Source organism: Mytilus edulis, chromosome 9 (genome assembly GCF_963676685.1).
Source record: "Mytilus edulis chromosome 9, xbMytEdul2.2, whole genome shotgun sequence".
NCBI classification, from domain to species: domain Eukaryota; kingdom Metazoa; phylum Mollusca; class Bivalvia; order Mytilida; family Mytilidae; genus Mytilus; species Mytilus edulis.
Genome location: NC_092352.1, coordinates 77,547,931 through 77,620,019, shown reverse-complemented (window position 1 = coordinate 77,620,019; position 72,089 = coordinate 77,547,931). Strand labels below are relative to the sequence as shown.

Sequence of the window (72,089 nt, the reverse complement as noted above, 5' to 3'; positions counted from 1 at the left end):
TCATGTTCTATTTATATACTATTTTACTGAGAGGTTTTTAATAAAACAACAAGATTACTTCATTTTATTCATCGCAATCTGTTTATATTTAATGAATGGCTTTTATTTATTTTGAATTTATTGAACCATAAAACTATTTTTTGACTCTTCACATTGAATAATCCGCGAAGCGGATTATGTAAAATGTGAAGAGTCAAAAATTAGTTTTATGGTTCAATAAAATCAAAATAAATTATTGCCATTCATTATAAATAAATTTCTATCAAACATAAGGCTCAAAGAACTTTTTATATTTTTTATATTAACAATAACAACGTACACACATGTTGGCGTATGAATATACAACGTCAGAGTGGGCGTGTCGCCATCAAAATTGACAACATTGAAAATAAAACTAATAATGTTAACCAATCAAAAGACAGTAAAAACACCAAATTTATTCATAACCTCTTTAAATATAATTCTTTTTATCACATATCATTTATTTATTTTTTACGTCACACTTAATTTTGTCATTTTTATTTTTAAAAGAAATATTTTTTAATTACTTATTTTAATTCATTTATGATGTGAAATATCCGGATAATTTTAAACATTTTTAACATTTTACTATGTTTTTTCAATTTGTATTTGTTAAATAGATATATATTTGTATATAGAGTGTCTCATAAGCCTATCTAGGCTGGGTATTTGTCTTATTTTATTATTGTGCAATGTATTTTATATAATCTGTATAAAAATCTGTAGACAAGTATGTGACACTTTAATAAAATAAGTTATTATTATTATAAAATGTTAGCATTCGTGAAGACACCATATCAAGTAATAATTATTGAATGAATGGATATAACTATCTCAAAACTGAAACTTCGTGTCGCTCTGAACGGCAGGATTTCCGAAAATAATCGATAATGTGATTTTTAAATCTCAGAGATTGAGGACACCACAGTTTTTTGCTGTTTTCAACTCAAATATCTAAAACTTGTCTAATGAACAAATGCTTATGAAGGATAAATGGAAAGTGCATACAGTAAAATGCTTCATAAGGTATTTTAAGACGGGGAAGCATATATTTTGGTTGCTGTGGACCCCATGTGATATTAATTTACAGCTACATAAGGAAATGAAAATACCAAATCAGCAATACGGAAGTAGTTTTCTATTCTTTTGATGTGTTTATTTATTGATTTTTGCCATTTGATAAGGGACTTTCCGTTTTGAATTTTCCTTGTAGTTCGGTATTTTTTATCAGACTAAAACATCCCCAGCTTCTTACGACTATCTCATAGATTAAACCATGCTGAAATTCTATGTGTTAAAAGAGGTATTTGAATGGTATACGTCAATGGAACAGCCACCGTAACACTAATAGCCGTTTTGAGTAACCTCTTTCTTTAATTTGTTTGTAAATATATGTATCTTATATAACATGAGAGTTGTGTTGCTTTGTTTTTGCTTATAGACTTGCTGCATGTTCATGTCATTTATTTTTAAAAAATGTGAAGTAAATTTGACATATGTCGAAGACAAATTGTCAACGCCATGCCAAGAAAAAATAGAAACACAACAGAAACACAAACAACAAAATAGAATGCTGAATTATACCATGGAAGTAATATTACTTCCATGATTATACTGATCAACACGAATCCTTAAAAAACCGGGTGTAATCTCAAGTGCTCCGTAAGGGAAAGCAGGTTTTGCTCTACATATGGCATTCGTCGAGTTGCTCGTGTAAGTAAATATTAGGTGATTAGTCTAATTCGGTGATGTCACATTCTTATCCATGCATGGGTAAAAGTCCAGTCGATTTGTGAGACAATTGTTCAGATTGTGGTAAAAGCATCACATTTTGCAGAGTTTTAGTTGAGTTTATAAGTAACATTTATAGCTATAGACCCAATTCAGAAAATCAAAATGGCTGCTTTGGGTGGCCATTTTGAAATGGTATAATGCATGACGTAACTAAACTCTGTAAAATATAGCCTGGTAATTAAAGGATTCTGGTTAAAAGATAGACCTGCGTTTAAAGAAAAATGAATGCAACTCTGTAGCTGTACGCACCTGAAAATTATCGGAATGATCATAAAAAAAACATTTTAAACACGGAGCACCAAATGATATAGAGATGAAATTTATTGACTATTAAGAAGCATTTTTGAAATACGTGTGACGTCACAGAACTCCAGAATAGTCCTCTGTTTCGATATGTTGGCAAACTAAGGTGCATTTCAAATAGACGCAAGCAAGCTTAAGTCTAGCAGGGGAAACAAAAGACCAAAAAATGGGACTTCCACAGTCTTAACTATATCTATATAATTGTATGAGATAAATTAATCAAATAGATGGCGTTATATCCTTACTCAATCTTTATTTTTCTATGCTGTGTTTTGTATCGTGTTGTTTTCTGTTGGTCTTTTTATTAAGACATTGTGTTGTCAGCTTACTTTCAACCTATGAGTTTGAATGTTCATTTGGTATTTTCGCCTCTCTGTTTAAATTTTTAAAGAAGTTAATACAAAAAAAAACCGAAAAGGACATATTCGTAAAAGGAACCATTTACCCGATCCCTTAAACACTAGGTTGCATAAGTATTGTATTTTAGTATTTGCAACAGATTTTTTTTACTGCGATATATAACATATAAATAAAGGCAACAGTAGTATACCGCTGTTCGAAATATATAAATCGATTGAGAAAAAAACAAATCCGGGTTACAAACTAAAACTGAGGGAACTACGACACAACAGAAACACAACATTAAAATGTAACACACACAGAAACGGACTATAATATAGCAATGGCCGTCATTTTCCTGGCCATATGTTTGGGGAACATGCAAATAATCAAGACTCTTCAAAATAATTTTAATTCTAAAACAAGACGCTGTCACAACGACAGCAAACCGGATTTATTAATATTTATTTGTGTCCTGGCAATATCACAAGAACCATTACTGATGAATGGTGAAAGTGAAAATCGTCAATATCAAATTTGACCTCCATTTTGTCATCAGTATCAACATATTAAAATTTGAAAAGCTTAGATTGAATGGTTCATGAGTAAATGCAACAACGTGAATGGAAACACCATTTTACAATCTTTCAAGAACCATATCGCCTGAACGGTAAAAGTCAAAATCGTCATTATTGAACTTGACCTCTATTTTGTCATCAGTAACAACATATAAAAATTTCAAAAGCTTTGGTTGAATGGTTCATGAGAAAATGCACGGACACGACTGGAAACACCATTTTTCAATCTTTCAAGAACCATAACTCCTGAACTGTAAAAGTCAAAATCGTCATTATTTAACTTGACCTCTATTTTGTCATCAGTTACAACATATTAAAATTTGGGAAGCTTTGGTAGAACAGTTCATGCGTAAATGCACGGACACAACTGGAATCTCCATTTTTCAATCTTTCAAGAACCATAACTCCTGAACAGTAAAAGTAAAAATCGTCGTTATTGAACTTGACCTCCATTTTGTCATCAGTAACAACATATTAAAATTTGGGAAGCTTTGGTAGAACAGTTCATGCGTAAATGCACGGACACGACTGAAAACTCCAATTTTCAATCTTTCAAGAACCATAACTCCTGAACGGTAAAAGTCAAAATCGCCATTATTGAACTTGACCTTCATTTAGTTGTCAGTAACAACATATTAAAATTTTAAAAGCTTTGGCTGAACGGTTCATGAGTTAATGCACGGACAACATTTGATTGCCGCCCGCCCGACCGCCCGGCCGCCCGACTGCCCGACTGCCCGACTGCCCGGCCGCCCGGCCGCCCGCCGTACATCCCCAAATCAATAACCGACATTTTTGTCACAAAAATCCGGTTAACCAGTACATTAATATCCATTATTGACCAAATCCAACTTGCAGGTTTTTATTCTGAAAACTGATGACATCTCAAGTGAACTTAATGACATATCTATATATTTGAGATAGCATTGGTAATTTATTACTGTTCCTTGGACAATCCAAGCGGCTTCCTGGTGGTGAAATTTGAAAACAAAAACCGGAAGATTTTGAACCTTCTGTGACACATTTTTTCCTTAATAATCATTCCGTTTACTGATAACAATTTCACTGTACTCTAAATTGTCTTACAGTTTTTATTTACGTTACGTCTGTTTATTTGTTTATTAAAATGAATACTTCAGACAGAAGAAGGAACGCCTTTCAATAGCCAGAATGACATCACAAGGAGTATAGTTTTGAGGAGAAACCTCGGGATTGGTTAGAATGAGGAAGCCGAAATTTGTATAAAAGAAGGCTACGGACAGTAATCAGAGTAAACATTTTCTAGTAGAAATTGTGAAACAACCAGGTAAGTACTCTCTTTTTGGCATCGTTTAAAATATAATAGAATTTGATATTTTTTAAATCAATTATAAACAATTTCTGTCTGAAGAATTAATCCATTTTTTTTCTTCAAATGTTGATTTTGAAATGGTTTCTTTTTTGAGTAAATTTAAAAAAAAAAATTTACATTGAATAAAAATCTTCTTCGATTGCGAGTTGAGGCTTACAAAATTAGTCATAACAGCAAGTGATTTAAAGATCTCAACCAGTAGGCGCATCGATTGCATACGATATTGTTTTCTTTTAAAGCATTATCATGATTATCAAGAGATGAAACTAAAATGTTGTAATCCGTAAAACAAAAACACAGACCGTTCTTTACGCACTCTTGTTTATAACAATATTATGGCCTTATTTTTTTTACGAAATAGCCAAGTTTTATTGCAATGCCTTTTATACTTTCAAATTGTTTTCCAAATTAAAAAAAAAAATACAAAAATGTAGCAGACAAAATCAAAACAATGTATAGAAAAACAAACGGTAATCATAATATGCATATATATACATGTATACATATATATCTCGGGTTTGGGTTGTGTTTTTTTCATTTTGTAACATATAAATGTCATTAAAAGAATTGAATGCTTCTTTTTGTATTTTTATGTTGTTGCAAAAGCGTTGATCATGCACATATTTCAAGTATAAAGCGCTTCGAGTTGTATGCTTCATACACAATATGCTTAGGCCGCAAAATTTTTTAAATATTGTTACTGTATAGGACGTGGCTATTCATTAAGAATTCATTTAGATAAAATTATAGGCTTACATTTCATTTCTTTATTTAATTTTAGTTCGAAAATAGTCCAAAAAAAAACAATATGGCATCAAGCGACGTCGATTTAATGGAAGCTCCTGTGAAGCACGTTACATCCGTGAATAAAGAAAAAGCAAAGTTTGGTGGTGCAGTATTTCTGCCCGACGGAAAACTTCTTGTTGCCGATAAAGATAATTGTCGTCTGTTATTATTTGAAGACGATTTCTTTTACCTACAAGAATTCAAACTTCCAGACAAGCCATTTGATATAACAATAGGTTCTGATCAGAAGATATATGTCACTATGTTAAAAAGTAAACTATTAAAGTGTGAAATTGATGGCGATGACTTAAAAATTCTTGAAACATACGATGCTCCTTCCGGATTCTACTCACTCGATACCTTCAATGATCAGCTTGTCACCTGCTGCAGTGGAGCATTCAAAATTTTAGACTCCAATGGAAAAGAAGTTCAGTCATTTAAAACTAATTGCGAACCCCCGATTGCAGTGTCGACCAAACAAAAAAGAGTTTACCACAAAACAGGTAACAATGAAGTTATTGGAAGAAAGTTGTCAGATGGTAACGAAGTGTTCAATTTTAAAGATGATACTTTGCACAGCGTGTCATGCGTAGCTCTTGATTGCCAAGACAACGTGTATGCTACCGGATACAATTCCAAAAATCTCGTTCAAATTTCAAAGAATCGTCGAAAGCACAGAGTTCTTATTGAAAAATTTAACAAAGTCACGAAGCCAGCAGGTATATTGTTTCATCATTCAAAGAACTTGTTTGTAATTTTTGGCTATTCTGATGACTTCGATGTCTATCAGTTTTGATAGCCTTCATTTTACTCTGAGCGTGCCAATTCAGCACATTTTTAGACATTGATTTTTTTTAATAAAAGATCTATTTTAGAAATGTTAATTTTAATGCTATTTGGATAACTTGTCAGTTTACATGTTCATTTAGAAAAAAAGTTGTTCAATCAAAGGACAACTGTATACTGTGTTCAATTATTGTTTTGTTTTATTATTGTTTGTTTGTTTAAACTGATTATGCTTCGAGAAATAAAATTATAGCAATTTCGAATAATTTTCTAATTTGACTATCATGTTTTTCAACCAATCTCACCCTTTTTTGTTACATATATATCTCTTCGGCTATTTTAGTCCTTACACATCCTTTAAAATATTCGGTTCTGAGCCTCTTTGATGAAATATGGCCTTTGTGATGAAAAATCAAAAAAAAAAAATATGACAGACAGCAACCATGATTGACCACTGAATTACAGACTTCTGGCGTTGGAGAAGCACACATAGAATGTGGTAGGGTTAAAAATTTCAGTGGGCGATAAACCCTGCAACAAACTTAAACTCTCGTGTAACAGCAAACATGAGCAAACTATAAAATCGGTTTGAAAAGGCTTAACTTGTCATTCAATACTATGTACTGAAAAATACACCTGACAAAATGACACAAAACACCAAAAGGTACATTTCTGAGAGTACTCAAAGTTCATGAAAGCAAGTTCATATCTAATAAGAACTACTATTCAAGACAGACTCAAGTAGAATACATATATGCATCCGGCGCATTGAATAGAACGACTATTGAATTATTGTATTGATCAATCAGTGCTGAAATAAAAGTTCCACGAGGATATTTGTATAATATCTAGCCATGTTTGCTTTTTAATTTTAAATAGTAAAGAACTTAACTATGAAATTTCGAAATATCAACGTCTTTTACTTTTTCATTTTATTTAACTTTAAAATTTGTCAAATGACAAAGAAAAAACGTAACCATTCGATTTCTAACTATATATAGTAAAATAAACTAATTTATTTTGGATAATATAATTCACGTTGGGCCTCGGTGGCCGAGTTGTCTAAGTAGTCGAACTACTATATCACTATCCAGTCAACACTGCAAGGGGTAGGTTGCACTCGAGTTCAATCTTAATTGACTAGGATTGTCAGTTTTCCTACCGATGGTCCGTTGTTCTCTCCGGGCACTCCCGCATCCTCCCCCAATAAAAACTGACATCCAGAAAATAGCAAAATTGTGTTGAAAGTGGCGTTAAACACCAAACAAGCAATCAATTCACGTGAAAATTATCACGTGAGATTCATGTGAAATTCTTGTGAGCCAAATTTGCCAATGTTATCGATGTGATTACATTTGAAATATAATTTCAAAGATCTGATACAAACTTCTTATATCCCCGAAGAAAGGTTCACTAGGAAGTGCATGACCTGAGATAAATACACGAGCATGTGACTGGTTTAAATAAGTATAACTGTCAATCATCTTCCTTATAACACTATAAAATAAAATTGTATAAAGTTTTAACTAGTGAATACAAGATGCGTGATTTTTATTTCTTATCTTCTCGTTGTCTTTTCGACTTACCTCAATTGTTTCTTCTGCGTTCGACGAAACTCTAAAGCTGTGAATTTCAAAAACTTTATAATCTGGCGGAATATACTGGACTCGTCAAAATTGCATGTTACACAAACAAACCGTTTTACAAATATTTGACCTTTCAGATCTGCACTAAATACCAAATTAAAACGTTATGAAAAAGACGAAACTAGAGGCTCTAAAGAGCCTGTGTCGCTCACCTTGGTGTATGTAACTATTAAACAAAGGACACATGAAAAAATTGTGTTTTGGTGATGGTGGTGTGTTTGTAGATCTTACTTTACTAAACATGCTTGCTGCTTACAATTATCTCTATCTATAATGAACTTGGCCCAGTAGTTTCAGTTGAAAATGTTAATGAAAATTTACAAATTTTATGAAAATTGTTAAAAATTGACTATAAAGATCTTACTTTGCTGTACATTATTGCTGTTTAAAGTTTAGCTCTATCTATAATAATATTCAAGATAATAACCAAAAACAGTAAAATTTCCTAAAAATTTAAGGGGCAGCAACCCAACAACGGGTTGTCCAATTCCTCTGAAAATTTCAGGGCAGATAGATGTTCACCTGATAAACAATTTTACCCATGTCAGATTTGCTCTAAATGCTTTGGTTTTTGAGTTATAAGCCAAAAACTACATTTTACCCCTATGTTCTATTTTTAGCCATGGCGGCCATCTTGGTTGGATGGCCGGGTCACCGGACACATTTTTTAAACTAAATACCCCAAAGATGAGTGTGGCCAAGTTTGGATTAATTTGGCCCATTAGTTTCAGAGGAGAAGATTTTTGTAAAAGATTAAGATTTACGAAAAATGGTTAAAAATTGACTATAAAGGGCAATAACTCCCAAAGGGGTCAACTGACCATTTCGGTCATGTTGACTTAATTGTAAATCTTACTTTGCTGAACATTATTGCTGTTTACAGTTTATCTCTATCTATAATAATATTCAAGATAATAACCAAAAACAGTAAAATTTCCTTTAAATTACCAATTTAGGGACAGCAATCCAACAACAAGTTGTCTGATTCATCTGAAAATTTCAGGGCAGATAAATCTTGACCCGATAAACAATTTTACCTATTCAGATTTGCTCTAAATGCTTTGGTTTTTGAGTTATAAGCCAAAAACTGCATTTTACCCCTATGTTCTATTTTTAGCCATGGCGGCCATCTTGGTTGGTTGGCCGGGTCACCGGACACATTTTTTAAACTAAATTTGGCCCATTAGTTTCAGGGGAGAAGATTTTTGTAAAAGTTAACGACGACGGAATTTACCTTTTTATATATATTTTTCTTATATTGTCATATTTTGGACATTTTAAAATAAAATGAAATTCATCCTCGATGTCATCCTTGTTATATAAGATACATGATCTTTCATTTCTTGCTATTTTAATGAAACTATCATATGCAATATTCAATTTGTGTGAACACAGTCTATACTTAGATAAAACTCTTATACATTGTGGACTTAAATTTTTTGTCACATAAAACTACAATTGAACATTATCCACAAGGTGTTTATAGATAGTACATTTTGATGATGAATCGAAAAAAAATATTTCTTTCTTGAAGAAAATGGTCAATAAGCCTTTGTTTGAAAAAAATAAAAAATGCTTCTTCGTATACAACATTCTGTGCATACCACACATGTCCAAAACCTAAGCTAAGTAACATACATTTAACATTATTAACCCATTATGACTTATTTTCTAACTCGCACTCATCATACATATCATTAAATATAGCACAAAGAATACAATTTCTCGTCCGTAATAGACGAATCCAACATTTTAATATTTTTACTTTCCGAGATATCAATAAAGGAAATCTTCCCAACTCAGAATAAACCATTGCGGTTTCTGAAAAACGACAGGGTACATACAACTTTCCATCCGAGTACGAAACATCCCAACAGCTTTTTCCAAAATTTACAGGATAAATCTTGTCATATTTTTTTTTCTCTCTTTTTGTTGTCACACCTATTACCGTGAATACAATACAACGTATATACAGAATGTTTAAAGATAGTTACCATTAAAATTTTATTTTCCGAGATGTGGCTAGATTTAGGGTTGTTTTTTTTTTGGGGGGGGGGGCAAATTACATTGTAGTACAACCATTGTCATTAGTTGCATTCGAACAGTTACTCGTTTTCATATTTATAGATTGAAATTCTAACAAGCTCAATTTATGAACACCGAAATGTTGTGGGATTGAAAATGAGACAGTGACCAAACAATGACAAACGGACGAGGATGTAAACTAGTATGGCTCAGCGTAGCACGGTCTTTATTCATCAATGATTAAAAGTTTAAACTTACGTAGTATACCGTACTGCAAGCTAAAACAACCCGGCTTGACAATATGTGAAACAATTTAACAGAGAAAACCAGGAGCCTATAATCATCTATAAAGAACAATAAATTAAATAATGTTACAAATGTATTGCTCTTTATAAAAGAGTTAGACTCATCAGATTTGCACAAAACACACAAAAAACTAAGAGAGAAAATAACAATGTACATGAGCCGATGGGAGATAACTCTTATTTACTGAAAAATAGTTCAAATATAAAAATAAGAAGATGTGGTATGATTGCCTATGAAAATTTTCTCCACAAGAGACCAAATGACATAAAGAATTAGCAACAGGTGACAGATCTTCAATTGGTGAGATTTTGTTAATTTATTCAACAAAGATGGAGTCTCCCTTCTATTGCTATAACGTTGACAGTCAGACATGATGTACATGTAGGATTGATCAAGTTCAATTAATTTCGTGAGACCTAATCTGTGTCCACATTTATTTCACGTTTAAACACGGACTATGGAAAACTCGTTCAGTAGTAATTCAAAAAAGATTACAGCATTCTAATACATTTTCAATGGAATTTTCAAGCACATTGTAAATGACATCACATGCATTTAAAAATGATGTGGGCATGCAAAAAAATATTAAATAACGTATTATTAAACCACTAAATTATTTAAAGAAAAACATCATATTCTTTCATTGATGATGTGGGAGGGCTTTATTGTGTTAAATATTGTGGCTTATAGTTTTTTTCCAAGAATTAGATCGTCAGTTTGGCAGAAAATTTGTAAATCGTTTCGGCTTAAAAATGATAAATGAAATATTTAAAATGTCACAGACAGTAAAGATGAAAATTAATGAGTTTATTTCCTTTCAGAATACCGGTTTAGAGAGTGTACATACATGTATATTTTCTTTATCAGAAATAGAAATTTTATTTTCAATTTTTCATCAACATTGAATTTGTCTTGACACTTTTATTAGTAATTTTCACTTCTTCCCTTTGGATATGACCAATCTAAGTTAATGACCCTGAATTATACAAATATACATTCTATTACCAACTTGCTTGTAGGAATATATGTCATTGTATTCCAATTTAACATAGACAACCTTGAGAAACTTTTTGTATTATATTTAAACCAGCGAATACTAATTGATGTCCTTGATACTGACCCAGAGAATACCTCGGACCATGTACCTGTTATCTTGACACTGAATAGTCAACTAAAAAAAGTCAGGGAAAAAGCAACAACTATCATAGCGAAACCTAAATGGATTGACTGCGACCATCAAATTTATAAGGAAGTCATCAATAAAGATCTACCAAAACTCATGCAAAAATCAAAAGAAATCATTGAGCAAGATATAAGAAATCTAGAAAAATTGCTACATAAAGCCGGAGAAGCAGCAATCCCAAAGTATAGAAGAAAAATCAAAATCAAATCAAAGGGAAAGGCGATATGGAATGAACAAATAGATAAGGCATCAAAGCAATCAAAAAATGCTTATAAAGTATGGAGGCAACATGGAGCACCTCAAGAAAGAAGTAATGAGCTCAAAATCAAAATGACAGCTGCAAAGAGAATACTTCGAAAAGCACAAAGACAAGCCTATGCCTCGCAGAGAGAATCAACAGCGGGAACCATTATGAAAGCTTCAAATGCAGATACAAAACTTTTTTACAAGCTTATCAACATGCAAAGAAAAACACCACTTACTAATACCAAGATACTGAAACTAAATGAAAAGACTGCAGAAGATGGACCAAGCATAATGAACATCTGGCAAGAACATTTCCAACAACTAGCTACACCAACAATAGAGGAAAATTTTGACACTGAAAAACTAGAGCTAGTAGAAATACAAAACAATATAATAGAATCCATAGAAAGGGAAAAAGGTCAAGGCATAGATCTTGTTAATGTAAAGGAAGTAAATAAAGCTATAGAAAAACTTAAAGCAGAAAAAGCACCCGATGAAGATGGAATTTCGGCAGAACACTACAAACATGGGATGGAAGAGTTAACTCCCTTTATAGTACATCTGCTAAATTTAATCTTAACATATTTGGATGTACCAACCTTCCTAAAGACAGGGATTCTAACACCAATCTTAAAGAAAGAAAAAGACAAAACATTACCATCTAGCTACAGAGGAATAACTGTAACTAAAACCTTTGCAAAAATATTACAAAGTATATTGAAGGATAGAGTTGACTCTGTATTTAACAACATACAAAACTCCCTGCAATGAGGCTTTACAGAAGGAGTATCATCACTATGTGCAGCATTCCTCACATCAGAAGCAATCGAAGAAAGTAAGAAATTAAAGATACTGCTGATCTTAATAACTCTTGATGCAGAAAAGGCATTTGACAAGCTAAACCATGAAATACTATTCAACAAACTGTACCATTATGGAATAAAAGGAAAACTCTGGATATTACTGAGAAACGTGTATAAAGGAATGAGCATTAAGGTTAAATGGGAAGGGCAATGTACAGAAGATGTAATGGTGCTACAAGGAATTCAACAAGGTGCAAAACTATCTACAACGCTATATAAATGATACAACAACGTCATACTGGATAGCATATTAAAAAGTGGACTTGGAGCATGTATTGGTGATATACAAGTCCCTGCGCCAACATGTGCCGATGACATTGCTGTTCTGGCAAATAGTACTGCAGATGCACAAGTAATATTAGACTTAGTGCAACACCATACAAGCAGAGATCTAGTCAAAATCAATCCAACTAAATCTGAAGCTGTTCTATACAATGCAAAAGGCTCAAACATATCAACATTGCAATTTGAAGACAATGACATCAATATAACCAATGAAACCAAACATCTAGGTATCAAAAGAAACGAGCAAAACCGTGCAAATATCTCAGAAAGAATAAGAACCGGTAGGGCAACAATATACAGCCTTCTTGGAGCTGGGTTACATGTCAGAAGGGGATTCTCACCCATGGTCGCATACAAGCTATGGAGAACATATGCAGTACCAAGAAGCATATACGGACTTGAGGTGATGAACCTACTTGCAAAAGAAAAGGATATGCTAGAACTGGCAGAGAGAAAAATCCTCCGACAAATTCAAGGGCTTCCAAATAATACAGCAAATATGGCTGTCTATACCCTGGTAGGAGCAGAACCTATTGCCATCACATTAGACAAAAATGTACTTACATTCTTTATGAATATTGTTCGAAATTCAGGAACCATAGAATGTGAAATTCTGCGCCGACAAATAGCATTTTCAGACCAAAAAGGAAAAGACTTTATCAACAGAGTAGAAAAAACTCTATCAAAATACAATTTGAAATCTAGCAGCTACTACATAGAAAATCCACTGAATAAAATCGAATGGAAAAGACTAGTGGGAATAAAGATCAAGGAATACTGGAAAAATGAATGTCATAATGAAAAAATGGAAAAAATATCACTTAAATACATATAGATACAGAACAATCCATTAAATGAAGCTCACAATATATGGAAAAGTGTAAAAAACAATAGTAAAGATGTAAAGGCAGGAGAAATAAAAGCAAGAATAAGTACTCAAACGTACATATTCCAAGCCAAAAGAGCTAAGTTCGATCCGAAAGTTAACCCGATGTGTACAATCTGTGAACAAGGAAATGAAGATCTAGAACATTTTATTCTACACTGCAAAGAATTAGAGCAAATAAGATCTAAATACTGCTCAAAAATTGAACTAACAATGGATGAAATTGATACCTCAACATACAAGAAGATCATACACAAAGGGAATTTACTGCAGCTCATAATGGACTGTACTAGCAAAGACATAAACTGTTACTCAACTGTGTATGAAAGCATTGAAACTCTGGCTAGAAATATGTGTTATGAGATGCACTTGCTGCGCACAAAAAAAGGATAAAAAACTTGATCACAAGTACAGTATAAGCAAACTTTTTAAAATAAAACAGTTCATTACTAATAGTATATCATCTTACTATTTTTTATGACTTATAAGTACATGTATTTAAAAATAAATCTTCTCTTTTTAAAATTGTAAGATATCAGTTATAATTTAAAGAATAATGACAAGATCCCCATATAGTAAATTAAACTGTGAAGAAAATTTATGTATATATATTAGCCTAAATTTTTCCAAACCCCAACCTTTTTACATAAGTCTTATAAAATATAATTTTCATTATAGTTCCCGATGTATATATAGCACTCTATCTAATAATTATAAGTAATTTTAATTTGAGACCATTTTAATTCTTATTTGTAAATATATGCAGTTGTCTCTTAAAATTTTCTTACAACCCAGCACATATGTATTATTATATATCTTTTAAAACTTTATGATGACAATCCTATGAATTAATTATGATATTTATCATTTAGTGATTATCATAACCAAATTAAGTCATCTGTATATAATTATTTGTTTCCTTATGTTTTAAGGTGTACATAGTTGCTAAAACTATACCCTTTGGGTAGTGCTCCACAATTAATGGAGGAATATACAAGAAACTGAACTGAACTAAATTAGTATAAACATAAATAAGTACAATTCTTTTATTTAAAACAATATTTAGCCAAGATATTTCTAATGGTTAAAATCTGTAATCAAACATATACATTTTTTTTTAATTTACAAGTTAATAAATAAATTTTCGTACGTATTGTTATCGTCGTATTTGCTTAACAAAATCGTATTCCCTTATCCTCCTATGCTATGGGGCTCAGTTGGACAATCATGACGATCATGAAAGTTTTTAAAAACTATCATACTATGTTATATAAAATGGCAGTCCCTCCCCAGGAATTCGCAACTAACAAAGATTTTCTAGCTACATCATAGTAAATGGCCTCCGGATAGTTTAAACCATCACTTTGTCGAAGAATAACCTTTCTACTTTTTCCATTACGATTAATAGAGACGACATTGTGAGACTCGTAGCCGACGACAAAAATATCCCCAGTAGTCAAAACAGAAATGGTACAGGGTGAGGCTAAAATGTCGTCATTAAATTGCCAATTTGGGCGACCTTCTAAATCACAACAATTAACGACGCCCCAAAAGTTGCCTGTATAGTATATTCGGTCTTTGTCGACGGTGCAGTAGCAGCCTTTTTCAATGAGAACGTCCACTTCGATTGTTCTTATCCTCATACCAAACAGATTCAGAACTTCTATTCCTTTCTGAAAAACGACTACATATAACTTTCCATCAGAGTACGAGACACCCCAACAGCTTTTCCCAAATTTAATGTCATGGCAAAGCGTGTGCTCGGTAGTGTCAAAAATCTGAAGGGTTCGGTACTTTCCAAATGTAACAGCATACATTTCCGGTTTGATAACAGTTATATCGAACGGGGTATATTGTAACTTTACTTCTTTGTCAAAGGAACCAGTTTGGTGGTGCAATATTAATCTGTTGTTACCCTGATCCACGAAGATTAACTTTCCATTCGGTAATATCGCACAACTTTTAATCCACAGATCTTCTACGCCTCTCTGTATTTGTAAATTCTTCTTCATCATCCATTGGGATTCCATTTCTGTTGAATATCTTACCAAGTCACAGCGTTAAAATACAAGTATCTATTTCAAGTTTCTCCACAGCATGTCATTACTGTCCTTTTCTCAACAAATCAAATCATGTCGTTGATACCTGAATAATGAACCTAGTGTATTAAACAGGGAATTCATGTTTTGCCAATCTTTCAACGATATGGATATATGCATTTGGAAAATAAATAAATGCAACATTTTACAGTTTTGTACAATTTGTGTTAATGCAAAGCCTTTTGATATGTTCAGTTTTTAGCTCACCTGGCCCGAAGGGCCAAGTGATCTTTTCTCATCACGTGGCGTCCGTCATCCGTCGTCCGTCGTCGTCGTTAACGTTTTACATTTTGAACTTCTTCTAGAGAACCACTGACTGGAATGAAACCAAATATGGCATGAATGTTCCTTATAAGGTGTTGACCAAGTGTTGTTACTTTGTAGCCGATCCATCATCCAAGATGGCCGCCAGCGGGGGACTAAGTTTAACATAAGACCCTATGGGAAATGCATACAAATGACTTCTTTTAGAGAACCACTGAATGGAATGAAACCAAACATGGCATGAATGTTCCTTATAAGGTGTTGACCAAGTGTTGTTACTTTGTAGCAGATCTATCATCCAAGATGGCCGCCAGCGGGGGACTTAGTTTAACATTGGACCCAATGGGAAATGCATACAAATGACTTCTTTTAGAGAACCACTGAATAGAATGAAACCAAACGTGGCATGAATGTTCCTTATAAGGTGGTGACCAAGTGTTGTTACTTTGTAGCAGATCCATCATCCAAGATGGCCGCCAGCAGGAGACTAAGTTTAACATAGGATCCTATGGGAAATGCATACAAATGACTTCTTTTAGAGAACTACTAAATGGAATAAAACCAAACATGGCATGAATGTTCCCTATGAGGTGCAGACAAGTGTTGTTACTTTGTAGCAGATCCATCATCCAAGATGGCCGCCAGCGGGGGACTTAGTTTAATATAGGACCCAATGGGAAATACATACAAATGTCTTCTTTTAGAGAACCACTCAATGGAATGAAGTCAAACAAAGCATGAATGTTCCTACTGACATGCTGACCAAGAATTGTTACTTTGTTGCCAATCCATCAACCAAGATGGGGACTTAGTTTAACATAGGACCCTATGGGAAATGCATACAAATGACTTCTTTTAGAGAACCAATGAATTGAATGAAAGCAATCATAGCATACATGTTCCTTTCTAAATTCTTAATGAGGTGCTGGCCAAGTGTTGTTACTTTGTAGCCAATTTTTTTCTTTTTATATGATTTCAAAAACCCAAGTAGAATCAGGTGAGCGATACAGGCTCTTGAGAGCCTCTAGTTTCAAAATGTATTCGCAACTGGTATGGACGATTAGTGCTTCGCATTCGTCATGAACTTCTGAATATATGACCTTTTAAAATAGATTTGTGTTTATTGTCTACGTAGTGTGTGGTCCGTATAACACTTATCAATTCAAAATTTAAAAAAGTTTTCAAATTTTAGATTTTTGAAATTTTAGCATCATGATATCAAATCTTGACGTGCATATAGTCTTGAGATTTTTTATCACTTTTTGATTCGACTGAGGTGACTGAGATTCCATTAACATACATGTACATCTATTGTTGATCTCTATAGTTAGTTGTCTTTTGTCGTATTTAATGGATTTTGTTGGATATCGTTGTCTTACAATCGTGTTTTTTTTTCATAAATAAAGGCAACAGTAGTATACCGCTGTTCAAACTCATAAATCCATGGACAAAAAACAAAATCGGGGTAACAAACTAAAACTGAGGGAAACGCATTAAATATAAGAGGAGAACAACGACACAACACTACAATGTAACACATACAGAAACGGACCAAGCATCAGACAAAATCCCACGAGAAAAACAAATATAACATCAAAACCAAATACATGAATTTGGGATAGACAAGTACTGTGACACGTCTTATCACAATGTGAATTTACACTCAAAATTAAGAGAAAACATACGACGCAACGTTAAAATGTAACACACACAGAAACGAACTATAATATAACAATGGCCATATTCCTGACTTGGTACAGGACATTTTTAAAGAAAAAAATGGCGAGTTAAACCTGGTTTTGTGGCATGCCAAACCTCCCCTTTCATAGCCATGTGAAACACAACATTAAAATGACAACTCAACACCATAGGACTACAATATAAATAGATTGGAGAATACAATTGACAAAGAAACACACGAACAACAGCCAACAAAAGGCAACAAGTTGAAAATTTTAATACGTCAGAAGTGCATTTTATCCACACAAGGTCCACCAGTGACGCCCAGATACAAAAGTTTGGAAGCCGAAACAAGCACAAAGTCGAACAGCATCGAGGACCAAAAGATCAAAAAAGTTGTGCCAAAAACGGCAAGGGTTTTCTGTTAGTTACCAGAACATCCTTATTATTTAGAATAATTTATACTTTTGCAAACAGTAAATTTATAAAATTATAACACTTATATTATCATTACATTATGATTATTGTATTGTAAAAGCATAGACTATTAACCGAACAATCATTTTAAATTGATCACAATGCAATAAAAAAAACAATTGAAGGAAAATACTGTGTTTTACGAGACATTCAACCCCAGTCTCCCCTACATAACAAAATATATACCTTTTTGACTTTTTTGGTTCAATAATTAATGAAAGTGAAATGGTGAAATAAGAATTCGCTTTTATCATACAGTAAAGTTCAATTTTGTCAAACTAAGGTAAGAAACATGCAAGTGAATAATTCGACCTCATGGAATCCGTATCATGTTAACTTCAATTTAACCCCTTATAACTACTGAGAGATGGATTACACATGAGTTATGCATGTTCGGTTATTAAAAGAAAGGAATGTCAACAATGTCACCAGACCTGTCTTGATCTGGCATGTCGATAGTTTCTAGTAGTCCTTTGTTAATGTATCATTGTCATTTAACTTAATTAGTTTCTTTTGTTACTTATTCTGACATTGGACTCGGACTTTTTTTAAACTTAGTTTTACTTGCATATTCCTATGTGTTTCTTTGTTCTACATTGGCTAGAGGTATAGAGGGAGGGTTGAGATTTCACACAACACGTGTAATCCTGCCTCATTTTCGGCAATTAGATGGCGTCCATACTAAAATACCTAAGAAATTCTGCTATATATTATCTTGTATATATGCATTGTTAACTGTTTATAATTAATTTTGAATATGTGTTTTAGTATGTTATGAATCAAATATTGGAATTTGAGTCAAATTTGTGAATATGATTTTAGATTTTGATAGCTAGTACACCTTTAAATTATTACCAATTTGAAATCAAAATATGCTATTGTATTGCAAACTGGATGAGTCCTTGCATGGTTCTTGTACATGGTGTATGCTATTTGTAATTCAAATAATTATACATAAATTTTCATAAAAAAATTACCTGTTATCATTGTTCGTCTTCGAAAGAATTAAAGGTAGATATTTAAAAAGCAAATATTATATGACACTTTTTGTGATTTAAAATCAAACAATCGGCATGTAGATACAAAACAAAGAAATGTTTCACGCATATTGGTTCTCATAACTATTCAATATCAAATATCACTGTCAGCAGGTGTATAATTAAATTATATTGTGCAACACCTTTCTTGTGTAAACTGATCTGCATAAATTAATTTCTGTATGCATATTGATTGAGCTCAACTTTTCGATCTAGTATTCAAACTGTCCCAAATTCTGCTGCATGCAGCAGACTAAAATGCATTGTGACCTGCAATGTATAAAGCACGTGTATATTTGCATAATTTGCCTACACGTACATTGGAAGTTTCAAAACTGAGAAAAAAAAGTATACGTGATACTTGATAAGAATGTAAAAGCTTTCAAAATGTATATACACCATAATTTACACACCTTTGTCTTTACAATTCGTCGATATATATATTATAACTCACTGAATGAGAAGAAATTAAAAAAAAAGATGCAATACCACATCTTGACAATTGAGGTCAGAATTTGGCATGTCAGTATACATGTACGTAACTGCTGGTAGTGTCCGTTGTTAATTTTAATTAGTTATCATTGTCATTTTGCATAGTTTCTTCAGTTACCAGCTTATAGTTACGATACTGTTGTCAGGTCATTAAAAATTGCATATTTTGGCGTTAATATTGATTCACTTATAGGGTCTTTGCATCGGAACTAAACACATTTTTTATTAATAAACCAGTTGTTGGCATGACACGGGTTATGTTCTTCTCATATATGTTATGATGACATGATACTAAACCCTAACGGGGAGGATTGTGCCTGATGATCATATTATGAAGACATAATTTTTCAATCAGTTTAATTGAAGTCAAGAGCTGGCATGGCAGTTAACTGCTAGTAGTCTGATGTTATTTATGTATTATTGTCATTTTGTTTATTTTCTTTGGTTACATCTTCTGACATCAGACTCGGACTTCTCTTGAACTGAATTTTAATGTGCGTATTGTTATGCGTTTACTTTTCTGCATTGGCTAGAGGTATAGGGGGAGGGTTGAGATCTCACAAACATGTTTAACCCCGCCACATTTTTGCGCCTGTCCCAAGTCAGGAGCCTCTGGCCTTTGTTAGTCTTGTATTATTTTAACTTTTAGTTTCTTGTGTACAATTTGGAGTTTAGTATGGTGTTCATTATCACTGAACCAGTATATATTTGTTTAGGGGCCAGCTGAAGGACGCCTCCGGGTGCGAGAATTTCTCGTTGCATTGAAGACCTGTTGGTGACCTTCTGCTGTTGTCTGCTCTATGGTCGGGTTGTTGTCTCTTTGGCACATTCCCCATTTCCATTCTCAATTTTATATTCTAAAATAACGGACTCGGATTTCTCTTAAACTGAGATTTACTGTGTGTATGGCTGTGTGTTCGTTTATCCCGCATTGGCTAGAGGTATAGAGGACGATTGATATGTCACAAAACAAGTTGCATTTCAAGTTTGCGCCCGTGTCCCAAGTCAGGAATATCTGGCCATTGTTAGTCTTGTATAAAATTGAGAATGTATGTTTATTTCGGTTTATTTATAATTCTAAGGGTTTAGTGCGACTTCTATTTTCTATGGACTAGTACACTTTTTTGTTTAGTGACCAGTTAAAGCCCTCTGTCGGGATTTCTTGATGTGTTGAAGACCCGTTTGTGGCTTAAATTTGGGATGTTTTCTGTTCTTATAAGCGACTTTGGTTGGATTGTTGACTCTTTGACACATTCCCCGTTAAGATTCGTTAAACGTTCTAAATTTTATCAAACAGACGGTCCATAAATGTAAGCACTTCTTCTGGAGGTATAACTACTGGCTGTATATATATAATGTCCTTCAGGTGGTATACTGAGGGGGCCAGGTTCACCCGATCCTGTTATGTTAGCTACTACTATCAGGAATCTATTAGTGATGTTAGTGTGGTAGTACCACTAACAACGGCCGACTTTCATACTGTACAGTACAGATGTTACCACTGATAGCACTAACAACATATACTTTGATTCCGCTTATCATCCGGATTTGTTTTAGAATATTCAGCATCAGAAGCCATCCAATGAAAGCCTTCCTTGCAATTTAAAAACCATTCCATGGAAGTATAAAAAGCACGAATATTTAATTTTCGACATTTGTTACAGTTTCAGATCTGCAGTAAAAATGATGGTAACTTAAAGACCTTACACTTCTGATAAATATCATTTACATAATCACTCTGCATATTCATTTATTCTATCAATTTCGAAAAGAAAAGCACAGTCAGCATTGTGCCTTTATTATTTTCTAATTTACCCATTACATAGAACGCATTGACTCATTGTAAAGATTTATCAAAACGTCTCCTAATTGACAATATTCAAATACTTTTTCTCAGATTTTTGTTAAATATGCTGTACAGTATGATAATCAAGGCCTAATAAAATCATTAATAAGATTTTAAAATGATGCAGCCTGAAGTGAAGTTCAAATGAGTTTAGTGTCTTTACTTTCTTAGATGTTTATTGATAGTCATCTTTCATAATCTCAGACTTCTCAGTGTGCTGTCTAAAACGGGAGTCCGTTCAGTGACGTTATGATAGATTCGTGTTCGCAATATTGATCAATTCCAGTGTTGAACATGTATAAGGATGGCTCCATGATAAAACTCTTATTCGTTAATAACAATATTTATATATCTTAGATAACTAAGGGTTAAATCTGCTTATTATTCGTGCAATGCCATACACGTAATTTTCGTCCGTTGTCGGTTTTTGGGTATTACGGATAACGTAAATCATCTATATCATTTATGCGTTTTATAGACACAGGTTGACCAATTTTAAAACCACATTCAATGAATTGAATAGTTGGAAACTTTGAAGGCAATTTGTACATAATTTCACAGTATGGACACAATTTTATAGATGTGAGATCAGGACTTATATAAACGTCCCTAGTCAGATGGAGAAATATATTCAATAAAATTAAAAGTAATAGTCATCACTCTAGAAGTACCAAATAAGTTTAGTTCTGTTACAGACTCAGTGACTGGTCATGGAGATCATCTTTAGAAATAAATAGTTTAAAATGTTGCTATTTAGTGGAGGATCGTGATGCACATATTTGAAATGTAGACAGATGTATGATTTAAGTGTAATGTAACCATAGATGTTACATCTAACTCAGTACATGTAACTGTTATTCTAGTTATGTACATGGAAATGGAGAATTTTTAAAAAAAACTATGGATGTTACTGGTGGAAAGTTTAAAGAAAAATCATTGTAATTCTTAATATCAAAGTTTTGATGTGATAAAGACAACAATAATATAAACTATAACAATAACTTAGTTACTTACTGCAGAAGAAGGCTTGATGACACAGATACTAAAAGATCTAAACTAGAAATCAGTAAAAGATAGAAGAAGAGAAAACAAAAATATATTGCTACACTAAATGGTAAAGCAAACATCCCAATGACACACATTGTATCAAACACCAGGAACAACCATAAAACATGTAGAGACAAATTTTACATATATATCATGTATGCAAGAACAGATACTACTAAGTACATCTTCATACCAAACACCATCAGAGATTGGAACATTTTAGACCCACTTATTTTTGAAAACTCAGCACACTCTAAGGATAGCTCCTCACCACTCACAGATCTTATTAGAACCTGATGCTAAGATTAAATTTAGACACTTGACACATTAGTGGTGCATACATTTAAATGTCGTAATGTGTAGCACCTTGACTGATGAAGATGTTTACTGTGGATATTTTTTTTTGTTTTTTATTTATATGAATAATTAGACCTCACCCTGTCTGTTTGTCCATATTTCGATCTTGTAAGCACTACTATTCCTTAATGGATGAACCAATATTGATGAAACTTTACACAATTGTAGTACACAACCTGAAGATGTGCAAGAAGGAAAATATTTCTGGTTGGAATTATTTCAAGGGAGATAACTGAATTTACTTAGTTTAATATAGCAATAAATGGCAACAAGTCTTGTAAGTGTAATTACTCCTAAATGTTTATCAATATTGATGAAACTTTACACAGTTGTTGTACACAACCTGTAGATGTGCACATAGGCGGATCCAGGGGGGGGGGGCTGGGAGGCCGGGCCCCCCCTTTCGTGGGAAAAATTTGGTTGATTATATAGGGAATCACTGAAGCATGACTGGAGCGGGCCCCCCTTAGGTCACTCAGCGGGCCCCCCTTATGAAAAGTTCTGGATCCGCCACTGGTGCATAAAGGAGGATATTTCTGGTCAGATTTTTTCAAGGGAGATAATTGAAATTACTTAGTTTAAAAACCACAATATGTGGCACTAGGTCTTGTAAGTACAACTCCTCCTAGATGGCTGTAGCAATATTTATGAAACTTAACACAGTTCCAGTAAATAAAAAGATAATGTTCATAAAGGAAGATATTCTTGGTCTTAAATATGTAAAGGGGGATAATTTACTTACTTTATATAGATTATATTTAGATGTAGTTATTTTTTTTTTGTTTCTACACACTTACATAGAATATGCAAAGGAGATACAATAAGATATCTCTAATCATTATTTATTTTATATGTTCTTTCAGTTTAATATAGCAGTATGTAAATGTATGTGTATTCCTTTTCTTTAAACTCATCAATAGTAGTTGAACATTCATTCTGTGTCAGAAACCTGTACTGTGTTAAATATTTAATCACAATCCAAATTCAGAGCTGTGTCAAGCTTGAATACAGATTAGTAAATATGCCATACTGCCATGGGGGTATCCTTTGTGAGTTGACTCACAGCTTTATGCAATACTCATAATCCATAAATACTACCCACACTCAACTGTGTCCACTCTTTTGAATGCTTAAATCATAATAAGTGGTGCTTTTAACTTTACATTTATATGTTGAAATGTGTTTATTGGTTAAATTACATGTATTGAATGTTTTCCAAATATAAACATGAATATTTCTAATAGTGTACATGTCATACTTAACTTTCTTAAGACACGATACATGCATGTATCACTTTAACTTTTTACTGATAATCTACAAACTTTTCAGATGTTCATGAAGATGATTTCAGAGAAGATATTGATTTTTATTTGAATGTGTTATAAATGTTCAGTACTTTAAGCTACATGTATATGAACACTGAACTGTACATATTATCGCACTTTAAATTTTTATGAATGCACAGGCCTGAATACCTTAATCAGTACAAAGATTAATACAACTACGTACATTTGTGTAATTGTATTTATATATATATATATATAATAATTAAAAATGAATGTGATGATAGCTTAATTTATCTTCAACGTTCAACTTGAAATCAAAGCTTCATTCAAATTTGTTGGGAATATTCAAATGACTAAGATACATGTACATGTGTATATATGTTCCGGACCATATGAGTATTATGACCATATGCATATGCTCATATGGTCCGACCATACGGGTATGGTCATGGCCGTACGCGTATGGTCCGGTTTACCAAAACGATGAATATAGAAATCTATAATAATATTTTTTTTAGGTATGACCCTTCGATTTAAAAAAAATGAGATTTTGATAATGATTTCTTTTAGTTTTTGAGTAAAATGGTCGTAATTGTTACACGATTAATTAATTAATTAAATAAAGTGAAGACGAATGACCAAGTGAATTTTACTCACAAACAAATTATATTGACCACAATTAAACATGGTCATTATCCTGCACAAATTTTTGAAAACCTTTAATTTAACAAAGACTGTTAGGGAAAATACTCTGGTGGTATGACACTGCAATGTCTTCTTAATAAGTGGTATGCAGTCAATTTGAATAAAAGAATGTCAGGGCTAAACTTAATAAATAAACCTTGTTTAAGAAACTTAAAATTTAATGTGCCAAAATTCACTACATATTGCATAATTCTGTAAGGGCTATTTCATTAAAATGTGTGTGGGAGGGTAGGTCAATAGAAGTTGAACTATTGAATGTGGGTGATGCGAGCCTGACCAGAGAAATAATTAGAGATACCTGTAGTTCGACTCATTTACCAGAAGATTGGCAGATCAAGGAACACAACTCTTACTTGGCTTTGTAAGGCTAAAATAAGTCTCAATAGATATTGGATGGAGATTGAAATAGTCTATTTGCCAATTAACGACTTCGATTCCGTGCTTTAAAATTTCCACTCTAAGTGAAGTAATTCAATCAAAAATTAGATAACGTGACAACGGATAAGACGTCTGATTTACTGAACAAACCCTTATAAAATCGGCATCTTGTAATGTAAAATCTATTTATATTTTAAACAAAACAAATTTAAAGATAAAATGTCCCTATTATTTCTACCAGTTACACCAAAGATGAAGTTTTGAAACCGTACAGGTCAAGAGAAAATGATTTTTACATTTGGTTAGTTAACGTTGGAAATCGCCGAGCTTGTCCGGGGCTAGAGTAACTCCCCTTTGCATGAAGTGTAAAATTCAAAGTCAAATTCGGGAATTCTGTGCTAATTGGCAAGTGGGCTATTGAGGATTAAGATGGATGTATCATAATCTATTCTTTTATCATATTAATTAAGTTATATGCTTTTTGTATCTTGGTTATTTTTTAGTATAGTTTAATACAATTGTTTTTTGGTTTAAACTTAGTTGTCAGTCCACATCATAATTTTTTAACTTGTTTCAAGTATAAATGTTGTACAATGTATGTGTTTCCACACTTTTATTCCTGATGTTGTGACCTTTTTAATTTGAACTCCTTCATTGAGATCTTAGCGTGATTTAAAGTTGAAAGGGTTGACATATACAAGTGCATGATCACAGCTAATTGATAAAAAAATAATTTTAATAAATTTCATATAATCTATAACAATGAATTGCTAATTAATTATATGAAGGTGAATAAAGAGAATCTTCTATAAAACATATAAGGGAAAAGAATGTCAAAAATCAATACAGTGGTCAATGATCAGAAATTAAATTACATTTGTCAGATTAACTGGGCAAGCCATTTAAATCCTGAGATCATGATTGACGTGTGTATTTAATAAAGATAAAAAACGCGATTTTAAATGTGTTTTTTGAACTGGGAACTATAATTTTAGTTTGAGTAACATGATGTTTCGACTCATGAAATACATATATTTATATGGAGCAAAGTTTGGTAGTATGAAAACTTTCGACTTGAGCGAGTTCAAGACAACGAGTGTAAACTGTACCTTGAGATGACTTTCTAGACTGCAAGCAATGTCATACATTATATACAAGGGATCCTTGTCATCACTATTTTCTTCTTCCAATAACTTTCGCAATAAGTAAACTGCATATCCAAGTCTAAAAGGTTAAAAGTACAAATCAATTTTGTATTGGTATAATCAAGCCACAATTCAATTCAAATTTCATATATGCTTCAATTAAAAAAATTTCAACGAGGGTTCTACAGTGATCAAAAATGCTTTCATTTGGTTCTAAAATAACCGAACTAGTTTATTCATTAACAAAGCTACAGCAGTGTAGCAATTATGAACTATTTTTTAAAATATGTACCACTTATTGTATGTTCTCTCATTGAATAGAACAGAAATAAATAAAAACTGCTGTCTTTTTGGTTTATATATGTATGGTGATTTGTCTGGTGAACTGCTATTATTTTACCAAAAATAGACACAATATCCAAGCTTGATACAGGTCTGAATTTGGATTGTGATTAATATATTTTTTTGCAGTTGTATAAAACTGAAATAATTGTTAATTACCTTTCACCATGTTTCAGACTGAAGAAATACTTTGGGAATTCATGTCTACATGTAGACCCAAATACAGCTGTTTCTGCTAGCTTCTTATTCTTATTCTTAGACCGGAGATGGTTTCCGGCTTGAAAGTCATTACACTCCTATGAAATAAAAATTAATAATCCTTAAATTCTGTAAAACAAGAATGTGTCCATAGTACACAAATGCCCCCCTCGCACTATCATTTTCTATGTTCAGTGGACCGTGAAATTAGGATTGGACTTTATAAAAAACTACCTTGACAAAAAACTTTAACCTGTGAGATGGACGAACAGACCAGAAAACATAATGCCCCTCTACTATCCTATTTAAGATTATTTCTCCAATATTGTCCAACTTTATTGATGATTCCAAAAGTCAGTTTTATGAGATTTAGATTTATCTTTTTCAAAGTTACCCATACTATTTGATTTTAACGCTTAATCCACAGTAACAAATAAATCAATTTACTTGTGGGTTTTAAAAAAATGTTATAAATATAGATTCTACCAATGCATCAACAGTCAGGGGACTTACTGAAATAAGTGATTTTTAAATCACTTATTTGAGTAGCAAAATCGAAGTTTTGTCACAAATTGTGATTTTGTAGTTTTACTAAAATTTTAAACACATAGGTTTAAATAATATTTTTTCATTTGTAAAATTGAAAGAAAATGAATTTTTTGCTTCTTTTAAGTAGCAAGGTTTATGCCTTTGATGCTATCATTTAGCTAAAAAATCTATTTTAGTTGAAAAAATGCTGTAATAATGGCTGTACATAATGAACTGATACTTTCTTAAAAGATTTTTCCCAGCAGTGGGAGTATTTTTCCTGTAAAGTTCAAGGTTTCATCTTTCAGATTATGTAATAAAATTCTACTGTTCGCGATAAAAATTTCACTGTTCGGGGGTGTTGAAATTAGTGGGGGTTATTAAAATAATGATACTTAAAGAAGTGATTTTTGGGAAGGAAATTGAGGTATGATACTTAAACAAGTAATTTTTATGTCATTATCCTAGATTCAGTACAAGGTCATCACCTGAAATGACCTGGCCATCCTAGACAACACAGATGTTGGTTCTGATAAGTTTAGAAACATAATTAGTCCCTGGATCATTAGTATTCTATATTTAAAGCTACAGTTAAATTAAATCACTTCTTCTAGTGATTATTTTGTACTACTTAAATAGGTGATTATTAAAGAAAGACAACTCTAACTTCCAACCTTTATGGAAATAATGTTACTTGAATCAGTGATTTAGAAAATCACTCATTTAAGTAAGTCCCCTGACTGATCAAGTGTGAAACGATATTTATCCACTCGAGACAGTTTAATTTTCAAATTTAAAACTTGAGGCTTGCTGAGTGTTTAAAATATTTAAAATTTAGACGAAATTTAGTCAAAATTGATACTTTCTTTACAATGTTCTGCAAAAAGTTGTGTTCTTTAAATGTGACGTCATCAGGCATGGTCGCCTTTTTTCATGACGTCACAATAGAAAAATTCTAGAGAAAGCAAGAAAATGTGACGTCATAATGGAAATTCGACCAATGAAGTATTGAGATCAAATGAACCACACGTTGATTAAATTTTGATAATCAATGGGTTGAGAAAGGGATAAATTGCAGAAGAATTAGAGAAAACTATTTACCACATCAGGCTTTCCCCTGTCTTCGTAATAATTGCCCATAAAGGCATCTACTGAAGCCTGGTCCAAGAAAAATTTATTGCTGTGTTTTGGTTCTGCCCACTGCTTGCCAGATGATGCCTTCCTAACTAGCTGGAAATCAGCATCAAAACTGTATATCTTTGGCAATGTCTGAAATATATTCAATTCATCATCATAATGTTTAGCTGAATTTGAATTCATCAATACATATATGCACAAAAAAAACATTCATTAATCAAACAAGGTTAACCTATTTTTAAATAAAAATCTGATATTTTCCCAGGTGTTTTCATACTATTATTCCTATATTATGGATATTACTTAGTTGCTGACACTTGTAAATGATAAAGTATAAGATGTACCAAGTCCCTAGCCATTATGTGGGAATTTCAGTCTTAAAAGAGAACTGGTCACCACTGGTTCACCAAAGCACATTGTGTATGATTTGGAAAATTGGCTTGATCTTCTGATTGTATTATATTCCATTGTGATAATTGATTTTCAACTCCAGTTCGAATATTTCAAACACAAACTATATTGTTTTTGTTGCTTTTTGGTTAATCCAAAAAATATATAGAATGTTTTTGTTCAGCACTGAAAATTAGTCTTTCTTTATACATATACCTTTCTTTTTTTTCTACAAGGATGCAAAAGACAAGTAAAATCATTTAATCATATATAATAAATCATAAATCTAAATAATGTAGTGAAATAAAAATTAAAAGAAACTTACTGAAAAACAAGCTGGACATTCAGTTCCATTATCTAACTTGTCTGGAAATTCAGTTCTTTGGAAGAAGTTCCTGAATTCTGCAAAAGTCTCGGTCATAAGAGACTTGTAGATGTCTAACACCTAAAAATTACACCAGATTAAAGTTCTTATCTTCTTCTCGCAATCGTCAATATTAAAAAAAGTTCATATAAACTAAACAAGCCTGTTTTTATTAATTTGTTTAACATACAAGATTTGTGTTTTTTTACTTTTAACTTCTGACATATTAAGACAAGGATCATTTGACATTATACTTACCAAGGATAAATTTGATCTTAAATATTTATTCATGGCTTTCTTTTGGTGTTGTACCCTTTATTCTTGCAATAGCATATATGTATATTGATAATTATTGGTTTTTATAATCTAAATTTTAATCCATAATTGTTCAATATATATAAATGGCACCAAATCACATGGTATTCAAAACTGTACAGAAAAAAATCTATTTGTCAGGAAATAGAACATTGTTTAGAATCAGTTCATTCACAGTATCATAGAGTAACAAACAATGTGAATATGTTCATAAACAAACCTGAAAGTTGACATAATTTCTCTGGTATTTAGAACTTCTAAATTTCAACGCCTCACAAAATCCTTTGCAGGAGACATGACACTCTATGAGTAGTCCATATAACCACTTGAGTAGTTCCATGTCAAATGCTAGTTTAGGAAACTTAGTGGTTGAAGGCCACAGTCTGTATTTCACCAATGTAACAGCTTCTGGTTCACATTTGCAAAACTGGATGTTGCGTTTATGCTGTCTTCCTAAAAAGGTAAACAAATATTTTTTACTATTTCAAAAACATAAATAAGTTGATAAAACTAGTATAAATGCTAAATTTTGCTGCTGCTAAATTATTTTATATAAATATACATATTAACCAAGACAATGTGTCCCCAGTACATATTCTGGAACCCATTCATCATTTGTTCTTCATGTGAACACTATTTTATATTGTTTATGTAAAGGAACTATGAACATTTAACCGTTAAATACAGTACTAAGTCACACTATCTTTTTCAATGTAAAGTCGTGTTCAGAACAATAAAAATGTTTTTATTAGAAACATTATACTTTAGGTTTTTCTTTGTTTCAAAGTGAAGAGTGATTTCCTTTTTTTTCAACTAGTATACATCATTTTTTTTTGTACATTAGGATCTTGGGGCCTGCTCAAGACCTCCTCTGGGTGTGTGATTTCCCACATGTTGAAGACCCATTGGTGGCCTTAAGTTGTATATACATTTTGTTGTACCTTTGACATATTCCAAGTTTCCTCAATGCTCATAAACTTTGTTATTTGGCCTTTCAATTATTTTGATTCAAATGTCACTGATAAGTCTTTTATAGACAAATCATCATCATCATCATGTCTGTTGTAATATAAATTGTAAGCCTGGCACCTTTGATATGTATTTCCATTATTATTCAATATGTGCCGGTCCCTAGTCAGTGGTTGTCATTTGTTGCTGTGTTACATATTTGTTTTTCCTTCATTGTTTTGTACATTTATTAGGCTGTTAGTTTTCTCGTTTGAGTTGTTTTACATTTGTCATTTTGGGGCCTTTTATAGCTGACAATGTGGTATGGGCTTTGCTCATTGTTGAAGGCTTTATGGTGACCTATTTGTTAATTTCTGTGTAATTTGGTCTCCTGTGGAGAGTTGTCTCATTGGCAATCATGCCACATCTTCTTTTTTACACATACATGTGTACTATACTGTAACTTGATAAGCAATACATTAATTTAACATACCTTTCACATCAATAATTACAATACTCTTAAAATAATTGGAATCACAATCACTGTGTGATGACAAGATCCATGAAGGTGTTTTTAAGACAGCCCCAACAAATGCTTCATTCTGTAATAATCATAAAAAAACAATGTATTCAAAAAAATACATGAAAACAAGAAAATATTAAAAATTAAAAAAATGTTTTTTTTTCAAAAAGTTAAGCTATAAATGCTGCTTAAGTGCATGAAGGGTAGAATCTTCATATATATAAAAACTAACCTTTTTTGATACTATAATTTTAAATATGAAAAACAGTCAATTAGATTATGTGTTTATATATAATCAAATGTGCTCTTTTCTTAACTGACAATACTAAAATATTCACCAGACCAACAAAAAATCAGGCTAGTGGATCCATTCACCAATAATAAGAATAAATATGTTAATCAATGTTTTTACATTTGGCAATGTTACATGACCATGACAATAATACACTCATTTCAAGTTTAAGAATAATAAATAAAAATGGGGACATCTTCATGTCCAATAGAACAATATGTTCCATATTTCTTTGAATTGTGCAAACATGATTTCATAAAAAAAAATTCAAACAGTAAGTATTGCTTACCCTCCATGCTTCAAACATATGCAAATGTGGATACTGGTGTCTCCTGTATAAGCAGTCTTCACAGACCATTTCCCATGGTGTGCAATCAATGCACTTGAAAAGTTGGGCCTCTTTTTTGCACTCATGGCAGGAAACAGTTGATGGTGCTTCTGTACTGATAAAGGCCTCATACATATCATCCCTAATGGTACTCCAATCATGCAAGCGTTGTTCCTTTAGAGATAAATATGTACGCTTCCCTGTAGAAAAAAATAAACATATAAACACCAGAACCAAGTGTTAATACCATTGGTAATGCATACGATACATTTTACACATACAAGTAGGTGGTTCAATGGCCTTTATCTACAAAAATAGTCTACAAAACTACAAAGCCATAATTTTCAAAAATCAAATCAACAAAGCTAGCAGAAAGGAATATAAACTTAAATTTGTACTGCAAGCATTATTTCATTCCACCATGTTTTTACACTAGAGAATAATGTTTGTAAATAGTGTGAAAACGTCGTTCTTGATATATGTCGTTGTTTTGTTTATGTTAGACTGGTTAATTATGTACATAACTCAATGTTATGGATTTGAATAGTCCCGTTATTCCACGCTTCATACAAAATGTAGTTCAGATAACGCTTTTAAACCCCAATAAATTTACAAAATGAAGCATTCAATTCTTAAATAACATAACTCCTTGTAGACAACTCACAATACCAAAATTCAGCTCAATATCTAAAAGCACTTATAAAAGTAAATGAAAAACATTATTTTCACCAAATTTTCAGATTAAAAGCATTTTAATTTTTAATGGCATAATTTCAGCATAATCAGTGGAACAGAAAGGATGAGGGGGGTCAAACACATCAAGTTCATTAATAAATAAAAAAAGATGCAATTCTAACCATACAGTACAATACAGCGAAGCCAATACAGTAACAATACAACTTATCTTCTATTCCACAGGGGACAATGACAATGATACAATCATAATTAAGTCATTTAACAATATTTCACAAACAATACAATTTGATGAAAAAAACAGTGAATCATACTAGCATATATATATCAAAATTAAACAGACACCTTTAAAATAAGCGGGTTTTGTGCAGCACGATACTCAGGGGAAGTGAAAAAAAGGGGGGGGGTACAAAATGTTGGTTTTATTGATTGATTTCCCTGCTAGGGGAGACACCTAGGGACAGTGCTAAAGATTAAAACAAGTAAAAATCTTCCCGTTACCAAATATCTCACTACAAATAATTTAAAGCATTTAATGATCAAACCAAAAAAGAAAAAAGAGGTCAAATCTCCGCAATTTTATAAAAATCATGATTACGAATCCTTTTTACATACCTGTTTTAGCATCAGGTTGAATTTCATTCATCATTTCTTCTATTGCTGAAGAACCTGGCATGGCTACAGAGAGTACAGATGATAAAGATGTGGAAGTTTCACCAAATGACTTTGCATGATGCTGTAGGTCAGAAACTTCTCCCTCATCAGCTTTCACACCACGAAAGTGTTTAGAGAAAACGACCTTTTTTGAACTTTTCCCAGAATGAAATCTTGCAGACAAGAACGCTTTTCTTTTCCGAATCACAACCATCTTAGAAGAAGTAGTAGTGAAAGTAGTAGATAGCGTGTAAAAAGTTGAAACGGCTGCTGAAAATGGCGGTTCAGGGCTTCCAACGTTAAACCACGGGCGTTGAACCACGTGTGTGCGTAAGTTTTGATCCGGTAGACGGAGGGTTTCATCTCCGGATATGGTATCCTGTCTTTTGTTAGCGCTAACAGCAGTTATATCTGTACTGTACAGTATGAAAGTCGGCCGTTGTTAGTGGTACTACCACACTAACATCACTAATAGATTCCTGATAGTAGCAGCTAATATAATAGAATTGGGTGCCAGGTTAACTTGTTGTCAAAATTTAGGTATCATACTTATCTTAATTAATCTATAACAAAACCTAATTAATCGAACAAGTCAGGTTACATCTGTTTTATTCATTCGTTGAATTTGGTTTTGAATTTGTTAGTCTGACCAACAAATTCAACGATTCAATGAATTAAACAAATGAAACCCTGACTTGTTCAATGAACTAAGTTTTATTATTATAGATTAATAATGATAAGTAGACATTTGGATTCACATTATTAATGATTACAGAAACTATTTTGATAATGCCGTCATTATGAATTATCATATACAGAGAAATCATCATGTCGCTCTAATAATGTTCTGCAAACCAGAAACATTTATTGCCGGATACTTCCGTTTAAAATACAACATTTTTTATGATGATTAACATGATTAATAATCATTTGAATAATAAACCCTTTTTGCTACTTGGTATGAGTTGTAATTATATAGGGTCCGAGTTGACTTTCAAGGCGTTCCGAGTTGTCTCCAGGCCGAGCTTTCCATAGATCAGTTCCATATGACAGCATTGGGACGACAGATAAGGGGACGAAATTACTGTTACTTAACGGTAATTTCGGGACACATCTAGAATTTTCTAGTCATTCGATTGTGGACATACGAAGAAAACACAAAATAATATATTGCATAAGAAACATAATAGGTAAGAGCGTAAATTGTGCATCTGCATTTGTGATAAATACATTTCGTTGATTTCAGTGTCCGTTTTTAATTTAAATATATTCAAGATCAACTGACCACATCAGTTTAACAGTTCAGTAAGAGCTGAACAGGTACTGATGTAGGACAAACAGATTTTTTGTTGAATTTGACTGTCTTTGAGCAAATGTTGAGACACGTTTTAAAATGTTTGAGCACTTGTGTCCACAAGTCTGGTGATATTGCTCACTAGGGGTTCTTCATCTTGTTCTTGAAATGAGTCGCATTCTTCTGAATCGACAGAAGAGATGGTAGTCAAAATAATTACGTAAATTGTAATTTATGATTCTTGCAATGCTATATTATTTTTTTGGCATCAAAGAAAAAAAATAGCCTTTCAATACCTCATAATTCATTGTACTTAAGAGATCTCTCATACTACATGTACTACAAAGTACGATAGAATGATAGAATATTATTCGGAATACTTCTTATCAATATTTGGAAATCTTCACCATGTTCACCGATAGATCAGAGAATCTCAGACCTGCCAACTTTTGAAAATCCTCATGGGGGATTTAGTGCGCGACCAGATTTCAGTTTTTGCGGCATTTCTGCGTGCACTGTTTTTTACTCTTAAAATAGTCTCATATCTCTTCTTTTTTCTTTTGGTATACTGATGATAAGCTTATAAGCCTTGATTTCTTTTATTTGCATGATTCTTGTACTTATTTTAAAATTGACAAAACAATTTAAGAAAAGAGAAAAATGACAATAAAAAATGAAGGATTTAAAATGAAGACCCCCCTTCCCCCCCTCCAAAGACCTGCTTGTCTTTAGACCACGACTCAAAAGACATGAACCTATATGTCCTAAAGTTAGAAAAATAAATTCAGATTTTTATTAAGTCTGCCAGTATTAATGAGAAAATGGATAAAATTTGAGTTATCTTTCTTCGTGTTCAGAGGTGCTCTTACCGGCGGAGGCTTATATACAGTAGAAGTGTATACAAAATGGCATCGATTTTAAATCAACAGACTCATGTCTGATTTCAAAAATTAAATGGATTTCAAGATAAACGATGTTTTCTTAAGAGTTCATTACACTGTTCTCATCTTTTAGTTAATATGATTTTGTCATGGAACTACGGTAAACGTTGCAAAACTGGCTTATATGATAAATTGGTTTAAAATCAAAGGCCGTCTGACTGAATTTCTGTTTACAAATATTAACTAATTTTGAGGATTGTTATGACCCATCAGGTAATCCGATTACTTGCAACAACAAATTATGACACCTGTTGTGACCGTTGATTAGCACAGGGTTAATATAAACTTGTCATAATATGTCCCCAGGTAAAATTATAGATTTTTAAAGATTGATCAGAAAAACTTCAAAATCGGTAACCAATAATTTTTTCCGGTATATTTTGTGAAAATCGGGTTTTTGACTTGTTTTACGATCCCGATATCGGGATTCGGGTTGAGGGATGAAAATCGGGATGATACCGCGAAAATCGGGATAGTTGGCAGGTCTGGAATCTACAGAATCTGTATGCAAGTTTAACTCTTGACGTCTTGTAACAAATTTTCCAAGGGAACCTTTGTGATACATGTCCAGTTATGGCAGACATATAGGGATTAGCCCATAACTGCATAATTATCATGATATTATAAGATGTATGCAGTTATAAGATTCTGAGTCATATGCAATTTTCTGTTTTAGTTACTTATAAAATCCACCTTACTCAGAATCTGAAAAAGTGCTAGTGATAGAGGGCTAGTTGTTTACCTTCTGTGGCGTATTAAATACATATTTATAAAGGACAATAACGTTATTTTTGTAAGATAAATTGAAAGTTAAACCAGCCATTGAACAATACTGAGGTAGAATTTTTAATGTGCTAGTTCATCATGTTCATATTAGCTATTCTTAATGCAAACATTGAAAGTTTGCAAGAAGACATTTAAAAGTGAATTCACATACATTTTATCATTGCAAAGTTGTCATTGCTCATACCAATCAACTCATATGCCTAAAAGCAAATTGTACCACAGTAAATTCATACCATCATGACCATTGCAAACTTGTACCAACTTACTATAAAAACATTGTTAAATGCATGCATCTAGAATTGACTACTTGGACAGTTCTATCATTATAACCAATCATATTCTAATTATTGGATTAAACATGTTAAACATCATGAACATGTTAAACAAGTTCATTGGTCAACTAGACATCATCACACAATCAAAGGAATTTTATTTATTAATTAAAATTGTTAAGTCATGTACTTCATGTAAATAATGATAAAAAAGTTAAATACAAACAGTATCTATCATCATGATCTTTCAAGAGGGTAGTAATGCCTTTTACCGTCAGGCGTGAAATGGTCATTTTCAGCTACTGTTAGCATCAAATTGATTAAAATTTAGCCTGATTCGTCAAAATATCCTTAACGTGATATGTCATGTATGTCAGAGGTCTCAAATAATTATCGTAACCGTTATTTTTTTGAATAAATTTAACATTATTTGTCAAAATCATTTGATATTTTTATTGTCTAGAAGAAAGTCATGAAAGCGCACATTTTACCACCGTCCACCCTAATACAAGTCGTCAATAAATTCATTATAATTTGCAAAATAAAATCATTTATAAGACATTTATACACGTGTCATAGTTGGTTAAAAATTAGTTTAAATTCAATAACATTAATTTAAGAAAAATCAATTTCTATTTTCATGATTTTACAAAGATCAAGATTTGCAAAAACTTTTAATGAACACATTCATGATTGTATATTTTTAATGACCAGTAAGCATGGTAAGAGTTTGCACTGGTACAAGTTAAAATAATGGTACTACATGTAGTTGACTATTAGTGGTGCCAGTTGATGTGGTACAAATTTGCAATGGTTCAAAGGTATGTGTTGACTTGCTTTGACAAGAATATTCACTCCACCAAGACACATTATTCAGACTCAGTCGAGTCAGTCTTTAATCTTGTCCATGTTGTACTGCTTAACGTAACGATTACATTATATTTGCGTTATTTTTCTACCTCACAAAAGTTGCAAAATAAGTAAAATAAGTTGCTTAACAATTATATACATGATATATATGACAGACAATGTATGATATACATGATATAGGAACACTTTTTATTTTAACATTAAATAGTTAAATTTTGGATCATGTGGATGTAACACGTCTTCTGATTGGCTGACGTTATTTTGTTATGAGCCCATAGACATAATTTAGTCATGTGACCGTGACGTCATCAACGTTTTTTCATGGTTTTCTACGGTTTAAAATGGAATTTAGAATTATATTCTAAGAAATGACTGTAATATTTTTTCTGTCTATTCCAAATAACATAAAAAATGTAGTGCAGACTGTTAAATAACCCGCTACGCTATTTCTTCATAGACAGAAAAAATATTACAGTCATTCCTTAAATATATTTAAATAAAGATATGAAGGAGTTGTGGCATGAGAAGACTTCAGTGTATATATATCCTTGATTTATCATATCACTGGTCTGCAGACAAACATGTGTATGTCCTTACTTACGGTTTACAAAAAATGAACTGTATGTTACTAGTGTTATCAAAGTGCTAAATATTTTCACTCAGGTCTATGAATAATGTATCATGTATATTTTATAGAAAATTATTATTGAGAGAGGTTACACTTGAAATATGTCCACCATGATGGCTGCAAGTCTTACTCGTATTTCACTCACAACTTTTGTGTCTGGCTTTGCCAAGCCATCTCTACTAAGACCTACGAAGAATAACATGGCACGATTCCAGATGTATGCTAATGAAACCAAAACTGCCACACGAAGGGCTGCAAAAAGAAGGTCACTAAAGGAGATTGCTATGGCCCCCGCAGGACCTGGAGGTACATCATGTACATGTACACAATATATATTTAAATAAAACTCTCTGTTTGTTTCACTCTGATCTATGAACAGACAAATGTTGCATGTTTTATATATATACTGATCTATCACAATTTCTTCAACTTGTTGATAAATATATAAACATGATAAAGTAATTTTATTTTTTAGCATTTTGAAATTTAAAATATTGCACATACAATGTACATGTAGGAAGATATTCATGATTGCCAATGAGACCATTCTCCACCAGAGACCAAATATATATATTATACATCATCATCATGTATTTGGACCCATTCCCGGTTTTAAAGCCAAAACCCCTACATTTTGCCAAATTTTTGGGATGATATTTACCAAACAATCTCAAAATTTCAAACTGAAATAATCCTGGAAGTTATACTTACCAAAACTATGCTTTTTACTTCGAAAGTGAAAAAGGCAGTATCACATGAGCATTATAAAGATATGAAAGAGTTCAGTATTTTGACTCTAAAATAAAATATCTTTAAAATTGAGAATGAAAATCATGAAAATGGGGAATGTGTCAAAGAGACAACAACCCAACCATAGAAAAGACAACAGCAGAAGGTCACCAACAGGTCTTCAATGTAGCAAGAAATTCCTGCACCCGGAAGCGTCCTTCAGCTGGCCCCTAAACAAATAAATACTTGTTCATACACAACAGCAATTTCTATGTTAGGGAGGTGAAATATGCTGGTGGTAACAAATCCAGGATAAACCTTCATTCACAGCGTTTACTACTTAGTCTTTATCTGAAACTCGTCTATGATCATAATAATAGAGATAATGAGGTAGCATTACACATGTATCATAACTGAAACTTATATCATTAAATATATGCCTTTTACATGTTAGTAATTTTCATGTATTTTATTTTATTTGTTATTTTCAGCTTTTAGTGTAGGGAAAGGACTGGTAGCTGGAGGTTCTGTTCTTGGTCTTGGAGCTTTATGTTACTATGGCCTGGGAATGTCCAGTCAGCTTGGAGCTGTAGATAGAGCAGTGTAAGATACAATTCTGTTTTATGATTTCTGGTGACATCTGAAATTGTTTAATAATGGACAGCAAATTAAGCATGTTAAGAGAATATTTCAATTTTTCTAAACAATTAAAAACTTGGGACAAGTTGGCCATTTTTATTAAAAGTTCATCTGATGAAAAAGCACAAGACAGATTGTTCAGGAGATAGCTGACCAGTTTTGAGATTTTCCACTAACATGACTAAAATTTAAATCCATCAATTTCAAAGTTTAAAATTTAATAATACTTGTATGTACTTGAATTCATGAAATTTGAAGAAATTCAACTTTCATTTACATTTAATTTATTTAAAAATAGTATCTTAGCTTATACTAGCTGCGGAACCGTAGCTCTTAGGTCCTTATGTTATTTTTTGACTATTTGCAGACCATATGGTCTGCAAAATAAAAAAATAAAATAAAAAAGGAACATAAGAGTTACGTTTCCACAGCTAAGCTTATACATGTTATAAGCAAAGGTCCCATGAAATTTCTTCCAGTATATAAAGATAATTTTTACCTGAAATATTAATTAAATTTTTGTAGTGAAGCTAATTGTTTCATTGAACAAATTGTTTATATTTAGAATCTTTTACAGGTTGTGGCCCCAGGAAGTACGACAAAGGATCAGAGATACCTACATGTATTTTGGTGGCAGTGTGGCCATCACAGCGGCATCTGCAATAGCTGTCAGTAGAAACCCAAGACTCATGGGACTGATGATGAAAAATTCATGGATGGTATGCTGAAACTAGAAATTAAGAAGATTTATAGATTATCATTAGTTATCTCAACAAAATTAATTTTCCCCCTTGAGCTGGAACGTCAATCAAGTTGAGATGACCAATGATAATCTGTTTATTGCTATTTTACCTATCTCAACGTTGTTAATTTCATTGACAACCAACACATGCCCCCTTAATTTCTAGCTTTAATTTTTCATATTACTTGACACCCCTGAGAAAGGAAATTATTAGTCAGCAAGATCAAGGGAAAATTTGGTAAAAAAGCGATAACTTTATATCAAATTTTTATCCCAAAATACTAATAGAGAAAATTTACATCAGATTAAATCTTGAATAAAGAAACATCTGATTTATAGATTGAAATGAACAAAAAGATAAAACATATTTTCACAATAAATAAGAGGACAATGAAAACTTTCAAAACATTTATAACCTTAATAAAGATTGAGTTAGTTCCCTTTTACTGTTTATATTACATGTTAAACATTTATAATTTCACTGAATTTTATTATAAATCTTCAATGTAGACCTTTGAAGAAAAAAAGTTATACCATACATATTGAATCACTAAGACGATGCTTTTATTATAGGCCATTGGTGTCACCTTTGCCACAGTAATTGGTGCAGGAATGGTTTGTCGGTCAATTCCATACCAAGAAGGCTTTGGTTCCAAGCAGTTAGCATGGATTGCCTACAGTGGTATTTTCGGTGCTGTTTTGGCCCCTATGACCCTAATGGGTGGACCCTTGTTAATCAGAGCAGCTTGGTACACAGCAGGAGTAGTAGGGGGTAAGCTATTAAGTGTAATACCACCATTGATTTTCCCCTATTAGTCTTTGTTAAATTTGCACTTTTCAGAAAAATGTGCAGAAGTTATCTTTGATTCAAATAAAGAAATACTTGGCATGAGTAAAGTTCTATTCTGTCCAGTGTTATAGAAAAAATTTCACATAATATTTCATTGCATACAATAAAATAACCATCACTGGAAGTTAACCAATCAAATTTCTCCCCTTATCTAACCTGTGTACAAGGTTAGGAACCATGTAACCTCAAGTTTACAAAATATTCAATAGAAACTCAAAAAAAAAAAAGTTTATGAAACAGAAATGTTTTACTGCCACAAATCAGTATTTAGTTAAAATAAAATTGACCGATGATCCTGTATGTACATTTTGTAAATCAGATAATGAGTCTATATAGAACACCTATTTTGGAATTGCAATACTGTACAAAATTTTATACAGGATATTGATAACTGGTTCCTTTCCGGTGGAATTAGTCTCCCAATGAATAAATTAAACTTTCTTTTTGGAGACTTATCCAAGATATTTCCCAACAACCCATATAACATGATTTTTAAGCAGTTAAGCTGCTTTATGCGAGCACCCTAGATTTATGTTCTACCCAATAAATGCTGAAATATGTGCCACTTTTATTATCTGGCTGGCTATCATGTTATTTACAACTAATTGGACACTTTTTTCATACTTTTTATTCTGGAATATAAAAAATATTACCATAAAAACGTTAAATGGTCGTCGATTTTCCCAAAAGTTTTGAAGTTGCACATAGGAAGTAGTGCTTGATAGAAATCCTTCTATAGTTTATTATTCCCTGTGCTGTTGGTTAAGATGTCAAAGAACAATTGTATGAAATATTTGATCGCCGAAAATCTGTAAAGACGAGTCGTTTACATTTCCCAAATGGCAAAAGTCGTAGGAATATTGTTTGTCATCTATACATATTACATACGTCAGTAGTCTATTAATCAGCTGATATAAGTTGGCGGCAATTTCAAATTACATAGAAGACGAAATTTACGTACCTTTTAAATTGGGAGGATTCTGATGATACATAGGTACTTTATTATTAATCATTTTATTCGTTTTTTGTCTGAAATGATTGAGATTATTTAAATCATCTTAAGTCAGTAATCTTAAATGTATGCTCATTTGTATTCTCGTTATATTATTCTGTTATCTCGCAAATGACTTCCTTCATGCTTGTCAAATAGAGTTGTTGTTATTGTAGTTTTCTGATTGGTCGATGTCAAGGTCATTTTAAGATTGTTTCGCTTTGGTGTTACAATGTAACATAATGCTACACATGTTTTGATTTAGCTCAATGTGCTTCAATAAATATTGAGATCAAAACTTTAACAACTGTTTTCTAAAGGACGGCATTATTTAACTTCCAAAGTCGCATATTCTGTAAAATATTAAGTCGGAATCTGTGATGCGTATCATACCGTAATTGTTTTTGATTTACAAGAAATTTTTGATTTCCGGTACAGACTTTTTTGTTATAATGTTTCTTTTTATAATTTTTCTTATTTAAACACTCGTTAAGTGTTCTTGAATCAATTCTATGCGGTTCCCTCAGCAACTGTATGCTGGTAAACAATTTCCCCACGAAAATAATGTGAAAAGAAATCGCATGATACGATAAAAAGGTAACGACTAACGAGGCTCGAGTCTCGAGAAACGTTTATGTTTTCCACAAGTTGAAGTTACAAACAAGTTTTTCTTAATTCCTACTATTACAGTTATTTAAAGTTTAAATAAATTTTTTTTATTATGATATTAGTAATGGAAGACAGTTAAACCGTAATCAAGATATTTTAATTCAGTTATAATTTGAGACTTTAATAAAATACACCTTATCACTAATCCCGGCTGACCCGGCCGCTTGAACTTTTGAAGCATACAACAAAACAAGCATTTTTCCATTGTGGCGTCAGATATTTTGTTTTATGACGACAAAATTTTACGGGAACCTGCGTGATTTTCAGTAATGTCGGACTAATAGCGATAAGGTGTATGGCACTGGCTACGGTTACATGGAAATGTAACAATAATAAAAATATCATTGTTACATAGGAGACTAAATGCCGGAATGCATGGTTGGGCAAGGACCTGTTGAAAACCAGTAATGTACGATGGGACTAGAAATATGTACTAATAATAAAAGTTGAAGACATTTATTTTATTGGCACTGGCTACGGTTACATGGAAATGTAACAATAATAAAAATATTATTGTTACATTGGAGTCTAATTGCCGGAATGGAAAGTTGGGTAAAGAACTAATTAATTATGAATGTAACAATAATTATTGAGGCTACGGTTACATTGAGTTATTGTTACATGAAAAACGACAATGTACTTACGCTAGATTAATTAAACTTAAATCTATAGTTTAATTGCTTAATTCTTTCATATGTACTAAATAATGCTGGTAATAATCATAAACAATAAATATTATTATTCAACAAATGGTGTGTAAAAAGTTTTACGTAATCATGGTTTTGATGTTCTTAAAGATACTACTCCAGATTAGGACTGAGTACTCCAAAGGCGAAAAATATAGTTCAATGGTTTCACTTTGAACTTAAATACTGTGAACTTCTGTATACATGTATCCATGGAGGACGTAAGTTCGTTCATCAAAAATGTGTAGGACTGAAACACATGAAATATGCTTTAAAAACCACTTACCATGCTTACTGGATACATATGTAGAAACTGTCATTGTAAATGAAAAATTAAAGAAATTATATTTATAGATGTATGTATTGTAAATATAAAATAAATGTCTTAAACTTTTAGTTAGTAATTATTTAGTACATTTGTACATATTACTAGTCGCATCGTACATTGCTGTTTTTCATGTAACAATAACGCAATGTAACCGTAGCCTCAATAGTTATTGTTACATTCGTAATTAATCAGGTCCTTACCCAACCATGCATTTCGGCAATTAGTCTCCAATGTAACAATAATATTTTTATTATTGTTACATTTCCATGTAACCGTAGCCAGTGACTATTTTATATTTACAATGCATACATTTATTACATACAATTTATTTACTGTAATTTATTATTTACAATGACAATTTCTACAAATCCAGTAAGTGTCCGACACATTTTTGATGAACGAAATAAAGTCCTCCACTGATACGTGTACATACAGAAGTTCTTAGTATTAAAGTGACAGTTAGCAAACTTTGCTTTTGATGTATCAATTTGTGTCAAATTGTATAGCTGTATGAAATTTATGTCTTGATATTGTTTTAGTTTCCTCTTAAACGCATCCCAAGTTTAAATGTTTTTCACTCTAAATAAATTGGTTCAAAGTATGACAGTAATAAGAGAAAGTGTGCAGTTAAATACTTTAAAAAAGTGAAACCATTGAACTACATTTTTCGCCTTTGGCACTCCTAATCTTGAGTAGTATCTTTAGGAACATCAAAACCATTAATACGTAAAACTATTCAAAAAAGTTATACACCATTTGTTGAATAATAATATTTTTTATCAGTATCAGGGGCGGATCCAGCCATTTGATAAAGAGGGGGGGGGGGGGTCCAACTACATGCTCCCATTCAAATGCATTGATCGGCAAACCCAGGACCCCCCCCCCCCCCCCCCTTGGACTGCCAATGAGTATTATGCAACTTTCCAACGTCGGAACAAAAGAGCATTTACAATAACTTGGACATGACTGGTTATTTGATCTACCATTATTTCATGCAAGCCATACAAAAATAGATAATTATATATTTTGTATTTATTTTCTATACCTGTGATTGTAATCTTATGTTTATTATATATTTATCTAATAAATAAAATAGTTTGAGGTTGTAAAAGTGTGTTGTTATATTTTTTTCAAACACTTACGTTCATAATTTTCACTTGTTTTGACGCCGCCATTTGGGACAATGTGATTATTCTGAACTAGTTTTTCAAAATTGTACCCAGTGTCTTCCGATTTTATCACATGTTTTGATCCTCATAGTAAAATATGATATTGTTTCATTACCAAAACAAAAAATTAAATGAGTATGTTGATTAAGTTACTTAAAAAGTTAAAAAGAAATTAACGGTCCATTTCTCGTAACTGTCCGTCATCTCCTGTTTGGTACTTCGAAGATGCATCGCCCTAAGTATGATGCGTAACTACCAAATATTTTGCGTTTCTAATGTTGGGTAGATAATGTTTTCAGTAATTAGTCCCCAACAATAACATTTATCGACAAATTTAACCAAAACTGGATGGTTTTTCAAACGACAGTGGATGTCCGTCTTTTCTCCGAGTTACGTGAAGGTCTTCTTTCACTATGCAAATTACTTCCAAAAGTATAAATAGACAAAGAAATTCCCTTTGAGCTTGCGCACTGCATACGTCCGGTTCATTGGTGACGTAATATTAAACTGATCAGGAATATCGATCGCAAGATGAAGGAAGGTTTTTCGTCTGTCATCATGGTTACGTGATGTTACGTGAAACGGTAAGTTACGTGAAAGTGTGAAAAATTGGCATTTATAATGAAAAAGCGTGAATAATGATTGTCGTGCTGGAATATAGATTGAACAGTCCTCAAAATGCATCTCGTAGTAAATGATTTCCAGGGGGTTTCCCAGCTTACTTGTATTTTTGGTAAAATAAAATGATGTTTACCGACGCACTGATTGGTTGAAACGTAACATTTACAGACATTTCTATTTTTATCACGTAACTTTTACCGACAATGCTATATTTATCACGTAACGTTACAGAATTCCACAGATCTGTAATCGTTACGTGCTTTTTATCTAGATCGAGTTGCAAATAAAAAAAATTTGGGCAATATATTGTCAATCCGTGATGTTACTGGAATAAAATGCAAATTATAAGAACGATATCAGACATATATTTTTGAAAGGATTTCCGTCAAAAGCAACAAAAAAAGGGGGGATGAAAACATCCAAAAGTGTATGCTGTCAACAAATAGGGGTTAATCAAATATTAAATAATATTTCTAAACATATAGGCATGGACCATTTGACCTGGGGGGGGGGGGGGGAGATGGAGGGGATTAAAAAAAATCCTGATTGGTTAACACTGAGCATTTAAAAAATAGTTTTTTTAAATAGTTTTTTTTAAAATGTGTTTGGCTTGATAATAAAACCTGACCCTACCCCCTGAAATCAAACAGTTCATGCCTGAAATTACTAGGTATTTTAAAAATACTTTTTAGTCAAGTTTTGGACATAAAGTAATTTTTCTTTCAGTTAAGTAAACATACTCATTAAATAATCAATGGATAAGAAAAAGAAACATGCAGAAGAGATGAAGGTTCATCGAACCAAGTGGACAGATGAACAAAAAAACAAAAACAGAGAACAAAGTAAAATTAGGATGCAGAAATATAGAGAAAGAAAAAAAAAAGAGACCCAGATCCTGGAACAAAATCAAAATCAAGACTGTAACAATAATTTAAAATCAATTGAAACCAGACTACACCAGAAAAAGAAAGAAGAAAGACTTAAGAAACAACGAATATATAAACAAGAATGGAGAAGTAACCTAACAGCTCAAAAAAAAAGAAGAATAAGAGAGAAAGATGCAGCCATAAAAAGAGCCATTAGAAGTAAGAAAGACCAGAGGGGTACCAAAATCGCGATGAATTTTACAGTACAGAAAACAGAAACGGTTTACCAAAAAGAGGCCTTACGTAAAGCGATATACCGCTCAAGAAAAAACATGCCAGTCAGTCCTGCAAAATATGCCAAAGTGGTAGGGGGACTTATAAAAAATACAACACCAAGAAGAAAAAAAGCATTAGAAAATGAAGGAATTGGGTCACCGTCTGCAAAGAGAAATTTGAAAGAACTATTTCAATCTGTTAGAGAAGCGCATCTTGATCTATTGAAAGGAAAAACTGATCTGCAAAAAAAAAGGAGAAAAGAATTTTTAAGCCACTTTTCAACCAGCTTGAGCCAGAAACCAGAATTCAAGAAAATATTCTGTATGGCCACAGGTATAAGGCGTAAGTATTTATCTGAAGATTATGTCAAGCCAAAACCCAAAAAGAGAAGAAAAGATGCAACATCAAAACAAACAACAGATGCAGTGAAACTTTTTTTCAAAAGTGAGATACACTCTGCAACAATATCTGATAAAAAAAGCGTCAAAAAAGATTTGCAGGAAAAACATGTTTTAATGATGTCCCAAAAAAGCCTATGGAACAAATGGAATATTGAAAACCAAACGCAATTATCATTCTCGAAATTTTGTGAATTAAGACCAAAAAATGTACTCACTCAAGGACATCGGAAGCTTTATCAATGCTTATGTGAGTATTGTGAAAACGTAAAGTTGAAATTGATTGCAATAAATAGATTCCTGGCGCATGATCATCCAGAACTTAAATTTACAGATGAATTTGATGCTGTTAATAAAACCCTATGTCCAAAATTGGAAGCTGAAAGGTTCCATAAAAGAGACTGTATTGATAGAAAGTGTGCTGAATGTGGCACTTCCAAACTTAGAAACATGTTTGATGGTGTAATGGAAAATGAAGAAAATCAGCCTGATGTGAAATGGAAGAGGTGGGATATTGTCAAAACACTTAACCATAAAACAAAGAAAGAAATAACAAAAAGACAAGAAATAGAAAAGACTGGACCTCCAACAGATTTACTAGAAGAGCTATTAGATGAATTAGTCTTTTTGTCACCCCACCTGTTTGAGGCTCGTTGGCAGCAAGAGCAATTTGCAGAATTGAACAAAAATTTCCCACAAAATTCTATTGTTCTTACTATAGACTTTGCTGAGAATTTCTCTTGTTTCAGCCAACATGAAATTCAGGGGGCACACTGGGCAAAAGACTCCGTCACAATCCATCCCTGCATTGCTTTGTACAGGTGCCCAAAAGATGGACATATAGTAGACGAATGCATTGATATTGTGAGTAATGATTTGCTACATGATAACCATGCAGTTCATACCTTTCTTCTTGAAGTGGTAAACCATCTTAAACAGCAACAAAAAATTAAAATAGACCATGCATTTATTTTAAGTGATGGGTGTGCAGCCCAATATAAGTCCAGAGTTCCAATCATGGATGTAAGCTGCAGTTCAGAAGATTTTGGCTTTACAGTTGAAAGATGTTTCTATGGTAGTAGGCATGGCAAGAATAGGTGCGATGGAGAAGCTGGAGTAATTAAGTCTAAGGCAAGCAGAGCCATAAAAAATAGTGAGGCCTGTATACCAGATGCCAGATCTTTTCTACAGTGTGTTAAGGTTTTAGAAAAAGGAGCAGAAAAAGCTGATGGTGCATGTAACCATAACAGAAGAACAATTTTATGGGTTTCAAGTGATGACATCAACAGAAATAGACCAGATAGAAATGTTAAAACTGTAAAGGGCACTAGAAAACTTCATTCAGTTTTAGGAATAAAGAGAGGAGTAATAAATACAAGGAGATTGTCCTGCTTCTGTTCTCAGTGCAGAGAGAAAAGATACGACAGATGTCTTAACACCAGATATGTAGAAGGCTGGAAAGAAGTTCGACTTAAGTGTATCCTTTTATAATAAGAATTAAATTAGCATTTAAATGTATAAAATATATGCACAAAAAGGTGTCAAGAAACTAACAACATATAATGAACAAAAATGAAAACGTAAGACAAATGATTTTTTTTTTATCTTTATTAATGTTATATCAATGAAACATAAATATTGGCCATAAAAACTTCATATCATGTGGGGTCTCTCCTGAAATAAATAAACATATAAACAATATAATCATCAATGGTTCAACAATGGATAAAAACCAACAACAATGAAATTAGGAATGTTTAATTTTGACATGTACACAAAGATATTGATAACTTGGCACAGTAATCTCAAAGATTTAAGGCCCATTTTAATTGCAAATCATATATATTAGGGTAGCATCAATTAGAATATAGGTTCCTTAACTCTTCCAAGCATTCAACAGAAATATACCAGTTAATGAAGATGATGTTGGGAATGCTGGTGACAATGTTGTCCATGAAGATGCTGCTGATGATGATGAAGATAGACCTATACTTGAAGATGCCGATGATGATGATAGGCCTATACTTGAAAATGCTGATGATGAGTTTGATAATGATAATGGTTCTCCAGGGATCCCAGACCTCCAGATTGAGGACATCAACAACATTAGTTTTGATCCAAATACCTCTTTTTCATATATAAAAGATGATGACAGTGTTGTACAGAGCCAAAAGTGAGTACTATTTTTTTTTTATTACAATGACAAATAATATACTTTGTTAAATGTACCATATTGTATATAATTTAAAGGAGAAAACATATGCTGCATTATTAGATTGTTAAAATGAAATTTGGTGAACATGTATTAGTTGATAATAAGATGTTAACATACAAGTAGTGATGCACATTGATGCATCTTGGATGTTAAATTCTCATATTTCATCATTTAATAATGTTGGTGACAACGTTCTGATAAAACATGGATCAGAACTTCTTCCAGCTGTTGTAAGTGATTTGTTTCGAAACATGTTAAAATTTGAATATATAAGTTTGGTTTTTTTCTTTCCTGTTAAATGTTACTTTATATTTTATATTTGTTTATAATATATTTTGGTTGGTATGCAGACCAAAGATAACTCTGACATTAGCATTTATACCATCACATAAATAGTGTTAAGTTTTTTTTTCAGCAACTTCAAATCATATTTTTCATACCAGAAAGTCAGAGGGATACATCAATGATTTCTAAGTAATGATGTGTTCAAACAAATTCATTGACAATTTTATATTCACTGTTTTATATCAATAAATTTCATGTTACATTCTGTAAGAGCAACTGAATAAATTTTTTAAACAAATTCAAATTAATCTTAGAATAGTTTTATGTATTCAAACCAACTTTTTTTATCATATCAAGCCAAGCTACCTCTATTGTTCTATTTTATAGATTTCAAGTACAGAAGAAGACACTATATGGGTCCAGTATTACGAAAAGCGACACGCTAACTGGACATTACAGGACAACAAATTTACTGTCCAGATCAGTGATATTTCCAAAAAACTGCCTCCTCCTGATCTTGTTTTTTCTGGGTCCAGATACAGTTTCAAATTTAATATATAGATGTTGCTTTATTTGTTTATATCATTTTGTTATTAAAGTATATGTTGATTTAAATGTGTTTTTTAGATTACCTAAACAGATGGCAATAATTTGAGTTCTTAATCTGTAATGTTACCTTCTGGTTTTGAAAATTACAAGCACCTGGTTATATCTACCGGTAATTGTTCTTGTGTCAGTGTTCACACGTATCATATGACTGGTGAAGAGGTTTACACCTTCATAATGCTGCTTTCATGCAAGACATTGAATGTGTGATTTTGTTATGATGTTGACACTAGTACTTAAAACTTATCTTGTCATTTCTAAGGATGTCATCGCATGCATGCACGTTTGGGAGAAAAAAATCATAAAAAATGGCGGTTCAGCATGGTGGTTAAAATTTGGATGTCAATCAGGTTGTGTGATTGTTTTATATGATAATTAGATAAGAAATGAATGTAGAAACAATCTGTATGTATTAGTTTTGAAGTTTTGGGGTCAGTTGAGTAGTGTGTGAGTAAAATTTCAACATGAAATACAAGATTGTGAATAAGTGTCTGTCCTGTTACGTGAGTTAGAAAGTTGATATGTGTATTAATAACAGTTAATTCAGATGTTTTTAGCAACTTATTATTGTTTCAGTTATTCTAGGATAAAATTTAATAGAGTTAACTTATAGAAAAACATACAAGTTGATCTATCTTTATATCAATTGCTAAAAATATTTAAAAAAATAAAAAAAGTTCTCGTGATCTTAACTGTCCACATCAAAATAACCGCAATAATTGATGAGAATTAGAATTTTGGATATAAAAACTGCATAGATATGTTTTTTTCCATCTATATAAAGTTATTAATACCATCCATTACTAAGAAGGTGTTTATTTATAAGGTTATTTAATATGCAAATGTCTGTCCTGTTACGTGAGCAATTTGATCAAAGGTCCAACACAATTAGACCAAAATAACATGTATATACCACAGAAACTATCTATTGTATGTATTTTCTGGACAGGTTAGATACTTAAGCTTTAAATAAGAGTAAATATAATGATCAATTAAGCAATTATTTTTTTTGGTCCATGTCCCACCCAAATGACTGTAGATCTAATAACGAGTCACATACACTAAAATCAGAATAATACACAAGAAATTAAAATTTAAAAAAAATGTACAAAACAATTATGAGAATAAATATGATATATACAGCAACAATCACCACATTAGTGGGTCCTCACTATGGACAGGTGCATACAGAATGTGGCGGCTTAAACATCTTAACTGGCACAAAACTCTCCCCTAACATAGGACAGTGTATGTGTATAATCTCAGACATTGAATCTTTATAAATATAAATTGGAAATAACTTTTGAAAGTGGTAGGATTGCATAACATAAACATTACTGTACAAGCATTATTCATGTTATTTGATACTTTAGAAATAGCTGAGAACAATGCCTGAGATAAATATTTTGACTAATTCTTTACATTATTCATCTGAACTTGGCCAAGTTTGCCTTTAGGTTTTTGATTAACTGCCTATAGCACCCTTTGGTGCTTTGATTCTTTATATTAAACAATATGTGTATAATTCTAGATGCTTTAAAAATAATCTCTCATTGCAAGCAATTATAATAAAGCTGAAAGATGTGTATACATTTTTAAAAAGATAACTGAATTTGACAATGTATGGAATTTTTTTGGAAACTTTTTTTGAATACCAGCTAATGGCTTTTTAGCCCACCTGTCCCGAAGGGACAAGTGAGCTTATGCCATCACTTGGCGTCCGTCGTCGTCCGTCGTCTGTCGTCGTCTGTCGTCTGTCGTCGTAAACTATTTCAAGAATCTTCTCCTCTGAAACTACTGGGCCAAATACTTTCAAACTTTAACTGAATGTTCCTTAGGGTATCTAATTTATAAATTGTATCCGAAGTTTTGATCTATTAACAAACATGGTCGCCATTGTTAAAAATAGAACATAGGGGTCAAATGCAGTTTTTGGCTTATAACTCAAAAACCAAAGCATTTAGAGCAAATCTGACATGGGGTAATATTGTTTATCAGGTCAAGATCTATCTGCCCTGAAATTTTCAGATGAATCAGACAACCTGTTGTTGGGTTGCTTCCCCTGAATTGATAATTTTAAGGAAATTTTGCTGTTTTTGGTTATTATCTTGAATATTATTATAGATAGAGATAAACTGTAAACAGGAATAATGTTCAGCAAATTAAGATTTACAAATAAGTCAACATGACGGAAATGGTCAGTTGACCCCTTTAGGAGTTATTGCCCTTTATAGTCAATTTTTAACCATTTTTCGTAAATCTTAGTAATCTTTTACAAAAATCTTCTCCTCTGAAACTACTGGGCCAAATACTTCCAAACTTTAACTGAATGTTCCTTAGGGTATTTAGTTTGTAAATTGTATCCGAAGTTGTGATCTATCAACAAACATGGTCGCCATTGCTAAAAATAGAACATAGGGGTCAAATGCAGTTTTTGGCTTATAACTCAAAAACCAAAGCATTTAGAGCAAATCTGACATGGGATAATATTGTTTATTAGGTCAAGATCTATCTGCCCTGAAATTTTCAGATGAATCAGACAACCTGTTGTTGGGTTACTGCCCCTGAATTGGTAATTTTAAAGAAATTTTGCGTTTTTTGGTTATTATCTTGAATATTATTATAGATAGAGATAAACTGTAAACAGCAATAATGTTCAGCAAAGTAAGATTTACAAATAAGTCAACATGACGGAAATGGTCAGTTGACCCCTTTAGGAGTTATTGCCCTTTATAGTCAATTTTTAACCATTTTTCGTAAATCTTAGTAATCTTTTACAAAAATCTTCTCCTCTGAAACTACTGGGCCAAATACTTCCAAACTTTAACTGAATGTTCCTTAGAGTATCTAGTTTGTAAATTGTATCCGAAGTTATGATCTATCAACAAACATGGTCGCCATTGCTAAAAATAGAACATAGGGGTCAAATGCAGTTTTTGGCTTATAACTCAAAAACCAAAGCATTTAGAGCAAATCTGACGTTGGGTAATTTTGTTTATCAGGTCAAGATCTATCTGTCCTGAAATTTTCAGATGAATCAGACAACCTGTTGTTGGGTTGCTGCCTCTGAATTGATAATTTTAAGGAAATTTTGCTGTTTTTGTTTATTATCTTGAATATAATTATAGATAGAAATAAACTGTAAACAGCAATAATGTTCAGCAAAGTAAGATCTTCAATTAAGTCAATTTGACCAAAATTGTCAATTGACCCCTTAAGGAGTTATTGCCCTTTAAAGACTTTTTTTCACAATTTGTTCATCATGTTGACTTACTTTAAAAAATCTTCTCCTTTGAAACTGCTGTATCAATTTCAGCCAAACTTAGGCTAAATGAGTTTCAGAGTATCTAGTATAAATTTTATATTTTATTTCCTTGTATATCAAGAAACATAGCTCCTATGGCTAAAATAGAACATAGGAGAAAATGATTATTTTTTTTTGGCTTTTGAAGAAAATAGGACGATCCAAAAAACATTTAAATAAATTGAAAAGCCAAAATAATCATTGATGAAAGATTTAACCAAAAGAATTAAGGTGAGCGATTCAGGCTCTTGAGAGCCTCTTGTTTTTGTTACAATTATTTATGACTACTTAATTATAATCTATTTTAAAGAAAATGTTATTGTCATGTTATGTACTTGATCTGTGTTGATGGCTGTTACGAAAGAAATATGTCTCATTGATTTTGAAAATATTTTTTTCAACACAATTATGTGATATTTAAAATATAGATAGGGATGTAACTGGATAATCCTTTTGCGTTTTGTGTTGGTTTTTTTTCCTTCTTTACTTTTTTTTTATTTATTTTTATATTTCTTTATCTTTTCAATAGAAAATGTAAAATATTTTCAATTAAGATTTATTTATAAAAATGACATTGTATTTATCTTATATGTTTTATATTGTATGTATGTCATGTATATGTTGTAATTGTTAGGAAAAAAAATCAAAAGTTAAAAAAAAAGAAATGTTTTACTGGAATAAAATGTAGGATTAATTACCTACAACTGTCATGCCTGTCAAATTCAAGGGAATATTTTTTTTAGACCTATTTTCGTATACAACCTGTGAATACATGTACCATGATTTGGTGGTATTACACCTTTTAAAGAAAGCGGTATTATTGTTAAATAAAGAATTTCAACTTTAGGTATGCAATGTATTGATTTATAATACACATACTGCATGTACTGTTAGATATTTATTTTCAAGGGGCCAAAAAAGTAAACTTCTAGGCTACATTAAATACATGTACACTGTACTGTGAATTCATTAATATTCGTTGGATACTAATTTTCATGGATTTCATGGGTACAGGAGAATCACAAATTCAAATGTTCAACGAATTGCAAATTGTCTACAGGATTGTATGCAGAATTTGTCATAACTACAAATTTAAATATCCACAAATATGCAAATTTTCCTCAAAGCACAGAAATTGGTACCCACGAAAATAAATTAATCCACAGTACTTGAAACCAAAATAAAAAGGGGGAATAAAACGAGAGTCCAAATTCATTTTGGATTGAAAACAAATGAAATGATTCAATAAGTTTCACTGTCAGAACAATTTTATAGTAACAAAATATTCTCTGTTTATAGTAAAAATTTAATACTTCATGTGTTTGCATTCGAACAGGTCTTTCTACAGTTGCCATGTGTGCTCCTAGTGAGAAGTTCCTGAATATGGGAGGACCTCTAGCTATTGGTCTCGGATTTGTATTTGCATCTTCACTTGGTAAGTGACATTCTTTTGTAAAGTGTATGACAATAATGCTACATGAGGCTTATGGTTTGTGTACAAACCCAGCTAATCAACAGAGGGATTATTTATGATCATAAACCTGATTTATTTCAAATAGTATCAGTCATTCAACACATGTCATTTTGTATTCAACATGTTCAAGAAATGTTCACGTGCTAACATCATTTGCAAGGTTTATCGTAATTTCATGATGAAAACATAATTGACAGAATAAGAAAACCAATTAAGCATTATTTTGTGGCAGTCTTAACGATAAATTTTAGATCGACAAGCCCTAAGCTCAATTTTACAAAGTTTTTAGTTGGATTCTGTTGGCTTGTAGAGAAGAAAATTATTTCACAAGTCTGAAAACAATTTTTCAAGCCTTGGATGTCAGACTTTTTAAAGCATGACATTTGTTGTGGTGACTCCTAAAACTATAACATGTATAAGTTTACTGTTTATTTTCAGGAAGTATGTTTTTACCACCCACCACAGCTTTAGGAGCAGGTTTATACTCAATAAGTGTCTATGGTGGATTAGTCCTGTTTGGAATGTTCTTATTATATGACACACAGAAAATCATCAAAAAAGCAGAAAGTCATCCACCCTACGCTATGCAAAAGTTTGATCCTATAAATGCGTAAGTTTTGATTTGTTATTTGAATTTTTGTTTCAGCAATTATATAAAACTGAGGAGATAGTATTGTATTGACAGTGTGTCTGTCTGCCTTATACAGAAAGATGGGCCACCATTGGTGCCCCTAGCCTTTTCTTTTTTCTTCAAAGCCAAAAAATGCACCCTTTGCCTTTAAATTTTTTTTTTACTTTTACCTTTTTTTAAATTTCTGTTGACACTAATTAACTGACATAAAAGTACAAATATAAGTACTCTTCTGCCTTTTCACAAGTAATCTTTTTAAATAAAATATCTTTCAACCTTGCAAGTTTATATTTAACTTATTTTTCAACACCTGCACTAATTACTGTGGATTCATTTATCTTCGTGGTTACCAATTTTTTGTGGATCGAGGAATACCTGTCTTTTATTGGATATTTTATTTCGTGGTTTTGCCTAAGTCTACATTCAAACCTACAGAAAATATACTGTTTGTTTAACATTTAAATTTGTGGTTCAACTCTACCATCGAAATCAAAGATAATTGGTATCTAACGAATAATGATGAATCCACAGTAGTTAATTTATAACTATGGCAAAACGGTACAAATAATTATTCTACAAAAGTTTTATCACCTGTGTTTATGATTGATTTCTGCCAATTAGGTGGTTATATTGTTACATTCACTTTTTCTATCAATTATCAGTTTATTTTTCAACTTATGAGTTTGAATGTGACATTGATACCTTTCACTTCTTTTTTTCACATGTACACATTTTTTTCACACTTTTTCAGGAACAATTGAAAAGTAGTTCATATTTCAAGAGCAGCTTGACCCTAATGAGTTGTAATATATAAGTACTTTTCAGATGTGACACTTTCATGACTTTCTTTTTGTATAAGGTTTACCTATAATAAGCCTTTGAAGTTTTATCACTTTTGTTAATTAGGTGAAAATAAAGATAATTGGATAATCCTAGGTATTAATATATAATGCATGGTGTGAATATTCTTTAGTATTTAAAATAATGATTTACTCTTTGTAATTTCAGATGTATTGGAATATACTTGGACACAATCAACATATTTATTCGTATAGCTATGATCTTGTCAGGTGGAGGTGGAAAGAGAAAATAAACATTCTAATAAAGTTTTGATTTAACACACAATACATTCTGACAGTTGAAATTGATCTGGACAGTGAATTTCCATCTGTGATTATTGACAATTTACATATTTGTACCCTGGATTCATTGTTTTATGAGTTTTAACAACATTATGACAACATGCTATTAACAATGTAACATATCACTTATTTCTATGTATTAGGCAAAAATAACAAGTATGCCTGCTTTAGTGGTTACTGTACATAGCTTTATGTTCATCCTTATCTCAAATATGGTTGATTGCTAGTAGAAAAATTACATCAAACTTAATAGTTTGACTAAATTAAATCCAATGTGAATTTTTAGGCTACACAATTTCGGTATAGAATATCCCCATTTTCAGTTGAAATTAAACGGCAAGACCAATTTTTAGGTGTTTAACTGATGGTAAGGTTAAAAAGGTTGAAAATTAATCAGAATCAATAATAGATATTTATTTGAAAAGTAGGATTTAAATACAATGCTTCAAACTGTGATAAATATATTCTTGGCCTTAAAATAAACAATCAGGAGAATTAATAACATATAAAACAGTCCAGTATAGACTTGATGTATTATTATTAAATGTTTATGTTTATAACAGTTTTGTTTATTGTTTTGTCTGAATATTTAGTTTAATCAGTTTATAATTGATGTTTTTTTTTTTTATTATTTCGTATAAAGAATATATGTGTTGTACTGGTAAAATACTTTTTTTTCGCTATAATACAGCTATTTTTAACATACGTTACTGAGCTAAATGTTATCATTAAACTGCCTTATGTGACTCATTAGCCTCCTTTTCTGAATTTTCAGTAGATTCCTGTAAAAAAGCAGGGGCCGATCCAGCCATTTTGAAAAGGGGGGTTCCCAACCCAGGATAAAAGGGTCTATATGCCCTCATTCAAATGCATTGATCGTCCAAAAAAAGGGGGGGGGGGGGTGTGCCAACCCTGGAACCCTCCCCCTGGATGTCCACTGAAAAGTAAGACAACAATGATGATTATTATGAATTTTTATGCCCCACCTACGATAGTAGAGGGGCATTATGTTTTCTGGTCTGTGCCTCTGTTCGTCCGTTCGTTCGTCCCGCTTCAGGTTAAAGTTTTTGATGAAGTTGAAGTCCAATCAATTTGAAACTTAGTACACATGTTCCCTATGATATGATCTTTCTAATTTTAATGTCAAATTAAAGTATTGACCCCAATTTCATGGTCCACTGAACAAAGAAGAAGATAGTGTGAAGCTCAGGTTAAAGTTTTTGGTCAAGGTAGTTTTTGATGAAGTTGGAGTCCAATCAACTTGAAACTTAGTACACATGTTAACTATGATATGATCTTTCTAATTTTAATGCCAAATTAAAGTATTGACCCCAATTTCATGGTCCAGTGAACATGTAAAACGATAGTGCGAGTGGGGTATCTGTGTACTATGGACACATTCTTGTTGTTTTAATGTTCAGTGACAAATATTACATGTATATCAGGATAAGAAGATGTTATGGTTATATGTGTGTGTTTGAATGTCACTACTCAGCAGGATTTTCATAAGATTACAGTACATGAATAAATGTGATCCTACATATACCTGAAAACATTCGGACTATTAGAGTATTTGCTTTTACTGATAAACGCCTTATTTTTACAGAAAGGAACACATGTCAATTTTTGTCGAGCCTGCAACTTTTGTTGCAGAAAGTTCCACATAGGGATAGTGATCAGGCGGCGGCGGCTACGGCAGCGGTGGCGGCGGTGTTAGCTAACTTCTTAAAAGCTTTATATTTTAGAAGGTGGAAGACCTGGATGCTTCATACTTTGTATATAGATGCCTCATGTTACGAAGTTTCCGTCAGTCACATGTCCAATGTCCTTGACCTCATTTTCATGGTTCAGTGACCACTTGAAAAAAAAGTTCAGATTTTTTGTAATGTTGAATTCTCTCTTATTATAAGTAGTAGGATAACTATATTTGATATGTGCGTACCTTGAAAGGTCCTCATGTCTGTCAGACAGTTTTCACTTGATCTCGACCTCATTTCATGGATCAGTGAACAAGGTTATGTTTTTGGTGGTCAAGTCCATATCTCAGATACTACAAGCAATAGGGCTAGTATATTCGATGTATGGAAGGACTGTAACGTGTACATGTTCAACTGGCAGGTGTCATCTGACCTTGACCTCATTTTCATGGTTCAATGGTTATAGTTAAATTTTTGTGTTTTGGTCTGTTTTTCTCATACTATATGTAATAGGTCTACTATATTTGTTGTATGGAATGATTGTAAGGTGTACCTATCTAGCGGGCAAATGTCATGTGACCTTGAACTCATTTTCATGGTTCAGTGGTCAAAGTTAAGTTTTTGAGTTTTGGTCTTTTTATCTAATACTATATGCCATAGTGTTAAGTTTTTGTGTTTTAAACTATAAGTAATTGGTCAACTATATATGTTGTATAGAAGCATTGTTAGCTGTACATGTCTGCCTGGCATGGTTCATCTGACCTTGACCTCATTTTCAAGGTTCATTGGTCTTTGTTTAGTTATCTTTGTTAATGTTAAGTGTATGTGACAGTTTATAAAGCTTAGCTTTATACTTAGGACTATCAACATAATATCAATGATTAGTATAGAAGGCGAGACATTTCAGTGTGTGCACTCTTGTTAAGTTTACACTTGTGGCTAGTGAGGGTAGTGAACAGGTATTAAAGCTTCATATTGTGTGCAACGACTGATATTTTATGATGTACATGTATATTCCGAAAAACATGATTATCTGTTTATAGTGCTATTTTTGATCTTTTCCTTCTCACTTGGACCGTTAATGCTCTCGACAAAAGAACACTTGATAACTTTTCCTCACACATTGTTCCATCTCTGAAAAGATGAGGGCTAACAAGTTCTGTTCATACCACAAAGGATACTATATCTGAATTATGGATCAATTTAGCAGAATAATGTAGGCAAGTTAAAGGGATGCAGTGTACATTTTGTAAGCTCACTTGATCATCCAAATGGTGTTTGGTATCTTTTCACATGTTTGTCAAATATTGACAAATTTGACAAAAAGGCTGCTTTAAAACACACTTTGAAAAATGAAAGTATATAAAAAAAAAATGGTGTGTGAATGTTAATGAGACATCGTTTTACTGGAGACTGAATGAAGACAAGGTAAGCAAAATGAAAACAATTCAAACGAGGAAGCTAAAGGGCTGATTTAAGTACATACCAATGAACGAAACATAATTGATATACAACAACAAACAATAACCTTTGAATTAGGACAGGCACATACAGAATGTAGTGGTGTTAAACATGTTCGAGGGAGTGCCAACATTCCACAACTTGGGGCAGATGCGTAACAGCACAACAAAAGAACTGTCAAAAGGCTTAAATGCCACACCGATACAAAACACCAAAGACACTAAATGGATAATTTGTACTAACAGTGCTAGTAAATGGACAGAAAGTCGCAGGACACACAGATCTTGAAATAAGTACTTTTATTACATTTATTTATGTTTCAGTAATAGTTCATAAGTCGGTTTTTCAGTCACCATAATCAATTACAGATGAAATATATGTTATGCATAAAAAATGTAAGGTGTATATGTTGTTTTTTTTCTGACAGCATTTATCTGACCTGAGTTTAAGTGATGTTTTTGTCGAGCCTGCAATATTAGTTGCAGAAAGCTTGACATAGGGATAGTGACCCGTTGGTGGCGGCGTTAGCTAACTTCTTAAAAGCTTTATATTTTAGAAGGTGGAAAACCTGGATACTTCATACTTTTTATATGGATACCTCATGTTAGGAAGTTTCCGTCAGTAACATGACCAATGTCCTTGACCTCGTTTTCATGGTTCAGTGACTACTTGAAAACAAAGTTAAGATTTTTTGCAATGTTAAATTCTCTCTTATTATAAGTAATAGGATAACTAAATTTGGTATGTGCGTACCTTGCCCATCAAACAGTTTTCACTTGACCTCGACCTCATTTCATGGATCAGTGAATAAGGTTAAGTTTTGGTGGTCAAGTCCATATCTCAGATACTATAAGCAATAAATAGCAAATGAAAGCACTGTAAGGCGTACATGTCCAACTGGCAGGTGTCATCTGACCTTGACCTCATTTTCATGGTTCAGTGGTTAAAGTTAAGTTTTTGTGTTTTGCTCTGTTGTTCTTATTACTGTATGTAATAGGTCTATATTTGGTGTATGGAATGGTTGTAAGGTGTACATGTCTAGCTGGCAGGTGTCATCTGCCTTGTGTCAGTCGCGCAGGTTTTATTTGACGTTGACCTCATTTTCACGATTCATTGCTCGGTGTTAAGTTTATGTGTTTGGTCTGTTCCTAAACTATAAGCAATAGAAGACCTGTTGGTGACCTTCTGCTGTTGTTTTTTTCTATGGTCTAGTTGTTGTCTCTTTGACACATTCCCCATTTCCATTCTCAATTTTAACTCTATTTGTTTTATGGAAGAATTGTTATCCTTACATGACTGCCTGGAATGGCTCATCTAACCTTGACCTCATTTTCATGGTTCATTGGTCAATGTTTAGTTTTCTTGGATAATGTTAATTTTATGTGTCAGTTGTAATAAAGCTTAATAGTTAGGACTGTCAACATAATATCAATGATAAGTAAGGCGAGACATTTCAGCATGTGCACTCTTGTCAGTAAAACCTTTGTCTAAAAAAACTTTCAGCATAAAATCAATGGTCAGTAAAGCAGGGGAGACACATCGGCGAGTGCACTCTTGTGTTTCAAGAGAAAAATAATTTCGATACTGATTTGTGACTTTTTTGTCCGCGAATTTCTGTCCTTAGGCTACATTTCTCACAGTTAATGTAAGCTTGTCAATAACAACTACATGAACTAAATATAAGTATCATGAATCTTATTATATTATTCTGTGGTACTTATCATTACTTTTAATTATAAAAATAGTATGAAAGCATGTTCTACGTAATGTGATTTCAAATTATGGAACACCATGACTGCCTTATGTTGATAATCAGCATTATATGCAGTGGTCACAACATTATATGCAGTGGTCACACCATTATATGAAGTGCTCACAACATTATATGCAGTGCTCACAACATTATATGCAGTGCTCACAGCATTATGTGCAGTGTTCACAGCATTATATGCAGTGCTCGCAACATTATATGAAGTGCTCACAACATTATACGCAGTGGTCCAAACATTATATGCAGTGGTTCAGATTCGGTAAACTTCGGGTTTTATTATATATATATATATCTTTATTCTCAATAAACCATCATTTTGACAAGGTATAGAGAAATACACAATATTATGTACAATATTTACAATATATACAATTAGTAAAAGACATGTTACAAAAATAATTAATAGGGTTGCGTAACACTAGATAAAGCCAGGAGTTCACACAGATTTATTTATAATTTTGATAAATTTGCAGAGTTTAATCAACTTTACCTTCTTTTTTGATGACATTAATAATTTATACTTTAAAATATTTGGCTTTGTGTAGCTATACTTTTCTATGTAATTTTTCCTCTCCTGTTAAAAAAATTGGCATTCCAAAATAAAGTGAAATTCATCCCCGAGTTCATTTTTTTTACACAGAGTAAGTTTCTATTTTGTCTGCTGGTGTTTAGCCATCTACCAGCTTCAATGGGTAATTTATGATTAGTCGTTCTAAATCTGCAAAATTCTACAAGGTTTTTGTTATCTAAAATATCTAAACAAGCTTCAGAACTAAAACTATCTTTAAATACTTTGTACTTTACAGCTTTTGGTGATTCTTCTAACAGTAAGTGCCAATTCTGTTCAAATTGATCTCTAAGGTTTCTACTAACTGTAAGACGTAGCCAATTCAAATTAATAAAAGTTTGTGAATTCCAAATATATGTTAAGCCACATTCATTCAAAATATTTTTTATGTTATCTAACCATTTATTACCGAATCCATAATTGGTAATGCCAAGCAAACCAATGATTGAAACAATTATTAAAATCATGTTATTATTAAGGCAGTATACATTTTTTTTCTTTCAATTTTAACATTACATATAGTGGAAGCTGAGGATGAAACACACATTTTTTTTTCTCAGGATCAGAAACAAATTATTTTTTTCTCCCAAAACTGGAAACAAACTTTTTTTCCAAAAAAATCCATAGCCCCCCAGAAAATCAAATGGTTGCTGCCTATATTTAAAACTGATTGAAATAAGGAAATTTTAGAAGTGTAATATAAAAAAGAAGATGTGGTATGATTGCAAATGAGGCAACTGTCCACAACAGACCAAAATGACACAGATATTAACAACTATAGGTCACCGTACGGCCTTCAACCATGAGCAAAGCCTATACCGCATAGTCAGCTATATTCCCTATAAGACAATGCAACACAATTCAAACGAGAAAACTAACGGCCTTATTTATATAAAAAAAAAATGAACAAAAAACAAATATGTAACACATAAACAAATGAAAACCACTTAATTACAGGCTCCTGACTTGGGACAGGCACATACATAAATAATGTGGCGGGGTTAAACATGTTAGCGGGATCCCAAGGCAACCCTCTCCTAACCTGGGACAGTAGTATAACAGTACAACATAAGAACGAACTATAAAAATCCGTTGAAAAAGGCTAAACTCATCAGATGAACAAAAATACGGTTAACAACATTTCTGTAAAAATGAGGATGTGCTATCCCGTTTGAAATAAGTTTTGAACAGGTACAACCAAACTTCAAAACCAAATCTTTATATCTATGGAAAAATTTAGTTAATTTAAAGTTTTAAGTAATTTATGGTAACGATATCCCTGGTTTAATAATTTACCAGTAATACATAGATTGCGTTTGTTAAAATCAAAAACGTCACAACAGACACGGGCATAGCGAACGAGCTGTGAAATATTAACACCGTAAAATGGTGTCAAAGGAACACCACCCTCTAAAAATGGAAAATTAACAATTGACTCAATTTATTCCACACCAGGGCATTTTTAACTTATTTTAATTATCAGTTTCATCATATTCACAACTAAAGATGTATAAACTTTAATAATTAAATAAATTGCTTCGCCGAGCGCAGCTGGATAAAACCGAGGAACTGTTGGGACAAAAATGGACACGATATTCGCGCTTGATACAGATCTGAATTTCGATTGTAATTAAATATTTGACATCTAATACTGGTTTCTGACACAGAATAACTCTAGTCAAAGAACTTAGTAGTATGTGGTTCTCTCCGAGTACTTCGGCTTCCTCCACCATAATAACAGACTTCCCGGTGTCCGACATGCTCCCTTGTTGTGGTGTTGGGATGGGGATTGTTCTGGTGGTGGGTCAATATTGTAAAGGACACAATCTCCATTAATCCTTAGGGAGTGAAAAGGATCCGCTGTACCCTTGCATTCAATCAAGGGGTGCGTCTATACTGGCGGAATCTCGAAGTACATACATACATAAGAATTGGTGATATAATTTGAATTTATACTTATTTTTTTGCTTTTGCACTACGCTGTTGTGAACTACCCCGTTTCTCCCAAAAATTAACCCCCCTTTATATTGGCATGTTCTATTTAAGAATTGAATGCTTCTTTTTGTAAATTTATTGGGGTGTAAAAGCGTTGACCGAAGTACATTTTGTATGAAGCGCGGAAGCGCTTCATTCTAAAAATGTACGCACGGTCAACGCTTTTACAACCCTATAAAGTTACTAAAAGAAGCATTCAATACTTATAATTACATTTTTTAGCTATGATTATGAAAACACGAATTTTATATATTTTATTATTTAATTCACCTGTGCACTTTATTGTTGGAGCACGTGTTATCATGAATGAAAAGTTGTATTGAGCAATGCAACTGCTTACGGAATAACACGTGATGTGCAGTTAGCCAATCAGAATAAAATATTATAATGAAACATACATCTAATGTAATTATTGATAATTATAAGTTTAACTTCACACAAGGTGGTCAGTTGTTAGTTGGTTTAGCATTTACGTTTGTTAAAATATAGAAAAGGGTCATGGAAAAAGTCACAGGATTAAACGCCACACAGGAAAAAAGTTCACATGAAATTAAGACAATTAAAAAGCTTAAGATATAAATCTGATAAATTTAATTTTTAAAAGATTTTTTTCTACAATTTTCATTAAATATAAAAAAGAAGATGTGGTATTATAGCCAATAGGACAATTCTTCATAAGAGACTAACTGTTGTAACTTTTGTAAATGTTGTACTATACAATGCATAGAGAATGAATATCACTTTATTATGGTTTGTCCAGCATAAAGACAGTATAGACTTAAATACTTCTCAAAATATTATCATACATGGCCAAATAACAACAAACTGTATTCAAACAAAAACTGTTATTTACAATTTGATGTGTTTTTTGCGTGAAAGTTGGAAACTCAGAACTTTCATATTAACGTAGTTATATATATGCATCTACATTTTAATTGTCTTGTTCATGTTCATATTGTTTTAAAATTATGTTCTCTGCAGTTTTGTATACCTATGTATTAATATAAATTTCATGTTGTTTACACATGATAATGTTGCTATTTAAATGTGCTGTAGGATAACATAATTGTGCTTATTGCAATAAAGGTATTTATCTTTGTCTTTAAAACTGGCACAGTAATTAACAGCTATAGGTCACAGGACGGCCTTCAACAATGAGCAAAAGCCATACTGCATAGTCAACTGTTAAAGACCTGAAATCCAAATGTAAAACATTCCAAACGAGAAAACTAACGGCCTAATTAATGTTAAAAAAAGGAACGAAAAATAAACATCTAACAGTAATTTTTTTTATATTTTTTTATTTCTTTTTACTTTCGTAAAGGACAAGGTACGATAAGGCCCGTTTTTGCCCCCCCCCCCCCCCCACCCCCTCCTCCCCAACCACTATTTTCTCCATATCTAAATTTTGTTTTGGATAGCTTATCACTTTAAAGTATTCCCTTAGGTTTGAAGTTTGTTTGGATGAACTTCAAAACCATTAATTTCAGAAAATGGGTGAGATAAGAGGGTAAAAGAGCTTTAAAAAAACGCAAAAAAAGAAGGAAATTTTGGCCATTGTTTCTTAAAGGCGGTGGATATTTTACCGGCTCCGGAAAAATAGCCTCCTTGGCGATATATTGCCAGCTCCAGCAAAATAGCGATTTATATAGAGTTTAGCTATTTTGCCGGTCTTATTTAAGTTTAAAATTGAAGTATAGAAATTAAGAATAGAATATAGAAACATACACTTTAATAAGAAATCTATTTACTAATATGTCTTCTTTAAACATTAATACAAAACATGAATGTACATTGATATTCTATACTTTAACAATATCAAGTAGTCCCTAAAAACGTGTCTTTTTAAAATATTTAACTGACAAAAAATCAAAATTGATACTAGTACTTTTTCTTTAATAGGAAGACTAAAAATATGTCTTTTAAAAAACATATAATACACATGCATAAACAAAGCATACAAATTAACCCATATTAAAAAATTGACATTCTGATTAAAACTTTTCCTATTAGTTTTGAAACAAAAAGTAATACCCAACAACATCAAACTGCTAAAACGAACGTCACAAAACCAGTGCCTTGCTTGTTGGTGAATTTCTTTAAGTCTGTCTGCATGGCACCAGAAAGGTGCTGCAACTAGAGACATGAACTGAACATAACACTTGTTTCTTTTGCGTCTGCATCACTTTTGCAGAAAATGCAGATATATGCATTTCAGTATTTGAGCATTCATAGAATAAATGCTGTCAATCGCTAGATTTATATGCATCATGTGTACTTCATGGGTCACGTTGTCGCAGGCACTGACAAATTAAAAAAATGTTGTAAGGACCACCTGTAAAGTGAATAATAATTACAGTATTTAAATAATAACAGAAAGTTTACCCCCTCACCTCACCCAGTTGCTAAAATTAGTGGTTTTGAAAATCATCCAAAAAGTTTTAAGTAAATTGAAAGCAGTTTGTGTTGTATTCTTTTAAAACCTTGACACCTATATGGCTTTGACAAAATTTGGTCTATGATTACGGAAAAAATATTTTGTAGGAATAGATACAAACATTAAAATTGGTTTAAACTATGTTTTCACAACAACATTTTTGGGAGTCTTGCAATTCACTTTGTCAGGTTTGTTTTACCAGAATTCGCCGTTACGGAAAAAGACCGTTTATGTTAATTCATTATTTGCCCTGTCGCTTAATTAGGTTGTTTTTTTAACGAAATTGCTACAGGGAAAATATTTGTTTTCATAACATTTAGAAAGTGTTTTTTTTTTCCATTGAAGTTCCTATTATTGTACGTTTCCACATGGCTACTTAAAAAGCTTTCTGCATAATCCTAAAATGGACGACCGCTCGGCATAATTCTGAATTAATGAGACATTTAGATTTGATTCTACTTTTAAAAAGAACAAACCAAATCTATCTTACAATATTACAACCAATTCATGATCATTTATAAGGATCAGACACATTTTTAATAAAATATAAAAATGATTTCATATCTTTGTTTTAAATAGCCTTTTAATTCGTTTTATCATACGTTTTGCTTTATGAAGAACTAAAACATTTTAATAAGTAGAAACATTGTAACTATGTTTTGCTGATCGATCTTCCAAAAACTTTTGAAGTGACTTAGCATATCCTAAGATCAAAATGAAATCAATTAATGTGTGTAATAAGCATTTATAATATTGCATCAAATGCCACCGTTTCTCTATGTATTATCTGAGGTGTGAGAAAATAAACTAAACTTTTAATTAACTTGTAATATATTTCAATATTGAATATTTTATTTGATAGGATGTGTTATATACTTTTTACGTGTAACAAATAAAAATGTCTCCCAAAATACAGTTATTTTCAATCGGCAATTTAACAGCTTGGTCATTCTTAACATCATGTCGGTTTGTACGGTCGCAACAATAGAACTAATTAATTAGTTTAAGAAAAAAGTAACGAAAAATGGTAAAAACTACGAAAAACAATATAGCTGTGACAGGCGACAATGTTAAAGCATCTACCGCAATTTTCCAGAAACGCCGTTCATCGAATCATTTGCAGGAGGCGGAAAAAGTTCTCGATCTTCGTGCTAATTCATTAATTGGATTAACAAATCAAGAGCTGCAAAAACTTGTTAACTTTGACAACGAGTATTTCAAACAGTTATCAAAATCTCCAACAGGACGATTTTATAACCCAGCGTTCAATATCAGTACCGAACATAATTCAACAGGATTAAAACAAACAGCATATTTCATCGACGAGCACAGTGCAGCCAGTGAACGGACTACAGCGATGGAACTCCGCCGTGCATTTTCGAACTTGACGAAGGATAATATTGGCAACAGATCAAACAAAACTAATATTTATCAACAAGCTTTCAAGCGATCAAAAACAGATATGCCTGAAATGTATACGAATCGAACATTCAATTTGCCACCGCTGCACAAAGTGTCCGCTGATAATCGTATGAAAAAACGCATGACCTTTGGTGCCTCTAAATCGCGCCTTAACTCAATTTCTCTGGAACAGCTTCCGCCAATTCAGTTACTGAAAAGGAACGATAGAATAAGCGAAAGACAGAACGAAGAAAAAGAAAACGAACTGCTTGAAAAAAGCCTGGATCGAGTTGAAGAAACAATACACGACGTCTACGCTAATCAGAAACAAGTTTTGGCTTTTCGTCACAGTAGCGGGAAAGCAGTTCATGGATTCACAGGAGAACTAAAGTTACACCCAAACCAATCAGAGCTAGATGATTTAATTGAGAGAAGTAAAAATCCAGCTTCAATTTCAATGAGACGTGCAACAGCAAATGGTGACATGGGGTTTCTTGTGTCGTCTGCCAACGAATCTGCAAATGAACTGAATGTAGTGAAGGAACAAAAAAGTAATTTTGAGATTAGAAAAGAATATGGTAAAAATTTGGAAAAGAATTGGTTCAAAAGTTTTCTTCAACAGGCCAAATCACAAAAGAAAGGAGACTTGGCAAGTAGTAAGTTTGATGTAAACTTAGAACTGTTCTACAGCCCCGAACCTACCGCACGGGAAAACGAAATATTCGATGACGCTAGCGATATTGACAGCAATTGTGATGATGATATCGACTTAAATGATGGTTACGAACGTGATAATAGGAATAAGGTAACTGAAATGAAACAGTTTGAAAGAAAGAAACATTTACTTGATATTTCAGCATTATACGCGTCTACTGATGTGTTAACGGGAGAAGACAATGAAATGGACCGAGATACAGAATCGGATATAGAGATCATCTTGAAAGATAATGAACTGGTTCAAAAGAAAACAAAGCATAAAATGAGGAAAAAACGTAGGAAAAAGGAAAAACGCTATAAAGAAATTATTGAACCGGAAAATATTGAAATTCCGCCGCTAACTGATAAGGAACTAAGAGCTATGCGACTGAACATCAAAAAGAAAACGCCGGCACCAGTATTGACAGGAAAACGTAAGTTTTTACAAGCAGCAAATGCAGTTTTTGTGGCAATTCAGTTTCGTAAGATATTAAACACTATAAGAGAAAGAAAGAAAAAAAGACGCAGTCGAAAATCAAAGAAGAAACTTCGACGAGTAAAATGGAAACCTTCGATTGATGAATATGGTGCATATGAAAGAAACTTGACGTCACCAACACTGAAAGACAAGTTCATGGCGGACATAGGTATAGACTTGCTTAAAGATGTTGAAAGTTTAGATATTTCTACCAACGAGATATTAGAAGGAACTGAAATCGAACAAGATCGTAAAAGTAGACCTCTGTCTAAATTCGGAATAGAAGTTAGTAAAGCTTGTGTTGAAGATGTTGAGCGATTGCTGACTGATCAAAATCGTACGCTTAAGAAATTCAGCCGTCTAAGAAGACATAGTGCTCCTCTGCTTTCGATGCCTGAAGGATTGCTGATAGAAATTAAGGAAAAATCGAAAAGAAGGAAGCGCGACCGAAGTAAATCCGTCCGACGAATAAAATCTACTAAAAAGAAAATCGAAAAAAGACCAAAAACACCAGAAGTTCAAAAGTGTTCTTGTATTCACCATGAGCATTTAATACCGGATAGAAGAACATCAGTTACGCGTGCTCGTGCATCGCAAATACTATCTTCATCATGTGCGATTAAAGAGGAGTCGGATATTCCGAAAGCCAAATATTTTAGATTTCACAGGAGTCAGGTTTTAAAGCGCCGTCCAAGCTTAAATGAAGAAGAATTGAAAAAATTAAAAGATATAGATTTGCATGAACTTTTACGTGGCATTGATATGAATGCCAAAGATATCAAAATTCAAATAATTATGCGAAAAATGAAAAAGCAAAAACGTCGCAAAGAACAGATATTAAACGCTGTCCTTCGGACTCCGGAAGAATCAGAAAATACGGACGAGGAACTTGAGTCAGGCAGTGACTCGGAAACAGATGAAAGTTCTTCAGAATACGATGAATATAATACGATGAACACAACCCCATTTGTGTCTTCCGGTGTTCAGTGGAACGTACCGAAATCAAATCGACGAAATTTTACAGCTGCAGACGTTGATCGTGAACTGAAGCGCGTGACCCGATTCTTTTTGGAAATGAAGGACTGCTCGTATATAAGATTTACTGGAATTAACCAAGCTATTGTGAAAAAGCTTGACGAGATCATCATGTAAACAGTCGGAATTATTTGTAGATATTGTGTGAATTATTAAATCAAATATGTGAAATTGTAACCACTTTATTTTTTCTAACTTATTAAGATTTTTATTATAAAATAAGTAGACATGTTTGTTAAACATCAATGAGACAGCAATCCAAGAGAGTAGCATACAGTCTTCAACAATAGATACATATATTAAACATGCCACATTTGACACCGACACCGAGTATCTAAACGTTGCAAATAAATAAACATACTAGTAAACAAACAAACTTATTTCATAAACACGAATCCCTTTAACAAGAAAAAAAAACCACTCAGATATCATGACATGATACAACCATTGACAAATTCCTTATTTGTGATAGGCACAAGGATATTTGGCGGATTTAACTTTTTTTTTTATGTATAGCAGACAGTATTCAACTTACTTACCAATATATTGATCTGAACCGAATGGGCCATATTTTATCAGGAATAAAAGGGGATGAAGAGTAAATATATCGAAGATACAACAATACAACGACACTGAAAGTTATAAAACACATCATAATTTAAGAGGTCGTCTAATTATCTTCAACAATAGACAAGTGCATGTATATTATCCACAACCCTTAAATCGTCCCCTTATTATTTGTAAAGATGTGGATGTCGTTTTTCATTCAGATCATGTTTTACAAGACAACAGTTTGCAGTGAGAATCTTATGATTGCTTCAAAAGAACCCAATCGTTGAATTTAGTAACCAATTCAGTTATTTTTCGTCATAATGTCAATCTGAAATACAATGGACTTTTTGACGAAGGAAAATAAACCTTTTAAGACTCATCTGAAGTATTTGATCTGTTGTTAAATAAGAAATATCCAATTAAAAAAAAGTTGACGGACCCCTTAAATTCCCCCTAGACCAACAAAACAAACAAGCAAACGAAACAAACAAACAAACAGACAAAAAACATAACAAAATGCAAACCAACAAGAAATCATCCATAACCCAAAATAAAATACAAATAATACAAATAAAAACCAAGTCATCACAGAAGTCAACTTTATCTTTATAGCCAAAAATACCTGCCTATTTAAACGGCAAAAAAAGCACTGCTTTGAATTGTTAGTTTCTTTATTGCCAAAACAACACTGCTTAGTAAATTTCTTAATGGCCAAAACTACATTGCCAAAACTACACTGCTTAGTTATTTTCTTTTGGCCAAAAATACACTGCTTAGTTAATTTCTTTATGGTTAAACATATGTTGCATAGTTATAATAGCTTTATGGGAAAAAATCGCTGAATAGTTAATAGCTTTATGGCCAAAAAACACTGCATAGTTAATATCTTTATAGCCAGAAAAACGCTGAAGAGTTGATATCGTAATGGCCAAAATACGCTGAATGGTAGACAGCTTTATGATCGAAATACTCTGAATAGTTGGTAGCTTTATGGCCAAAAATACGCTGAATAGTAGATAGCTTTCTGGTCAAAATACGCTGCATAGTTAATAGCTTCTGGCCAAAATACGCTGCATAGTTAAAATTTATGGCCAAAATACTCTGAATAGTTGGTAGCTTTATAGCCAAATATACGCTGAATAAATAAAAGCTTACTGACAAAAAAATATGTAGCTAAATTATAAATGAATAAAGACATGAGAAAACCAGAAACTAAATCAAAACTTTAACAGAAGAAAATCGATATGTGTCATCTTCTATATGATACATTTTAAGTTTTGTTATTGACGTCTTTCAGGTCAAAGTTTTACCAAAATATATATAAGGGTTTGAATGGGTATTCAGAACTGAGAATAACGGATACACACAAACATAGGCCACTTAAATAGGGATTTCAGTAAAAGATATCAAAACAATTAACGAAGAACAACATTTTGTAAAATTATTATAGAATAGAGAATAATTGGCCAAATATTAGGAAGAATAGAAAAAATATATCTGCAAAATAAATAATACAGACCTGAAGGACCACCCTTTTAGACCCTTACAGACCTGACGGACCACCCTTTTAGACCCTTACAGACCTGAAGGACCACCCTTTTAGACCCTTACAGACCTGACGGACCACCCTTTTAGACCCTTACAGACCTGACGGACCACCCTT

At 32.4% G+C, this 72,089-nt stretch overlaps 5 protein-coding genes across 8 annotated transcripts; 3 read left to right on the top strand and 2 right to left on the bottom strand.

The window, feature by feature from the left end:
* Nucleotides 1–14,654: 14,654 nt before the first annotated feature.
* Nucleotides 14,655–15,428, bottom strand: LOC139490195 (uncharacterized). Its single transcript, XM_071277045.1, has one exon. It carries the CDS (start codon nt 15,426–15,428, stop codon nt 14,655–14,657), a length of 774 nt encoding a protein of 257 aa, XP_071133146.1.
* A 12,600-nt stretch (nt 15,429–28,028) lies between these two features.
* LOC139489105 (uncharacterized) lies at nt 28,029–33,276 on the bottom strand. Its single transcript, XM_071275234.1, has 6 exons — nt 32,885–33,276; nt 31,538–31,776; nt 30,927–31,035; nt 29,706–29,938; nt 29,132–29,251; nt 28,029–28,548 (listed from the first exon to the last, which is right to left on the bottom strand). Exons 1-6 carry the CDS (start codon nt 33,135–33,137, stop codon nt 28,363–28,365), a joined length of 1,140 nt encoding a protein of 379 aa, XP_071131335.1. The 5' UTR covers nt 33,138–33,276; the 3' UTR covers nt 28,029–28,362.
* Nucleotides 33,277–33,855: 579 nt separating this feature from the next.
* LOC139489104 (growth hormone-inducible transmembrane protein-like) lies at nt 33,856–57,085 on the top strand. 2 transcript variants are annotated; one of them, XM_071275232.1, is made up of 8 exons: nt 33,856–34,113; nt 37,783–38,020; nt 38,935–39,046; nt 39,660–39,801; nt 40,398–40,596; nt 54,425–54,523; nt 55,001–55,172; nt 56,202–57,085. In XM_071275232.1, exons 2-8 carry the CDS (start codon nt 37,816–37,818, stop codon nt 56,284–56,286), a joined length of 1,014 nt encoding a protein of 337 aa, XP_071131333.1. In that variant the 5' UTR covers nt 33,856–34,113; nt 37,783–37,815; the 3' UTR covers nt 56,287–57,085. The 2 variants fall into 2 exon arrangements, with proteins under 2 accessions (XP_071131333.1, XP_071131334.1); XM_071275233.1 differs by having other exon boundaries at nt 34,091–34,251.
* LOC139489103 (uncharacterized) lies at nt 44,322–50,837 on the top strand. Of its 3 annotated transcripts, none has more exons than XM_071275229.1 (4): nt 44,322–45,101; nt 45,865–48,155; nt 48,569–48,851; nt 49,566–50,837. In XM_071275229.1, exons 2-4 carry the CDS (start codon nt 45,893–45,895, stop codon nt 49,831–49,833), a joined length of 2,814 nt encoding a protein of 937 aa, XP_071131330.1. In that variant the 5' UTR covers nt 44,322–45,101; nt 45,865–45,892; the 3' UTR covers nt 49,834–50,837. The 3 variants fall into 3 exon arrangements, 2 of the variants coding, with proteins under 2 accessions (XP_071131330.1, XP_071131331.1); XR_011656146.1 differs by having other exon boundaries at nt 44,323–45,101; nt 48,569–49,123; nt 49,566–49,705; XM_071275230.1 differs by lacking the exon at nt 44,322–45,101 and having other exon boundaries at nt 45,667–48,155.
* A 10,203-nt stretch (nt 57,086–67,288) lies between the features above and the next one.
* On the top strand, nt 67,289–69,991 carry LOC139490194 (uncharacterized). The gene has a single exon (XM_071277044.1). It carries the CDS (start codon nt 67,289–67,291, stop codon nt 69,989–69,991), a length of 2,703 nt encoding a protein of 900 aa, XP_071133145.1.
* Nucleotides 69,992–72,089: the final 2,098 nt, after the last annotated feature.

Excerpts from the sequence above, each read along its gene's own strand:
- LOC139489105 (XM_071275234.1), bottom strand. The coding sequence starts at position 33,137 with ATGGTTGTGATTCGGAAAAGAAAAGCGTTCTTGTCTGCAAGATTTCAT. Across the intron at positions 29,939-30,926 it reads TGTAATTATTGATGTGAAAG|GAAGACAGCATAAACGCAAC; the intron begins GTATGTTAAATT and ends TTACCTTTTTAG. Across the intron at positions 29,252-29,705 it reads GAAATTATGTCAACTTTCAG|GTGTTAGACATCTACAAGTC; the intron begins GTTTGTTTATGA and ends TGTAATTTTTAG.
- LOC139490195 (XM_071277045.1), bottom strand. The coding sequence starts at position 15,428 with ATGGAATCCCAATGGATGATGAAGAAGAATTTACAAATACAGAGAGGC.
- LOC139489104 (XM_071275232.1), top strand. The coding sequence starts at position 37,816 with ATGTCCACCATGATGGCTGCAAGTCTTACTCGTATTTCACTCACAACT. Across the intron at positions 39,047-39,659 it reads GGAGCTGTAGATAGAGCAGT|GTTGTGGCCCCAGGAAGTAC; the intron begins GTAAGATACAAT and ends AATCTTTTACAG. Across the intron at positions 55,173-56,201 it reads AAGTTTGATCCTATAAATGC|ATGTATTGGAATATACTTGG; the intron begins GTAAGTTTTGAT and ends TTGTAATTTCAG.
- LOC139489103 (XM_071275229.1), top strand. The coding sequence starts at position 45,893 with ATGGATAAGAAAAAGAAACATGCAGAAGAGATGAAGGTTCATCGAACC. Across the intron at positions 48,156-48,568 it reads GAAAGAAGTTCGACTTAAGT|CATTCAACAGAAATATACCA; the intron begins GTATCCTTTTAT and ends AACTCTTCCAAG. Across the intron at positions 48,852-49,565 it reads AGTGTTGTACAGAGCCAAAA|ATTTCAAGTACAGAAGAAGA; the intron begins GTGAGTACTATT and ends TCTATTTTATAG.
- LOC139490194 (XM_071277044.1), top strand. The coding sequence starts at position 67,289 with ATGGTAAAAACTACGAAAAACAATATAGCTGTGACAGGCGACAATGTT.